Genomic DNA, 70,512 nt, shown 5'->3' on the forward strand with positions numbered 1-70,512 from the left:
AGTATTTATTTATTTATTTTTATTTCTGGCTGCATTGAGTCTCCGTTGCTGCACACGGGCTTTCTCTAGTTGTGGCGCGCAGGTTTCTCATTGCAGTGGCTTCTCTTGCTGTGGAGCACCAGCTTTAGGCACACAGGCTCAGTAGTTGTGGCACACAGGCTTATTTGATCCGGGGTATGTGGGATTTTCCCCGCCCAGGGATCAAACTTGTGTCCCCTGCGTTGGCAGGTGGATTCTTAACCACTGCACCACCAGGAAGCCCCTCCCTGCTATCTCTTAACAATCCATTAAAGTGTTCTCTTAAACAAAGGGGTTATTGCCCCCAGGGATCTGCCCTTATCATTGGAGACAACTGGCAGACATTTTCAATTGAGAGGGTTTTGATCAAATTCTTGGGTAGAAGTCCTTCCCCCTCTGATCTAGTCTGGGTGGATTTTTTTTCCCTTATATTTTCCCTTTCTCTCTTTTACTTCTCAGTCCCCTAATTTCATAGACAATCATGTGATCTCTCTTTTACTTCCCAGTCCCCCAGTTTCATAGATAATCATGTGACCTATTTAATGCCTGTCTTTAGAAAGTAAGTTTCAGTGTCTAGGGATTGTTTATCCTGTTTATTGCCGTATCCCCGGCCCCTAAAATAGTATTGGGCATTCATTCATTCATTCATTTGACAAATTTGTACAGAGTGTCATGCGCCAGGCCCTGTACTAGGCATGGGGTGGGGGTGGGGAGGGGAGTAGCAGTTTGCCAAATACTGACTCTGCGCTTATGGAACTTACATTCTGGTAGGGAGAGATGGAGAACAAATACCTAGCATTGCGAGTGGTGGTGAGTGAAGCAGGGTGAGAGGCCTCTGCTCCAGGGAGTGGTCTCTGATCATTGACATTTGAGCAGGAACCCGAAGAAGGGGAGGAAAGGGGCTCCAGGGAGATTTGGGAGAGTCCAAGGCGAGGGTACAGGCCCTGAGTGGGGAGTATGCTTGGCTGTCCTTGAGGCCAACGTGGCCTGAAGGCAGCACAGGGGTGGATTAGGGAATGGACCTTGGAGACCATGATAAGGGCTTCAGCTTTGATTTGGCATGAAATAGGGAGCTTTTGTAATGTTTCCAACAGAGTGACAGGTGTTATCTATGGGAAGACTCCCTGGTTGCTGTACTGAAAAGAACCTGAAGAGGCTCAGGAGAGGAAGCTGGGAGATGGGCGAGGGGCCACAGGCAGACCAGGGGTGTCGGCTTCTGGTGGGAGCAAAGCTGGTGGTGATGAGCTCAGATCCTGGGTAGACCTGTGCCCAAAGGCAGAGCCAACAGAATTGTTCTGTTGACACAAGTAGGCGATTAACAAATATGTGCTGAATGAATGTTGAATCATGAAACTCCCTACAGCTGGCCCCAGCTCCCTGGTAGAACGGCCATTTGTCTGCTGCCTCTGAGTCTGCAGTCATAGCCCAACCGGCTTCTTCACACCCGCTGTGCCTGACCAGACAACTCCGAAGCCTCTGGTCTCTGTCTTCGGGGAGTTCCTGCCGCCTCCAAACTTGAACAGCTTTCCGGTTATGTAACTTCCCAGCACCCATGTGGGTAATGTCTGCTCCATCATCAGATCGCCGGCTGCCCGAGGACAGGGACCCCATCTGTCCTGTTTACTGGCGCCTCCCCAGGCCCCGCTAGGAAGCCAGGTGCACTGAACGCACTCGGTAAACATTGCTCTGGGGTTTTGGCCTCTATTTTCTGCCCAGTCTGAAGGGCTCTACGCTGAAGCTGGACTCCAGTCCAGGGAAAACTCCCTGCCTCTTCCCCCAGAACCTGGGTCCTTGTTCCCTTCATGCTCAGTCCCTGGCCTGGGGCCCACTCTAGGTCACAGAAGAGGTCGCAGTAGGCCTGGAGTAGCTGCCCTTGGACTCTGCAGACCCCACCTTAAACCATCTGTGAAGTTTTCAGTTTCCAGAGGAATTTTGTGTGCCTCCCTCTCGACCCCATATCTGAGACAAGACAGCCACCCAGTGGTAGTTTTTCTAAACTTTCATTTATTTTATAGCAATTGTCATGATTAGAGAAGTAAATAACACATTTAAAAACCTTCTCAGGGCCAAAGGATGCCAGAGTATTTACAAACACGTGGTGGGGGACAGTGGCGACATGAGGGTCTGGGGCTCCGGGGCTGGGATTCCACCCAGGCCCTGAGCCAGGCTTGGATGCGGACGCCAGCCACCAGGACTGTCCCGCCGGCCACAGCGTGGGCTCGGGGAGCACTGGCAGCCTTAGGGCTCTGCTCAGCTGGCCTGGTGGGAGACCCTCTAGCTAACCTGTGGCCCTGCCTCCCGCCCAGGGGCTCCCCACACCCCACAGGCCAGCTCAGAGGGGCCTCTGGGAAGCACCGAAGGACAGGGGGCTGTGTGGGGGACACGGGGCTGGGACAGAGATCGGGGATGACCCGGCCTGCCCGGGATAGGACAGAGACACGCGTGCGCGCACACGCACACACACACACACACACCTTCACAGAAGAATCGCGAGGGTTTGGGTTTTCTTTTTTTTTTTTTGTCTTCTAAGTCTTCATGTCTACGGTGTTATTAATTTTTTGCTATTTATTTTTTCTTTGACAGTGACATAAACTGAGGTAAACATCTGTGACCAACACCTCTCCTAAGGGGCAAAGGGTCCCAACCCGACCAGCAGAGGTGGTGGAGGCAGCGGCAGCGAGGCCCCGACGGGGAGGGCGCAGACCTGGTTCCAGTCCTGCTTCTGTGCCCGGCTGCCGCTGCCCCCTCTCTGTGCCTCTAAGAACAGGGGCTGGGCTGCAGCACTACGGTCCCTTCCCAACTCTAACATCCTAGATACTACAACGAGGGAGAGACTCTCAAACAGGATCGTAACAGAGAGAGAGAGAAAGAGAGAGAGGGCGCACACGAGGGGCGTCTACTTGGAATCTCGCTTCCTTGTTATTGCAGGAGAGACAGGATGTCGAGAGGCCTAAGGCAAAAGGAGAAGTCACGGCTGGGAGAGGAGCCCCGATGGGCTCCAGGTGGGCCGGGGGCAGTGATGGGGGGGGGCTTCTTTGAGACTTGGCCCTTGGTGGGAGGAGGGGTTTGCTACTTACCTGGCATGTGGAGGGCCCCAGTACCCACTGGGGAAGTGGGTCAAGAGGGGCGGGCACACGGAGGAGGGGCGGGGGCCAGGCCTTGGGGCAACCGCACACTGTTTGTAAACTGGACCCGGGCAGGGCAGGGGGACCTATAGCCCTTTTGCGCGGTGAGAATGAGGGTGAATGGAGAGGTGGGGGCTCCGGGCCAGAGGGGCCCCTCTGGTCAGCCTGGCCCATCAGGGAGCCCCCTCAAATGGCCGAGCACCCCAGGAGGGACCCTGGAAGGTGCGGCCCGGGACAGGGGGTGGGACACTACCAGGCAGAGGGAGCAGCCTCACCCAGGTTGAGGTTATTGCGGGGTCCCAGGCCTCCACGGAGAGGGCAGGGGTCGTGAGGGCGTGCTGGGTGAGGCTGGGTTCCTCTGCTCTGTTTTGCTGCCTAGGGGCCTGAACCGACCTGCAGGTGCCTCCTTGCCGGGTTCCCTGAGGGGTGTGCTGAACCGCAGGCCTGGACGCCCTCTGGCAGCTGCCCGCTGAGCATCCGGGGGCGGAGTTACTGAGGTGTCTGGATGCAGCCACTGAACGCAGGCAGCTACACGCATACACGTGCACTCTGCGTGCACTCACACTGCACACATATCGATTCACACGCTTATCCCCTCTCATTTCCAGGGCCCCCCCTTCTCACACCCACACCCCAGTACCAGAAAATTGGGAGACGTGGGGATGGGGTCAGCGCCAGGCTGACATGTTGGACCCCAGCAGAGACCCAGGAGAAATTCCTGGCACAAATCACCTCACCACCTGCCAAAAGCCCAGGCCACTGAGTCTGGGCTGGGGCAGCGAGGACACAGAGGATCTGAGAGGGTTCCCCGGCCTGGGGAAGGTGCGGCGGGCAGGCGGGGCTGTGCCCAGCGCTGGGCTCTGCACTCCTTCCCCTGGCCTAGGGGCGCCGGGAACCCCTCAGTTGTCCTGAAACCCCTGTGGGGGAGGGGAGGGCTGCCAGAGCTCCACCTCTCCGGCTCTGTGGTCTCAGCTTGCTGCCCTCCATTCGGGCTCAGGGTCCTCATCAGGGGGCCGGGTGGTGGGGGAGTCGCTGGATTCTCGGGGCCTGTGTCTGTGCATACACACTTCTGCAACATCCAGACATTTGCTACATTGTGCAGGGGCCGTGGTCTCTCCCCTCCAACCTCCCAGGAAAGGGGCGGGTCGCAGCTGAGCAACGCCCCTGCCCTCAGCTCACCGCCCTCCTCCCAGCCAGTGCCCGGGGGGGCTTCTAAGCCCCTCCTCTGCCCCAACACGTCAGTCCTTTTTTGTGCCCAGGGTGGGGGTGGGGGGCGGGGAGGGCGGGATCAGGGGTGGGCCTGCGGGGTGATCTGCCAGGGGGTGCAAAGGGCCAGGAGCGACTAGTCAGGGTTCCAGGGTTCAGGGAGGTGTGGGGGAGTCTGCCGGCAAGCTCCCTTGCTCCTGGTGCCAGGGGGCCTCTGAATCCTCGGGCCTGTGGGGCTCGGCTCCTGTTGGCGGCGATCTCACCAGCCCGCCGCGGGCCGGGCCCCGGCCTCGTGTACCGGTTCGGCCCAGGGCGGCTCCCCGCGCCCCGGCCTGGCTGCTGCACGGCGCCCCGGGCCCGAGGGCGGCGGCTCAGACGCAGATCTCGATGGCCGTGGCCAGCACCACCTGCCCTTTGCTCTTGTCCGGGCGGCCGTCGGTCCTGCCGGGGGGCCCCGGGGGGGCCGGGCCGGGCTCGGGCGCGGGGACCGGCACGGGGACGGGGACCGGCACGGGCCCGGGCCCGGGCCCGACGGCGGGGGGCGCGGCGGGCCGGGAGCCGCTGCCGCTCTCGGTCAGCACCGTCCGCTTGAGCGGCCCGGGCGCCTCGAGGCGCAGCGGCCCGGCGGCCGGCGGCCGGTCCCCGGCGGGCTTGCGCGCGCGGTGCGAGGGCCGGCGCCGCAGCTCGGACGTGAGCTCGTGCTTGAGGAAGCGGAAGACCTCCTTGGCCGGCCCGCGGCGCTCGGGCTCCAGGGCCAGGAGCCGCTGGAACATGCGCAGCGCCGGCTCGGTGAAGCGGCGCCACTGCGACGGCAGCCCCGGCAGGCGGCCCCGCTGCCAGCGCACGAACTCCTCGAAGAAGGCGTCGGCGCCCGACGCCGCCTCCCACGGGAAGTTGCCGGTGAGCACGCAGAAGATGAGCACGCCGAAGGCCCACACGTCCACGCCCGTGTCCACCGCGAAGCCGTCGGCGCGGCCCGCCTGGCACACCTCGGGCGCCGTGTACGGGATGGTGCCGCTGACCCGCTTCACGCGGCAGCCCACGCGGCGCGTCATGCCGAAGTCGGCCAGCTTCACGCGGCGGCACTCGCGGTCGAACAGCAGCACGTTCTCGGGCTTGATGTCGCGGTGCACCAGCTGCCGGCCGTGCATGAAGTCCAGCGCCAGGCCCAGCTGCTGCACGCAGCGCTTCACCGTGTCCTCCGGGAGCCCCACCTGCGGCCGGCCGGGCGGGAGAGCCGCTCAGGGGCGCCGGCTCCGTTCCGCGCCGCCGCCCACCCGAACTCGTCCCTTTCCGGGCAGATCCGGTGCCGGCTGCCCTCCCTCGTCCCATCTGGGCGTCCCCGCCTCCCTCCCGGCCCCGTGGTTTTCCACCTTCCCCACATTTCCCCCAGTAACTGTACCTCGCCTGCACTGGGCCAGGTGCCGTGCTAAGCGCCCTCTCCCGCACCGGCTCCTCCACTCCGCAGCGGATGCTCTATGCCCATTTCCCTTAATAACTGCAGCTCTGAGAGGCCTTGTCACTTACCCAGTGAGTGGCCAGAGTCACCCTGGCCGACTGCAAAGCCAGGTGCCCGGAATTTCCCGGTCGCCCTCCCCACTCCAGGGTACCTGCTCTCAGAAGCCTCTGATGGCCCTGCCACCTCCCCTCTTGGGTCCCCACCCATTCCTATGCAGGAGGAGGGGGCTGCTGGACTTCATCCCACCACCCTGGCTGCTCCTAAACTCAGTGCATCCTCTGGCCAATTGTGGGGTGGTGTCTGTTTCCCCCCCTAGAATCAGAGCAGGACCTCCTGTCTTATTTACCGTGTATCCCCAGCTCTCCAAACAGTGACTGACATACAGTAGGCGCCTAATAAATGATTAGGCGGCCTGACTCTTCCTCCACTCTCACACTCCAGGGACCCAGAAGAATCTCCCTTCCCCAGGCCATCACCCACGTACCTGAGGAGGAATGATGTCAAAGAGGTCCCCGGCGGGTGCGTACTCCTGAGCAAAGACGTAGCAGTCCTCCGTCTCAAACACGACGTCGAAGACCTTGATGATGAAGGGGCTGGAGGAGAGGCTGTTCGTGATGCTCACCTCCCGCAGGAAGTTCTTCAGCTTGGTCTTGCTCTTGTTCACAAACTTCAGCGCCATCTTTGTGCCTGGCCGGGTGACAGTGACACTGGTGAAGACCCCTCTTCCCTGCGCCCCGGCATCTCACACACCCGTGGCCTGCCTGCACAGCCTCTCCCAGCCACAGGACACGACGGGGGCCCCAGCAGGCGTGGCTGTCCTCATCTCACAGGTAGGAGACTGAGGCCCAGAGAGGGGAAGGAACTGGTCAAGGCCATGCAGCAAGTCAAGGGTCAGCCTGGGTCCTCCACACCCAGCCTGCAGCCCTCAGTGAGGAGGGCCTGTTGCTTCCTCCACCCTCTCATCTTCTTCCTGACATACTGTGTACTTATTTATCTTGTCTGTCTCCCCTCCCCGGGTGAGAAGGCTGATCCTTGAGCACAGGAACCTTTGTCTTGTTCGCTGCTGTATCTCCAGTGCCGACAGAAGAGTCTGGTGCATAGTAGGTGCTCAACAAATGTTTCTTAAATTGATGAATAAATAAGAAGGCACTAGACACGGAGAGGTGAGGGCCTGCAAGGCACACATCCCGGACTCTGAGCTTGAGCAGGCATCCGTAGCCATCTGGGTGCATAGCTGTGACACACGTGTGTGTCCACAGAGCACTTACACATCACAGGCCCTGCCTTCTGCACTTCACGTTCACAACTCACTTCTCATTAGGACCCTATCAGCCAGGCATTAACGCTACCCTGTTTTACAAAGAAGGAAACCTTGGCACAGAGAAGTTGAGTCACTTGCCCGAGGTCATACAGCAAGCAAGTGGCAAAGCTCAGGTGACCCCGTGTCCAGTATTCCTCCTACTGCCCCCTGTCCCCTCCGTGTGCAGCTGTGGGCGCTCATGCAGCCCCAGCCCTGACTGGCTGAGTGGGCACTGCTGTGAGCCTACACTGTGGGGAAGGCGTCAAGTTCAGGGGTTAAGCGAGAGGGCCCTGGAGCTGACTACTGAAGTCTCATTCTAGCTCACACCCTCTGTAGCTGCATGACCTTGGCTGAGTGACTGCATCTCTGTGGGTCTCAGAGTCCTCAGTGACCTGAGGAGTGGGGGTGGCCACGCTGACCTCACAGGGCCCTCTCCCACCCATCATAGCATGGTGCCCTGTTCCCGAGGGCCCCTCTCAGCTCAGTCCACCTCCCTGGGGGCAGCTATCACCGATATGCTGGTGATTCCCCAGATGCCACAGCCAGCCCTGACCTCTCCCCTGACTCCAGATGTCCCCAGGCACATCCTCTTGCCTGTCCCAAAGGCATTTTGGATGGCCCTAAAGCAGCCCACCCTCCAATCTGGGCACTTTGCCCAGAGATTCCTCCTTTGTCCAATCTGCCTGGTCCCCTCCTCCCTGGGCCACTTCAGGCCACATTCTCTCCATGTGGACCACTGACTCTGCCTCCCTGCTGGCCTCCTGGCCCCTGCAGAGAGCTCCCCGAGAGTCCCAGCCAAGTCCCCACTCCTGTCTTAGAACTGGCCACCCTGCAGACACTCACCTGTGCCCTTGTAGGCTACCAGGTCGACCTTCCCATAGGTGCCCTTGCCCAGCTCCCGGACGAGTTCGTAGTGCTTGGTGACATCGCTCGCAGCCAGTGTGTGGAGGGTCAGCGCCTGCATGTCTTCGGTGAGGAGGGGCACGCCTGCACCCAGCCCAGGGGCGGTCCCTGGCCCGCAGCAGGGCAGGGAGTGGGGTGGCTCGGGCTCTGGGCAGCCCACGCTCATCTTCTCCCTGGTTTGTGGGGTGGGGTGGTGGTGGCATGGAGTGTGACATCAGGCCAGGGCCCCCTCCTCCCTCCCCAGGGCCCAGGATCCCCAGGGCTGGGCCCGATGCCAGGCCTAAGATGACCACGAGGGGGCGACAACATCTTTGTTGCATTTCCTTTCCCCCAGAGCTTCAGGGCCAGGCCTGAGCCAGCACTCCCGAGATGCTGCCACTGCCCCCCAGCTCCCACTTGCCTCCCAGCTGGCCTGTCTCGTGCTATCATCCAGACACTGTGTCAGGCCAGGCACACGTGTTTATGTCACACAAAGACACACCACATACCGAGTTCCCATGAGTGCTCCATTCACAAGTATTCATGAGCACCTGCTGTTTGCCAGGTGCCATTCAGAGCCCTGGGGACAGAGCCCTGAACACATAGGCCAGACTCCCACCCTCACAGGACTTACATCCTAGGGGGAATGGACAAAACACAGTGAACCCATGATTTATATGTTTTGATAAAAGGTGACATGGACCGTAGAGAAAATAAGGTGGGGGATGGGCAGGCAAGGTCTGAGGGTCACGGTCTCAGAGAGAAGTCTGGCAGGGCAGTGCAGGTGTGGCCACACCCTCCCCCGACCTCAGACGACAACACACAGCCCGGCTCAGGTACACACAGCTGCACCTGTAGCCCCAGCGCCCAGCCCAGGCTCCCCAGACACAAGGACAGAATGCCTGTCCTACAAAGATCCGCCTCCCTTGCCCCCACCCTCCACATTCACTGCCCGACCCCTTCAGTGTTCACTCGAGCCGGGGGAGGGGGAGCGCTTCCTGGATATACCCACCCCATCAGGGGTACTGACCTCCAGATGGGGGGGGGGAGTTCAGGGCTGGGTGACAGTGGATGCCCATCTGGGGTCTGCATTTCTCATCTGTCTGATGGGGGGAGGCTTAGACCTGGGAGCTGAGCCTCGGGGAGCAGGTGCCCGTGTGTCTGCGTCTGTGTGTGCGCCAGCAGGGGAGGCCAGCGCTGACTCCCCTCTAGGCGGACCCTCGGGAGCTGCCTGCTGGTGCAGTTCCTCTGCCCTCACTCCCTTCTGCCTCCAGTCCCAGGTGGGCCACCCAGTGCTCTCAGCCCCGACCCCTGCAGAACCACCCTGTGACTCTGAGGGAAGGCACAGACTTGGACCCAGACTGCCAAGTTTGAAGCCCGGCTCTGTGACTTGCTAACTGGATGTCCTCATGCTAGTTATTTCATTTCTTTGTGCCTTGGTTTCCCTATCTTATCAAAAGGATACGATAATATCTATTCCCGAAGTGCTTGGTGTCTGGTGCACAGTAAGCGTTCCCGAAGCATCAGGTATGGCGGTGTTCTCGCTCTGACGACCTCCATGCTCGCCTGCTGAGCTGGGCTGGAGGCTGGGAACAGGGGTGAGCCCTCCCGGCGAGCCTAGCATCTTCACCTCGGCCCAGCCGCTCCCCTTCCAGGCCCGAACCCTCTTCTCCTCCTCTGCCTTCCCCTTCCCCCTCCGCACGACCCAGCCTCCCACTTCACGAGGAGAGGAGGAACATCAGGAGGGAACTTCCTGCCTCCCACCCAGCCCCAAACGGAGCTCCATCTGCACGTCCTCCTGGCTGGCTGGGGGAGCGGGGAGCCGTCCCCCCTCCTCTGCTCTGGCTCCTGCCCCCTCCTGCTTCCTCAGGATCCTGCTTCCCCATGCGGGCCCCTCCCCTCCATTCATGAACCCGCCGAAGTCCTACACGATGCTCTCAGAGGGTCTCCTGCACGTTTCACAGACCCGCAGCGGGAGAGATGGAGCCAGACCCACAGACACCTGGCTCTGCTTCCTCTGCCACCCTCAGTGTGTTGAACCCAACCCTGCCTGGCACCGCCACCAAGTCTATGCAGTGCCTGTTCTGGGCTGGACAGCACTGGGCCCCTCCTGCTGCAGGGCTAACGTGGAATGATATCTCCCCACCAGTCTTTCCCTGGCTTCAGGGCTGCAAGGGGTCAGCTCGCCCAACCTGTCCAATGTCCCCCCTCTACCTGGGTGGAAAGGACCCCAAATGAGAAAAACCCAGGTGATCTGCTCTGATGCAGCCGAGAGAGGTAAGGCCGTTCCTGCAGAGAATGTGGGGCCACCTCCCTCAAGGGGTCCTGATGAGCACACACCCTCTTCGTCTTGAACTCTTCTTCCTGCCCATCAGGAAGAGACGCTGGGCTGCTCTGCTGACCTACTTCTCCTGATGTGTGTGGACTCCCCAAGGGCTGCTGAGGCGGGCGGGCTGCGTGTGTGCAGGCACATGTGTGTACACGTGTGGCAGTGTGCCCACTTTGGGCTTTGGCCCCGTCAGGTCACTTTGGGCTGTTTCTACATCTCCTGGGAGCTTGATTGGCAGCTGTGAGTTGCTAGAAGCCCTTCTTCTCTCCCCGCCTTCCTCCCCCTGGGGAACTGTCGGGTGCTTGGCTTATCTCTGCTGCTTTGGCCTCGGAGTTGCCCTTGGGGAAGCCCCCGGCTGGGCGGCGGGGGGCACACCTGCTCCCTCATGCCCAGGCTCAGCCCACGCTCTGACCACTGCCCAGTACTGCCTCTCGACAGCTTGAATGCACCTCTCCAGCACCCTCTACCATCCCTGCTGCCTGCCTTCACCGCCCCCTGCCCCATCTCCTGTATCTCATTATCCTCAGGTCCTATTCCTCCAGGAAGCCTTCCCTGCTGCCCCAGGTGCCAATTCTTGTCTCTGAGAGGCCGCAGGGTTCAGACAGGGTTTGTGTATCTCTGTCTTAGGGCCTCTTTTGAACACAGTGGTCTCAGCTGTGTCCCTGTCTGTCCCCATCAACGGGCTGAGACCACCCTGGGGGCTGGTGCTACACCAAATTCAACTCTTCCTCGTCCCTTCCCTTGGTTCCCAGGGTCCAGGTTAGGGGACTTCTGTATCACCCCTGTCCCCCACTCCTTTAACCTCCCTCTTCCTTCAGGTCTGTTCTCTGCGAGGTGTCAGCAGGAGACAAAAAATTAACCTGCACCCCGTCCCTGCTGCTGTGTCATCCCCCCCAGGTACATACTGCCTCTGACCCAGTTACTACACACGTGACTTGAGAGGCGCAGTGGGGAGCGATGGAAACGGCACGGGCCTTGGGGCTCAGCAGGCCTGGCCTTGATCCTAACGTGCGCCACTTTTTAGCTGGGTGACCTTGAGTAAGTCACATCACCTCTCTGGGCCTCGGCTTCCACATCCACAGGATGAAGAAAATAAGAACAGTAATCACAGCAGCGGCTAACACTTCAATGGACTCACTACGTGTCAGGCCCTGTTGGGAGGATGAACTCTTCTCATTTTCACAGTTCCATGAGCTAAGTATTATTATTATCCCCATTGTAGGGGTGAAGAGAATTGAGGCACGGAGACTGAGTAACTTGCCCAAGATCATCTAGCGAATGCTGGCACTGGCTCCAAAGTTGGTGCTTTGTAGCCACTATTTTTTCCCCAAGTCAGAAGGTGGGAACATCCCATCCAGATCCCTCAGTATCCAGGTGGGGAAGTGGAGACCCGGAAGAGGGCAGAGCCTCAGCCAGGGATGCGAGTGCCTTCACGGGGTTCCTGCGGAGAGCTGACTAGGTGCAGGCACTGGTCCAGGTGTGCCACGTGTATTAACTCAATCCTCACAACAGACCCTGCTGCAGGTGTACCAGCTCCTTTTTTCAGGTGGGGAACTGAGCCCAGAGAGTGAAGTGAGACACATCAGCCACACTGGGTGGTTGAAGGCACAGATGTCTGGCACCAGAGGGAACATTGACCTAAAAGTATTTTATCTTCATCATCACCACTGCCTCCAGTTGGAGGAGCAGCTGAAGACTTGATGGCCGTGAACGTCCCAGCACCAGGCAGCAGAGGCCCCCGGCTGACCTCCGTTCACCCCGTGTAGTTGGTACTGCATCTGTGCACACTTGAGCTGACTGTGCTGCTCCGGGGGACCCCACATGACCTGCACCTCAAGTGCGTGTCCCCACTGGCCCCAAGGGAGGATCTTGATTCCCCAGCTGTGGTGCAGAAGGGAGGAGGGCGTCACCCAGTCTTCACGGCAGTGGTCATGGCCTTGACCACAAAGCTCTGGCCCCATGGGCTGGGTCTTCCGCCACAGGCTGGGAGGGCCACAGTGTTGGGGGGGGGAGTTTCCCAAGCAAGAAGCAAGACCGAACCACCTACCACTTCCTGTTGGCAGGCGGCTCAAGCTGGGTGCCACTTTCATGAAAACAACACCCAAACTGTAACCCAACTCAGGCCTACTTTGGGATCCCCTTCCCACCACACACCCGCACCCACACGCAATGCCACTCTGGCAAAATTTCACTCACTGAGTCCTCATAAGTACCCTGAGAAGGGGGCAAGATGCCTCCCATTTTAAAAATCAGCTTAATTGAGGTATAACTGACATATCACAAAACCCCCTCATAGCTAGTGTGTAATTCAATGATTTCAGTAAATGCATAGAGCTGTGCAGTCACTGTCATGATCAAGTGATGCTTTCTACTTTATGGATAAAGAGCAGAGGCCTAAGAGGTGGATGGCTTACTACGGTTATGGCAAAGATAGCCAACTGCCTGTCAAAGCTTTGTGTTCCTTCTTCTATAACACAGCTCTGTTTTGGAGGGTGGCTGTCAGCAGGGAACTACATTTCTCCCCTCATTTCTCCCCTCCCTTGCATCCAGGTGTGGTCATCTGGTGTGGCCACCTGTGACTAGTTTTCCCTCAGTGGCATATGAAGCGAAGTGAGGCGTCACGTCTAGGCTGAGGCTTTAAGAGTGGCTAAAGTTTCTCTCTCTTCTTCTGTGGCTTGATGCAGAGGACTCCAAGACTCTAAAAGATGGTGGTGGAGCTATAAGATAGGAGGAGCCTGGGTCCCCTGTATGTGGGTGGCCTCTTGTTGACGAGGATTACCTGCTCTGTATTTTGTGAGCCAGAAGTGAACTTGTTTTATTAGGCTGCTGAGATATGTGGGGCTTATTTGTTACAGCAGCTAACACTGCCCTAATTCAAGGGCTATGTGGCAAGTAAGCAAAAGAGCTAAGATTTGAACCTCAGTGTTTTCGACTGCCTGGAATGTGGCCAGAGAAGGTAACCTGGATGTGATAACATGGGCAACCAAGTGACAAGAATGCAGTTACAGGAGTAGGTGGAGGGTGAGCAGCCTGTGAAGGGAAGGAAGGATGCTCTTATCCTGTCTTGGGGGCGAATAATAATACTGGCAAATACTTACTGTTTACCTTATGCCAGGTGGTATGCTAACAGTGGATTAAATCATTTAATCATAGGTCTTAGAGGCAGGTGCTACTATTATTATCCCCATTTTACAGAAAGGGATACTGAGGCACAGATGGGCTGAGTAGCCTGCCAAAGAGCTAATAACTAGCAGAGCGGGATTTGAACTCAGGCTATCAGGCTTTAGATCCCATGCTCTTATGCGCTGTGTCCTGCGAGTCTCCTGCAGGCAGACAGCAACTCAAAAATGAGACAGTTCTCACAGTCTCACAGTCTCACAGCAGGGAGGAAGTGCGTTCTCTGCCGCTGGGAGCAGAGAAGCAGATACTGGAAGCCCATCTGTTGGGGGAAATCAGTGGGGGGTGAGATTGGACTGAGTCAGCCAGGCCTTCCTTACTCTCACTCTGGGAATCTAAGATTCTCTGTCCCCATGCCCAGGTCCCCTCCCTCAGGTCACTGGACCCATGCTATGCCCTTAGCACAGGCAAATCCCAAGGGCATCCTTAGCAAAGCCCAGGCCTGGAAGGATGCCATTAAACAGTGATTGTGCCTGGGTGGGTCCCCTCTCTGGGTCAATGCTATTATTAAAAGTTCCCTGGTGGTCCAGTGGTTAGGACTCTGCACTTTCACAGCCGAAGGCCTGGGTTCAATCCCTGGTCAGGAAACTAGGATCCCACAAACCACTTGGCGTGGCCAAGAAAAAAAAAGTCCCTGTTGAAAAGCAGCCACAAGGTGGAATTTCAGGTACCGAGTGGGCACAGGGAGCCCCTCCATCCTCTCTCCCTGCTTCACTTTGCTCCTGTGTCAAGGGAGGGGCTGGAGCTTCATCCCCTCAGCCTGCGTGGCTGAGCCAGCTCCCTGCACCCTGCATTCTTCCCTTGCCTGCCTCCAGGTTTCTCCCCTCTAGTCCTCCCCACCTGTAGGGTCAGATAAATTATCTCAAGACCAGATTTGACCTGATCGCTGTCTTGCCCCACGTTTTTGGTGGTTTCCTGTATCGGCCTGTGGTGTTTTCTCCTGCCCAGCATCACATTCCCTTTCTCTGGGGTATGGTCCCTCTCTCGGTCCAGTGGTTCAGTAGGGCTGTCTCCATCCTGCCTTTAAGCACAGGCCTGACCCAGGGCTGGCCAACCGGGAGATCCACCCCATCTGCCAGGTCACCGTGACTGGTTCAGAGATGAACATGTGACCTAAGGTGACCCACTGAGATCTCACGTTAGGACTTTCGCTGAAGTTATCAGGAAAGAGATACCTTCTAACCCCTGGGCTGCAAAGCTGGAGGACACACACCTGGAGCTGCTGGAGGCCCACTTGGCCACCACGAGGGGAGCACCTGACCGAGAATTAAGCAACAAAGAGACAGGCAGAGCTGAAAGATGGAGAGATTTCTGATGACCCTGAGCACCTGGCTCCAGACGTGCCAAAAGCCAATTATACTCCTGAATGTTTCATGAATCAATACATTTCCTTTTTGGCTTAAGCCAGTTTGAGTTGAGTTTATGTATCTTACAGCCTAAAGCCTCCAGACAAGCATGTCTGTTTGTGCCCAGGCACTGTGCCAGGTGCTGGTACAGGGTGAGTAGGTTAGATAGAGGGTATGAGATAAAGGGGATGAACCTGCAAATCAAGGAGGCAAATAAAAGAAGGACTCAGATAATCATGAGGCCAGGAAGGCCATGATCAGTGCTCCAGCATTTCCAAGAAGGGCACTGGCAGTGGGGATCAGGGTACCTTCCTGGAGGAGGTGACACCTGAATGGGCCTTGAAGGGGATTAACAATCTAGCAAGAAACCCAAGAGCTCCTTGAAAGCAAGCCCCATGCCTTAATCATCTTGCTATTCCTAGCACTTAGCCAGGGTGTGACAAATGCCGGGTGAATAATTCTTTACGTGTTTGGGAAGCTGTAACTTTTTATATCTTGGCTTTCCTGAATGTGACCCTGCAGGCACATGGCTATTTTCCCAGGGGTCTCCATGAAATATCATTAGTCCCATTTTACAGGTGCAGAGACTGATGGCCAGAAGACAGCAGGGATTTGCTCAAAATCACATGTAGTCAGTGGCAGGGCTGGGCTAGAAGTCAGGGGGTCTGCAGGGCAAGATGTGGTCTCCCTCTAACAGCCCCAGGCCCAAGCACAGCAGAGATGGGAGTGGCTGTGAGTGACACTGGTCGCTATGAAAAGAGAGGCTGGGGTGCTATGATGGGAACGATGAAGATAATGGAGAGGAAATTTATAGCAACAGCTAACATTTAAGGAACCCCTATCTTGTGCCAAGTTCCTCATGGAAATTAACTCATCTAATCCTCACAACATCCTATGACATGGGGACTGTTATTCACTCCAATTTACAGACAAGGAAACTGAGGCACAGAGCAATCATGTCACCTGATCAAGACCATCCAGTAAGTGGTAGAGCCAGGATTCAAATCCAGGCATGATCACTGCAGTGTCCAAAAGCTTAACCATCATGCTTTACTGTCTCTAAAACGACACAGTTAAAATTCTCATTTATTTTCTCAACTGCCAATGCTTTACGTTGCTGCTGCCATTCTAGCCTCACAGCAACCCCATTTTACACATAAGGATGCTGAGGCTCACAGGGGTTAAGCAGTTTGCCGAAGGTCACTCAGCTGGTAAGAGCTAGAGCCAGGGATTGAACCTGGAACGTCTCCTGATCTCTCTCTCTTTTCCTACTCTTGGTCTCCAGTTTGCAGCCCAAGCCTCCCTCCAGCCCCACTGTCTTCAGCACCACAGGTGTGGACAGCACCCGGGCCGGCCCAGTGCTAAGCGCAAGGATAGGGGAGGCCCAAGGAGCCTGGGCAGCAGGATGGAGCAACTGCTGACAAACTCACCCCAGGCCCGCGGGGCTGGAAAGGTATGTATCGATATAGGTACTGCCATTTATTTAACCAACTGGTAAAATGTTGGGTGTGTTCAACCTTTTGCTGCAATAAACAATGAGCAGCCTTGTACATGTCATGTTGCAGTGTGCAGGTGTGTCTGTAGGATCCATTCTAGAAGTGGGTTGCCAGGTTAAAGGATGAGTGCGTTTGGAATTTCTGTAGAGAGCTCCATGTCCCCCAGAGGGCTGCGCCACTGGCCCTCCCCCAGCCGTGCAGGAGAGGGCTGCTTCTTGTTGGAACCCAGTAGCTGCCACCAGCTCCTCTGCCTTCTCTGGGCCTCTGTATCACTTTGTTTAGTATGTTACTTTGAAGTGGGGGAAAACAAGAACAGGTTCCTCATTTGCATAAAGTAACTGGAATCAACGAGATATTAATGAAGGTGCTTGACCGCCCTCAGCACCCACTCCCACTGGCCTGAACCATCAGCAGTGCTCAGCTACTGCAGTAACTTCCTCACTGCTCCCCTGCTCCCTCCCCCCATCTCTTCCTGACACAGCAGCCAGGGAGCCCATCGAATCCCAATCAGATCACATTACTCCCCAGCTCAACACCCTCTGCTGGCTCCCATCTCATTGCAGAGTCCTTACAATGGCCCTCAACTTACCCCTCTGACCTGTCTCCCCCCTCCCTCTGCTCCAGACACACTGGTCTCCCCGCTGTTCCCTGAGCACACCAGCTCCCCGCCTGGTGGCTTTTCCCTCTGCCCCCAGACATCCACATGGCTCATTTCCTCCAAGTTCTGCTCAAACAGCACCTTCTCAACTAGGGCTATCCTACTGCATTCCCCTTTTCCTGCTTTATTTTTTTTCCCCTGTAGAGTGTATCACTGTCTAATGTAATGTCTATTGTGAATGTCTCTCTTCCCCACTAGAACTTAAGCATCGGGAGGGCAGGGACTTTGTCGGGCTGGTCTTGTTCACTGCTGTGTCCCCAGCAGCTAGCACAGTGCCTGGCACATAGTAGGCACTGAATAATATTTGGTGAATGAATGAATGAATGCATAAATGAACAAATGAACGAATGTCTGGGGAGAGAAGTGGGAACCGAGAGAACAGGGGCAGGGCGAGAATTAAACTTTTCACTAGGCACAATCCTGTTGGGTCTGGGGGGTATAAGGAACCAGGCGTGGCTGGGGGTCCACACAATGTCAAGGGAGAGTGTGAGGGGAGGTCGTGCCCACCCGCCCAGGCTCAGCACCCCAGGGTGGGTATCCCCTTAGAGGGGCCCGCAGGGAAGGAGTGGCTCAGCTTGGCTGCCCTGAATCCCCACATGGATCTGGCCCATGCTCAGGAAGGTGGGGGCAGCTGGGAGCCCCCTTGACACCCACCCCTACATCCCCAAGGCCAGTGCCCCAGTCTGGGTCTCTGCCACTTAACACCTTCTCTGAAGAGTGTCCCTGACCCTCATGTTTTTTACCCCAAGGCAGAAATCAGTTCACATGTGGGCTCTCCTGTTTGTTGCCAGGAAGTGGGGGGTCCAGAGCTGGGCCCTCTCACCCCAGAAAGAGGCCTGTGAGTTGCTTGGGAAAGCTCTGGCCTCTGCTGCTGGTCCCCAGGGAGCTCTGTCCAGCTCCCTCCCGCCCCCCGTAGTTTTCCAATCTGTGAAATGAGCTATTTCATAGCCCATCATGGGTCACCAAAGTCTCAGTACGCTTTCCCCGGAAAAATGTCCCCAGTCACCACACACACACTTCTACACACAACATCAAAGGGTCAGGGTTCCAGGAAGCCAGGTAAGTCCTTACCTCCAGATAAGTCCTCTCCCGCCCCTTGGTCCTTTGACCCAAATACAGACTCCACCAAACATTCTATTCTGGCTCAAAAGGAAGAGGAGCATATTCTCAAATCTTTTTGCCTTCCTCTCATGGTGCAAATTCTGGCTACATCCCTTCTTGCTGTGTAGCCTTGGGTAGGTTGTATCACCTGCCTAAGCCTCGGTTTGCCCATCAGTAAAATGGGCATTAAAATGGTTAAATGCCCATTTAACATGATGGGTTTCTGTAAGAATTAAAGGGGCGCTCCCTATAGTGCCTGGCACAGAGAAGATGCTCAGTAAGAATCTGCTGGACAGAGGGGCCTGAGACCTTGGTTCCATCCTCGACCCTGACCACTCTGCACCATCTTGAGTGAGGCCGTACTCTCACTGAGTCTTGGTTTTCTATGCTGGACATGGGGGCCATTTTGGCTTTGCTAAATCTCACCCCCGAACTGTTTGAGCCAGGAGGGACCTTGGAGATCACGTGGCCCAGCCCCCACATTTCCCAGGTGGGAGACTGAGACGGGGAGCCGAGACTTTCCCAGAATCAAGCAGCAGAAGCTGGGAACAATCTTCTCTCCACTGCCCGCCCCGCCGGGGCAGCCTGGGGTTCCCAGCAGTGGGGTTCTGCTTCGGGCTCCAGTCTCTGCCTCCGCCTCCCCTTCCCCAGGGCACATCCCTGGTGGTTATTAACAGCCTGTGCTGCCGCCACCCCCGCCCCGGCAGCTGTGCCCAGAGCTGGGACAGGCGCTCCAGCCAGGCCCTGTGGGGAGGTGGGAGCCCTGGGCCTCCTTGTTCCCAGCCTGCCTGTGGCAGCCCCCGTGGATGTGGAAGGAGGCATAAGCCTTGTTGCTGGGTGACGTGGGCAGCTCAGCATTCAGGGCCACTGGTGGGGTGTCCACCAGTGGACAGGGGGCAGCCACTGGGGAGATGGCGGGGTGAGCAGAGGCTCCCTGAAGAGATGAGCCCTTCCCCAGCCGCAGCCCTCACCTCTCCCCCCCTTCCCTGAGCCCCTACGGAGGGATGGAAGCAGGGATGCATGCAGTCTAGCTTAGGCACCTGGAGCCCAGATTCAATCACCCCTGGGGGGAACCAGGTCACCACCATGTCTAGCCACGAAGCTTTGGGTAAGTCACTTACTTTTCTGTGCCTCCATTTCCTTGTCAGTAAAATAGGGTTAATAATGGCCCAGGTTACAGTGTTATTAATAATAGCTGACATTTATGAGCCACCTAAAGTTTAAGTTCTTTCTGTGTATTGACTCATTCAAACCTCACAACCATCTTAGGAGAAGCTGCTATTGCTGTTCCCGTTATAGCCCTCACCGCTCAGGAACCTGAGACTCAGCGAAGGGACGATTAAGTGACGTGTCCACAGGCATGCAGCTAGGGCGTGGCTTAGAGAGCTCTGCCTGGCTCTAGAACATTCAGTAAATATTTGTTGAGCACCTACTACGTGCTTGGATCTGGAATATGTTCAGGAACCAGACAAACAGTCCTGTCCTCAAGGATCTTACATTCTAGTTTGGAGGCAGACAACGATAAAGGTAAGTAAGAGTTGTAAGTCAGACAGTGAGGAGTCCTAAAGGGAGAGGTGAGGAAACGCCAGGAGTGGGAATAGGATTGTAGATGCTAGGGCGGGGGGGGGGGGGCAGGAAAGACCCCCGAGAAGGCTGCAAGCATGTGGAGACTGTGCATCTTGTAGGGGAAGAGCCCTCCTGGCAGAGGCAAGGTCGGGGAGTGAGGGCTGTGCTTGGTGTGCTCCTGAACAGTGAGGAGGCTGGCATGGCTGTGGAATGGTGGGTAGGGGCAAGAGGCCAGAAAGGAGGGTAGAGGTAAGGGGTGGGGGGCAGCGAGCAGGGCCTTGGAGGCCTTGGTGAGGACCTGCCTTTCACTAGGAGATGCATGCCAGACTCTGGACCTGAGCAAACCCGTCCTGAAGCCAGCCCATGTGCCACGCCCTGAGAGGCCACAAGACAGCAGGAACCTGACCCCGCTGCACTTGGAGACCCCCAGTCCAGCCCCTGGCAACATCCCACCACTGTCCTTTGAGGGGCTGAGTGAGGAAGGAATAGGACAGCCTTACAGACTTCCTTCGAAGATTCCTCCGTGCTGCAGCTTTTGTGGCCCCAGGGGAGATGAGGTGTGCGGGCAGTATGTCCAGGAATGCGGCCAGAGCTCAGGTTAGGTTCTGCTGGTTCCTTCTGGCTGGCCGTGCCCTGTGGACCGTGTGTGGATGATGGAAGAGTGGGCAGACTGGGAGCAACACTGGAGCAGGGATTTGTGCAGCCTCCACAGGGCCTGACCAGGAGGAGGACAAGGTGGCTCTGTCCTGTCCAATCCCCACCTCTGCCCCTCAGGGCCATCCCAACACCCAGAGGCAGTTGGAACATTCTCAGCCTCTCCCAGGACTGGCTAAAGCCACAGGGAAGAAGAGGGGATGCAGTGGGGAGTCACGGAGGCTGGACTTGCTCATTTGCATACCCCGCAGCGGATGGCAGAAGTAATAGGCAAACACTTAAGTAGCAGGCACAGTTAAAAGTGCTTTATCATTTAATCCTCCCCACAACTCTAGGAAGAAGGAACTTGTATCGTTCCTGTTCTACATCAGAAGAAACTGAGGCTCGGAGGATACTGCCTTGCCCAAGGTCATGCAGCTGGTGAGTGGTAGAGGCGGTCTGATGCCAGTTTCTCACAAACCTTTGGGGGTTCACAGGGCTGGGTTCAAATCCCCATTCTGGGTTAATGAGGTGCTGTTCTCAGCGTCAAATGAGAATGGATGTCCAGTGGCCCGCGTGGGGCACCTGACACTGAAAAAATGCTTCCCTCCAACCCTGATATTACACAGCTCTCTGAATGGGGGTGAAGCAGGGAGTCTGGACCTGTCCCCTCTCCAGACTGTGGCCGAGCTATATGGTGGGGGGAGGGAAGGGTGGAGAGAGGGTGGACAGGAGAGGAGAGGGGGCTCTAACAGGCCCCACCAGGCCTATCACCACAGCGTCCTGAGACCTGCAAGGGGAATCAAGGGCGTAGGGGAGGGAGGGGGTAGCCTGGAGAACACGAGGTCTGTTGGAGATGTTGGTCTGGCTCTGGCCAGAGGCCCATCTGCCTAGAGCAGGAAGCCTGAGGACAGAAGCCTGGCAGGCACCTCACCTAGAAAGCAGCTCTGGGCAGGCAGAGGACCTCAACTACAGCTAACATAGATCGCATCCCTCAGGCTTAACTCTCGCCCTGCCCCCACCCGCAGCAGGAACATGTCCTTAAGCACCACACAGAAGTGCCTCTCAAACACCTGCTTCCCCTTTCCTGGGATAGCACCAAAAGTTCTGTGGCTTCCCCAGAACAGCTGCAGGAAAACCAAGCAGGCATTACCACCAAGGGTTACTCACCCACTTACCAATGTGCCCTTTCCAATAGGAGCCAACAGTTACTGAGCATTTTTCATATGCCAGACCATCCTAGGACCTTTTCATGCTTTAGCTCACTTAATCCCCCTGTTGACCCTTGTTTTCCACATAAGTAAAATGAAGCTCAGAGAGGTTAAGTGATTTGCCCAAGGTCACGCAGCGGCTAAATGGGATTCAAACCCAGAAGTCCAGAGCCTTTGCTCTCAACTACAGTGCTCTGCTGCCTCCTTTGACCTCACCTTCATCCAGAAGATGGCGCACTCCCTTCCAAGGCCATGCCCAATGGCTGGGGCCCAGTGCTGACTCCTGACCCTTGGCTCAGCTACTTGGTATCACCCATCGGTTTCCTTAATGTTTAGGGTATGTCAATATATTTGTGTGACTTCTGCATCCAGGTCCCCACCTCTCCTGCCTGATCAAAACTTAGAGGAGTTTTGGACTCAGTCCTAGAAAGTTAGACCAAGGAAGAAGATTACAGCCAAGAGAACCTCTAGTCCAACTCCTCCCTGACACATGGGTAAACTGAGGCCCAGAGGGCGGTCTTTCCCCCGAGTCCTCAGCAAGACCTGGGCCTAGAACCTTGGACTTTTGCTCCCTGGCAAGTGGGACAATTTAAACAGGTTTTTGCTGGTCGAATCCTTCTAGTGTAGAGGAGGGGGCGCAAAATGGGGCCTAGAGTGAAAAGTGGCACCAGACTGGAGGTGCTTCTGGTTGGAGGAATTCAGGCTCACTTCACCACTTAGCCCTAAAGACCTCAGAGGGATACTGCTCTCTGGGCGTGTTCTAACTTGGCCGTGGGGGAGGCAGGGAGGACCCGTGTGTGCAAACACACAAAGGTCACCCTCTGAGCAAACATTTTCTGGCCTCTACCCTTGGCCTGCAAAGCCAGATGCCTGCAAGAGGGACCAGCAGGTCATGGAAATGAGTGAACAGGCCAGGTGGGGCCTGGGGCAAGCTGGAGGGCGATAGCCAATCTAAAAAAGGTCATCATCGTTGGTTCTGGCCAGGGCTTGTCACAGCCTCTGATTTTTCAAGAGGACCCAAAAATCAGTATTTGTATGTGAAGCTGTATGTTTGTTTAGCATTGGCAACAAATACAAACACAAGAAAAACACTGTTTGGATCAACAAAATGTGTCTAGAAGTTGTGTTTTACAACATGTGCTATACAATATGCTGGGCTCTGGGTTAGACAAAGCTGATGCAGCGGGGAGGGGACAGAACTGGAGCTTGGAGTCTGGAGGTGGAGACTCTCACAGCACATACAGACGTGTGCCATCGTCTCCAAGCCACCAACCATCAACCAGTCCAACTCTGCTCTCCACTCTGTGTCAGCCCAGGTCAGATCAAAAGGGGAGGTGGAGGCAGAGAGCTGCCCTTGAGCCATCCTATATAGCAGCGGAGCTTTTCAGGTTGGGGGAACAGCACATGGTAGAGGGAAGGAGTTGGGGGACACAGAGAAGATGAGCCAGAAGTAGAGGATGGAGAGTGAGGAGCGGGAGCTGACACTTGGGAGGCGATCCGGGCCACACTGAGAAGGGCTCTGATTGCTCTTTATTCCAGGCTCAATGAGGAGTCTCCGCAGGTTAGTGAGGAGGGGAGATCTTACTCCCTGTTCCCCTCTGGCCTCTTGATGGTTTCCCTAGTCACAGGTCCTCAAATCTCCACTCTTTTAGCCTCTCACTCCACTCTCTGGCCAGTGGGTCATCTGACGTGGCCCTGGGCTCTTGGGAACCCACTGGGGGAGATGAACTCCTTTAGAGATGGAGAGGACACACTGGGATGCTTCTGCGGTCCAGGCACGATCCACATCTGCCCCACCGGCTGCAGAGTGAGTGGCTCACTGTCATTGTCTCTGGGAGATGCCACATGCTTGCCCAAGGTCACCCAGTCTTCAGAGCAGTTGGCTCCCCACAGCCTGTGCTGAGGGGACTGTCTCAACTGTCCTTGAATTTGAAGGTGGGCCTGCCAGGAGTCTGGCCTGGAGCTCCCCCACCTCTTCTCCCGCTGATCACATCCTATCCCTTAGGTCAATGCCAGCAGCAGGTAGGGGTGGGGGCACTTGGTATTGGGAAGTGGGGAGAACAATCTGCTGCCCAGGCTCGGGGCCCCCAGGCCTGCAGCAGGCTGAGGATCAGGTGCTTCAGCTGTGGGGTCAGAAGTGGTCAGCTGGGCCTGACCAGACCCACCTCAACTGGTCCAACCAAGCATGGCCTGGGCAAATTGAGAAAGCTCAGAGATCTGACGAACAAGAGAGATCAAGAAAGGGGAGGAAGTGGGGAAAAGGACCTTGACTCCAGTGCCTGGTACACCACAGACACCAGCTAAAGGTTTGTTGAATGAATAAGTGAACAAAGGAACTCCTGGTGGGGCTACCTGTACCCAGAGCCCCACCTTCTTCAGCATCACTGCTCGCCTGCAGAGGGCTCAGAGAGAAGAAGCTAGCGGAAACCCCAGCATCCCAGAGTGCGTTCCCTCGGCACGGTCCAGACCCTTCTCAGGATCTCTAATCCAGAATTTCAGGATAAAACATCCCCTGGGCCTTTCATCTTCCCATGAGCTGCAGGGCCTGGGGCTCAGGACCTCCCTGAGGGCCAGGCTGGGGTACTGCTTTGTACACCACCCATAAAACTAAAGCAAGAACCTACAACGGTTCCTTGGTTGTCCAGGACACACTGACCCCACCTGAGGTTTGGCCCTGGGTGTTTTGGAGGTCAGGAGGAGAAGGGAGGGCCTTGGGTTTGCTGCCTCTGGGGCACATGGGGACAGAAAGGTGCCCTGACCTGAAATGGCCTCTTCATCCAGACTTCCTCCCTCCCCAGAAACCAGCGCCTCACTTTGGAAAGGGCTTGTCCCCTCCCTGTCCTGAAGGGAGCACAAACTATGGCCTGGGTGAAGACACTCGCCCCCCAGCCTGGGTAGGGGGCAGTGGAATCACTGAGAAAATAAGGGAATCCCACCCATTCTTTCAAACACACCCCTTCCTTGTCTCTCACAGACAAAGACACACACCCAAAGCCCCAGCCATCACCCTAGGGCCACACACTGCAGGCCCCCCTCACCTGTGGACACCCCAAATCTTCTCTTCCCAGAGGGGGACTTCATTGAGAACTCAGCCTGGCCTTGGGGGGAGGGGTATATATACTCCACGGACCAAGGATCCAACAGCTCCAGGCTCACAATTTTGGGGGGGTAGACTCCCCACCCTCTTGTCCCTTCTCTGTTGGAGCAAGGGGCTCTGCCACTACTCCCCCGCAGGGCCGGGAAGCTGTGTCCAAACCCCAGGGCTAGGGTGTGGGTTGGGGGAAGGGAGAGGGGGAGGGGGCGGCTCCTCCAAGCGAGACACAAAGAGACGTCCTTCAGCCTCGGCTCCATGGCGACGCTGAGGAGGGGGCAGTGCGCACCCAATACTTCCTACCCCACCTGCAGGGCTAGGGACCTCGGCGGCCACTCACCTGCTGCCCCTCACCTGGGCCCGGCTTACCTGGGCTGGGGCCGCGGGGACGCCGCGGCAGGGGGCCTGGGCGCCGTCTCGGTTTTCGTCGTCAGCCCGGCCCGGGGGGCTCAGGGCGCCACAACCATGGGCTTGGATGAGAAGGGCGCCGCGAGGGGCTCAGTCGCCCCGGTCCTGGAGCTTTGAGGGGGGGGTCCCCGAGACCTCTTGCTGGTGAGGGATAGCTCTTGCTGTCCTCGGGTCCCTAGATTTGGGGTTTCTGTGAGCCGGAATCGGGTGGGGGGGGGCGTCTAAGACCCCTGATCTAAGGGGCGTTCTGAGCTGGGTCTTCGTGTCTTGAGGTGTGCAGTTGTAATGGCCAGGATCTTGACAAAGGGTCCCCACAATCCCGGACAGGGGGGTCACTGCGTTCTAGGTCTTGTGGGGGCCCAGATTGAAGAGGGGGAGTCTTCGCGGAACCGCAGGGAGGTCGCTGTCTTCTCAACACGGAGGTAGTCTCCGCTTTCCCCGGCTGGGGAGTCGCTCTGGGTTGGATCTGGAGGGGCCACCCGCTTTGCTAAGGATCTCTGGGTCCTGGATGTGGTGGGGGGACCCCCGCGCTCCCCGGCTGCGGGGGCTTGCTGAGTCCCGGCCACCGGCAGGAGCTGGGAGGAAGCCCCTCAGCCGCTGGGGGGCTCCGTCGCCGCCGCTACGAGGAGCCCGGCCCTGCGGTCCCGGACCCCGGCCTGGTCCGGGCTCTGGCTGCGGCTCCGGCTCCGGCTTGCGCTCCGCCTGGCGCTCGGGCCCCGGCCCGGGTGCCCGCCCGGGCTGCGCTCCATCGCGGCATCGCGGCTCCGCCCTCCGGCCTGCGCGCACCTGCCCGCCTGGCCCGCGGCTCCGCCCTCCGGCTCGCGCGCCGCCGCCGCCCGCCCCTTTGTCCGCCCCGCTTGGCGCGCGCTGTCGCGCACGCGCAGTAACCCCGGCGCGCGCTCGCCCTCCCGCCGCGCCCTCCTGCCGCGCGCCGCGGGGCGCAGATTTTCCCCGCGCGGAGGGAGTAGCGCGCGGCGCCCCCACCCCGCCTTCCGGCCGCGCTGGGTCCTAGTGCCCGTGGGCTGCTGCTTTCTCCTCCCATTCCTGTCTTTTCTAGGTCAGAGCCCACAAGGGGGCGAGAACGAGGTTAGAGAGGGCTCGGGGGAGTCTGAGAGGGTCACCTGGTCCAGCCTTCTGGCTCCTGCGGGACCAGACTGCCCCAGACTGTCCCAGTCTGTTCTTGTGGGGCGGAGCCTGTGTCTTTTTCAAGGAGGGAAACGTCTAAGCTCTTCAATCTAATATAAATTAATCCATCCATCCATCCATCCATCCATCTCAGCAGGACCTCATAGAACTAACTCAGGAAAATCAACTTAGGAAAGAGGTCGTAAACTGGGGCCTTGAGGGTTATGTCCAACCCAGACTGCGATGTAAACTGGCAGTGGCTAGTCATGGAATGCAGCTGGGATTCACAGTGCTCACCACGTAGAAAGGAAGAAAGGGGATTCCAAGCAACAGCACGTACAAAGACACTACCCAGGTATGTCTGCTTGGTAACTGGAAATTGGTGACTTGGAAGGAAGTGAGGTGGGTGAGGATGGAGATGAGATTGGGGCAGCTCATCCTCCCAGGCCCTATTTTCCTCTCTTTCTCAGCCTCACCCACACTGTTTCCCTAAGGAGAAAACCCCTAAAACCCCCTGCACCTTCCCTATTTGTCCACCCAGCACACTCTTCCCAACCACTGGCCCCCCACCCCCGACTCTTTCTAGAAGTTTTAGAGCCAGGGACTGCAAACTCAAGTACTTATAGGTAACATAAATTAGTGACTGGGGACTTCCCTGGCGGCGCAGTGGTTAAGAATCCACCTGCCAATGCAGGGGACATGGGTTTGATCCCTGGTCCGGGAAGATCCCAGATGCCGAGGAGCAACTAAGCCCTCAAGCCATGACTACTGAGCCTGCGTTCTAAAGCCCGCGAGCCATAACTATTGAGCCCACGTGCCGCAAATACTGAAGCCCGAGTGCCTAGAACCCATGCTCCACAACAAGAGAAGCCACTACAATGAGAAGCCCACGTACCACAATGAAGAGTAGCCCCCACTGTCCACAACTAGAGAAAGCCCACGCACAGCAACAAAGACTCAAAGCAGCCAATAGATAAATAAATAAATTTATTAAATAAATAAATAGATTAGTGACTGGGGGCAGGTGTAACATGATAGGGAGTGGTGGAGATGAAGCAAACTGGAGCATCATGGACCCTGTGTGGACAGATGATTTTTCAAGCAGGAAATCCACATTCTAACATACAATTGTCCAACTTTTAAATGTTTGAAACTAATTCCCCAAATTCAGAGATATTGAATGGGCCAAATGAAACATTCCTTTGGGCCAAATCTGGCCCATGGGCCATGACTTTGCAACCTCTGCTGGGGAGATTATTGTCTTACTTCCTAACTTGTCTCCCTCCAGCCTCTAATGAAACTTTTTTTTAAATATATATGAATTTATTTATTTATTTGGCTGCTTTGGGTCTTCATTGCTGCCTGTGCCGGCCTTCTCCAGTTGAGGAGAGCAGGAGTGGGGAGGGGTGTGAATACTCTTCGTTGCGATTCTCGAGCGTCTCACTGTGGTAGTTTCTCTTGCTGAGAACCATGGGTTCTAGATGTGCGCGGGCTCTAAAGCGCAGGCTCAATAGTTGTGGCCCACAGGCTTAGTTGCTCTGCGGCATGTGAGATCTTACTGAACCAGGGATTGAACCCATGTCCCCTGCATTGGCAGGCAGATTCTTAACCACTGTGCCACCAGGGAAGTCCTCTATCGAAACTTTAAAAAAAAAAAAAGGAATCCAAGTCTATGGGCTCATCCGCTCTGTAAAGTACAAAGTAGATTGGGTCACTCCCCTACATAGACTTGGCAATAACTCCCTGTTACCTCAGGGGTAAAATTTTAACCTAATCTGGGCATTCAAAGCCCTTAGCCTTTGGGGCCTCCTACCTTTCCCTTCCTGAGGTCCCCTTTTCTCCATTCAGCCTTGACCTCAGCCCGTATTCCTAGAACATCTGCTCTTTCATAACTCTGTGCCTTCATATATTTTGTTTCCTCTGCCTAGAACATCTTTTGCTCTTCTTTGTAGTCCAAACAGCTTTTCTCCAAGATAGCTCCTCTATGTTTATCTTTCCTCTCTCCTCCTTGTCCTGCCAATGTTTCAAGTTTCATCCTGTGTTCTAATCCTCTCCAAGTAAGGCCTTATTGCCCCAAACAAATTAATGGAGGGGATTGAGTTATTGGGCAAGTAGTAGAGGGGGACTAGAGAGGGAGGAAGTGGGGAGGGAATATCTTCCTTTGTCTAACAACTACTGAGTCCCAGAACATCAGCATTTAGAGAGCAGTTCCTCTTTTTACAAATGAGGAAACTGAGGCCTCGAGAGGGGCAGAAGTAGCACCAGGCCTTGAACTTTCCCAGCCATGATTATCAAGGGTAGTGCTGTTCAAGGCCACTTTTCAAAGAAGCCTTCCCTGATTCTTCAACTGATGATTTGATTCCCATCACTGTGATTAGTAAAGCTTTGCCAAAAATCAAACCCCTCCTCTTCAACTCTGCAGAGGGAAGTCCTGGTCCCCAAAGGGAGCACACTCTTACCAGGGGACACAGCAAGGGTCCCATTAAAATTTAAGCTATGGCTGCTGCCAGGGTACTCTGGACTCCATGTGTTCTGGGACCAGCAGGCAAGAAGAGGAGTTACTGTCCTGATTAGTTACTAGAAGTACCCTGATCAGTTATTAGAAGAAGGCAGGGCTGCTTGTAAAGTGGGAACAGGGAGAAATACACATGGAACCCCATGATCCATTGGAGTGATCTGTTGGTTATGATAATCAAGACTGAACGATTGGGTCACACCACCGGCTGACCCATTAAGACCTGCCAAGGTGACAGGTGAGGGTGTGGATAATTGAGAATGGATGGAGGAGTGGAGAAGGGATGAGTACCAGTTATGACCTGGAGATCAAGTGCAGAAGCGGTGAGGGGAGCTGTAGTTTGTTCCACTAATCTCCCTTTTCAAAGTTTCCCCTTAGAAAGCAAGGCTCGTGGCATCCACAGAAGAGCCATATGGCACAAGGGGTGGGATGTGGCAGCCATGAAAATGCACCACCCAGATCTCTGACTGCAGGAATGGTGACTGCGGGCACCAGCTGTGGAATCTGCAGGGCTCACGGAAGAGGCTGCTTTGCTTCCCTCCAGCGCATCACAGCCAATGACTGAGTGGCAGCAGAGACTAAAGCACCCAGTTCTTGGGAGACACAGGGCTTCTCTGATAGGCAATTTGGGATCAAGAACTCTCCATTGGATTTGTTGAAACTTTCTTAACATTGCACTGCAGTCTAAGACTCTTCCTAGCCCACCTTCCTTCCTTCTTTCTCTTTTCCAAATATTGGCTCTATTGCTGTCTGATGGTTCTCCCAGCCTCCTCTGGCTTCTTCCCTATTTTCCCTCCCAAGCATTTTCCCCAATTAATTGCTTGCACATCTGACCCCATCTTGGCCAGCTTCTTGGAGGACTGAACCAATACAATGTATCCAAAGAGAGGAACTAAGGTAGCTGTTTGTAATGCTGCAGTCCTTTTTCTTTGACATTCAGATAATCCACTCTCTCTCTCTCTTTTTTTTAATGTATTTATTTATTGGCTGCGTTGGATCTTCGTTGCTGTGCAGAGGCTTTCTCTAGTTGTGGCAAGCGGGGGCTACTCTTCGTTGTGGTGTGTGGGCTTCTCAGTATGGTGGCCTCCCTTGTGAAGCACGGGCTCTAGGTGCGTGGGCTTCAGTAGTTATCACACATGGGCTGAATAGTTGTGGCTTGCAGGCTGTAGAGTGCAGGCTCAGTAGTTGTGGTGCATGGGCTTAGTTGCTCCGCAGCATGTGGGATCTTCTTGGACCAAGGATTGAACTTGTGACCCCTGCATTGGCAGGCAGATTCTTAACCACTGCACCACCAGGGAAGTCCCGATAATCCATTCTTGCCCGCTCAAAGTTTCGTTTCCACAGCAAATGTTGCCTTTCCAAGAGAGGGTCTTGATGGCTGTGATTTGGACAGCAGAACCCAAAGGTAAATCTTTGACTGTGACCTTCATAGTGACATAGAAGAAACATTGGAAAACAGAGCTCTCCACTGAGATTTCCTCTGCCCGCACCCCTCTCCAATGCTGACGTGTCCGCATGGTCTTGGGCAGTCAGTTGCTGCTCTCTGCACAGGGAAGCACGTGAGACCAGGAACCACAGGACTTTTGATGATTTTGCACTTTTCCTTTGGCTGCATTTTATGTTCATTGAAGTATCAGAAATTTCTGTTACTATTGGGGGGAACAGGGAAGGAATCGAAATAGAGTCCCTGTTCTCTGGAATCTACATATCATCCTGTTTCAAACTGTATGAGTCTGGGCACCTCTATCAGCTGTACTGAAAGGGCTCTGTTGGGACATTGTCTTGGCCACATTGATCATCTCCATCAACGAAACAATGATGGCCTTTGGGGATTTCCCCAGTGTATTCTACATTCTGTGATGCTCCTTATTGCGTCCGGCCCCAGCTGTGACAGGGAGAAGACCGTTCCTGGCTTGTTGGTCTGCGTGACGATGGTCTTGTACAGGAATAATCTTCTCCCCCGGATGGCCACCATCATGCCCAGGACGTTGCTGCTGGTGACCGGCTCATGAAGCATGATCAGGGACCCTGGTGGCATTGGTGACTGAGTAGCGCAGAGATCCGATCAGGCTTAGGATGCTGAAGACAATACCATTTTGGGCAAAGGTACAGAAGCTGCTCACAGCCAGGAGCGGGGGCATTCAGGGCTGCTGGGAGACACAGGTCAGTTTATTGCTGAGAAGGAAAAGCAAGAGCCCACCAGAACCCACGATATACCAGAAAAAAGATGGTGGGGCAGCCTAGGACGTCCGGCAGCTAGAGGCGATGGATCTTTGAACCTCTCAACACCTTTTTAGAGCATATATTCTTTTTTTATTAGTCAAATTTAATTAATTAATTGGCTGCATTGGATCTTCGTTGCTGCGCGCCAGGGTTTCTCTAGTTGCGGCAAGCAGGGGCTACTCTTCGTTGTGGTGCGTGGGCTTCTCAGTGCGGTGGCTTGTCTTGTTGCAGAGCACGGGCTCTAGGCACGTGGGCTCAGTAGTGGTGGCTCGCGGGCTCTAAAGACTCAGTAGTTGTGGTGCACAGGCTTAGATGCTCCGATGTATGTGGGATCTTCCCAGACTAGGGATCAAGCCTGTGTCCCCTGCATTGGCAAGTGGATTCTTAACCACTGTGCCACCAGGGAAGTCCCTAGAGCATATATTCTGAAGTAAGAAAAACAGTGTTCTAGCAAGAGTCCTGATGGTCTCCCCACCTCCCGGGTAGAAATACAACTCTGTGATCGTGGTCAGCAGGATGCCACTGATGATGGGAAGTACAGAGTGACAGCAGTGCAGAGAGGAAACAGCCGCTTCTCTATGACATCGCAGAGCTGCTGAGTTGTACTTGGAACTGCTTTGAAGGGAATTCTGTCCCTTGCCACTGAAAGCATGCCAGCTGATTTGAGAAGACTATCTGTGGTTCCCCTTGGGGACGGAATCCAGGAAATGGGGCTGGGGCGGGGGAAGATCCTGGGAATTCACCTTTATCTGTTATCTGTTATTCTTTCTTTATTGAAAACATCTGACACAAATATGATAAAACATTAACGTTGATTCTAGTTGCAGATATGCACAGGGCTATCCTTTATTTTTTCACCTTTTTTTCAAAATAATTAAAAATTACTCAGTGGAAATGTTTTTATATGGGATCTTGAAAAAAGAGAGAAAGAAAAATAACTTTTTCACTGCGTGATTCTGTTTTCTAAAGTCGGGACTAAGAACTACCTGAAATGATCTCATCTCTCGCTCTCTGAGGATCATGGGGATGGATAGTACATTTGGCTTCCTGGCCCCTCCCACCTGTACCTACTGCTCACTGCTAATCTGAATGCCTGTGCTTCTTAGGGCTGGATGTGGCTGTTTCTCTGGGATGTAGTGGAGTGAGGCTGTGATAGGTCTTTGCCTTTACTGTAGGGGACCAGGGAGCATCCTCAGAACAGAGGCTACTCAGAGCCCCTTCAGTCTCTGCTCCTTCCTCAGGGATGGGTCACTAAGCCAGCCCCAGGAATGAGACAGACATTTGGAAGGAAACAAGTGCTGTCTCGTACACATCCCTGGAGGGCTGGCTTTAATGATGTCCTAGTTTGGGTTTCCCAGAAACAGACCCTGAGACAGGGATTCAAGATCAGATGGGTTTTTTAGCAGGTGATCCCAGGTAGGGGGGTAGAGAAAAGAGACAGGAAGGCAGTGACACGTTACCACTGCAGGCAACTGAAGTGCTCTCAGACACAGTGTAGAACATGCACAGACATACACTGAACACGTATCATATCCCAACTCTTGTCAGTCATTGGTGAGAGCTGCTGGGTGGCAGGTGCGGGCCGTACTGTGGATGTGGGCAGAGCAGGCTGGACAGAGAAGGCCCTCGGGAAGAGAGGCGAGGATGCTGGCCAGTAGAAGTCGGGAAGGGGCCCAGGGAGGTCCGGGCGGGGAATGGGTGGTGTCTGCCACAAATAACCAGCACTTAGAACAGGGCCCTGGGGCTGGCTTGATACCCACCTATTCCAAGTAGAGTGGAATTCTGTTACCCAGCATCATCTGTCCCCCATTTTTAGCAATAGAACCCCAGTTTTCCTTTGGGGACCCACATTCCTGGACATACCCTTCCCTACTCGTGAGGGGTTCTGAAGGTGGGGCTCACCTGTTCGGCTCTAGGGGTGGGCTTGTGACTCAGCTCCCACCAATCAGTGTATACCAGCCCCCTGGCCACAGTGATTGTTTCTGAGGTGGGTCTGTGCTCCATGCCAGGCCGATACGATAGAGCTCTCTTTCCATTGCACTGAAGGAGGGTGGATATAAGCCTGGAATTGCTCCCACCAGGGAGAACCTCCCAGAGGAAGAAGCAAACCTAGCAGAAAGCAGAGCCAAGAAATGGAGAGCATCAGAATCCCTGTGCCATCATTTGAGCCCCTGGATCTAGCCATGCCTGAAGACCCTGGACTTTTTAGTCTTGTACCCTGATAAAGTCCCTTTTATGCTTAAGTCAGTTGGCATTGGGTCTCTATCACTTACAACCCCAAGCACTTTACACTACGTGTAAATGGGGGTTTCTAAAGTGTTTAAGAATACAGGGGTAAGCTTCCCTGGTAGCACAGTGTGGTTAAGAATCCGCCTGCCAATGCAGGAGACACGGGTTCGAGCCTTGGTCTGGGAAGATCCCATGTGCCACGGAGCAACTAAGCCCGTGCGTCATAACTACTGAGCCTGTACTCAAGAGCCCGTGGGCCACAACTAATGAGCCCATGCTCCGCAACTACTGAAGCCCGCGCACCTAGAGCCCATGCTCCGCAACAAGAGAAACCACTGCAATAGAAGACTGTGCACCGCAACAAAGAATAGCCCCCACTTTCCACAGCTACAGAAAGCCTGCGCGCGGCAATGAAGATCCAACGCTGCCAATAAATAAAAACAAATAAATTAATTAAAAAAAAAAGAATGCAGGGGTAAGTGAAAGGTTCTCCCCTCGGTCCCCCATAATCACTATTTCCTCAGCAACCCAGGTTGAGGAGATTCTCAGAGGAAGCTCAGTGTTCCCAGGAGCAGGGGTTTGGAATCCTTGCAGTCCAGCTCCTGTCCTCTTAGGGCGGTTGTTCTTGGGGCCACTTGAGGAGCTGGGGGGGTTACAGCTGAGCATGTGGGGTGGAAGCATGGGCTGCCACCTGGGGCCCCTTTCCCTGTAAGCATCAGGAACCTCTGGGTTCCTGCACACGTGTGCATTCACACTTATTCACACTTATTTGCAGGCACCTACTGTATAAGGGCACCAGGATAAAAGGGTGGGCTAAACAGACAATCCTTGCCTTCAGGAGCTTCCAGTCTAGTGGGGGAGACCCTATGCTAATGACACCAATAAACAGCAGGCTCTGAGCTAAGCAGGTAAAGGGCCACCCCGGTATTCAGGCCCCATCTTACTCCTTCCTGCTCATCGCTGATTGGCCGCCGCTCCCCAGGAGCCTGCTCAGCAGCTCAGACACATTTTTTCTCCTTCCCACCTTCGGGATCTTGTACCCCTCAACCCCAGAAGCCCTGCCTCCCGTCTAACCTGCATCCTGCCTGCTGCCGGCGCAGCCCACTTTCTTTACTTTGGTCCTAGGGGAAGTGAAGGCTGTTGAACACCTTTTTGTGTCACCTTGCTTCTCAGGGATGAGTCTCTAAACATTTATTAGGCATCTAGGATGTGCCAGGTGCCTCCACAAGGCTAGACCTCCCCCCCAGATGGGGAAACTGGGGCACAGAGCGTGGTGGTCCTGCCCTAATCAGGCCAGCCTCTCCCACTTCCTGGAGTAGGAATGGGAGAGCTTGACCTGCATCCTTCTTGCTACTTGTCCCTTTAACCTCTCCCAGGCCACGGGTGCCTCCCAGTTGGCAGCCTCTGGTTACAGTTCCGGGCTCAGCCTACGGCTTGTACCCCAGAGCCTGCGGGGGCCGGGTGGGGGGTTCTCCCTGACCCCGCAGGACGACACCCTCGTCTGTCCCCTCCCTTCCTCCAGCCCCTCCTCCTCAGGGAGCCCTTGTCCACCCCCACCCACCGACTTAAACACAGATTTGTGCCAGATTTTAAGCATTTTACACATATGAACTCGTTTAAATTTCACAACTTTACGGTGTGGGCGCGCTATCGTGTTGTATCTGAGATGCAGGGAGGTGAGAGTTGCCAAGGTTGACACGCTAGCCGGGGCTTGAACCCAGGCAGGCTCCGGAGTCCAGGTCCCTAACCGTTCAGCTGTCCAGCCTGTCTAGCCCTGCCATCCTCACCTCTTCTCACCGGACCCCACTGATCTCACTTCCATCCCTCTCCCCACCCATCTCTCTCAATTTCCGCTCCTTCAGCTGTGGGCTGTTGCCTGGGAGGGGCACTGTGCTCGGCCCTCCCGGACTGGAGGGAGGGACACAGGGCAGAGGCCTGGGTGCTGGAGGGACCCAGCCCCACCCTCACTGGTTCCCAGCCTGTTGGAGGCTTGTCTGAGCCTGGGGCCTGGAGGAGGTGGGTAGGATGGGAGTGGGAGGGGGCTGGGCGGAGCCGGGCCTGCAAGCCCTAATTAAGTCAGTTAATTAGGTGGGGAGGAGAAGCCTGTGGGAGTTAATGAGCTTGGCTCATTAAATGGGTCCTGGAGAATGGCTTGAATCCTAGTGACTAGGGAGAGATGGGGGCTCAGGCAGGAGGAGGGAGTGGGGAGGATATGCCAGGCACCTCCCCGTTGTCATCATGTCTGCAGCCACCACTGGGCTCTGAGGCCACTACCAAGATCTGCATCAGGGTCTGCAGCCATCCCCAGGGTCTGGCCTGAAGCCACCTTCAGGGTGTGGTGCCCTCACCCGGGCCATGCATGCTGTTGATGCTTGGGTTGAAGTCATCATTGAGGCCTGGCACCGTGTCACCCACCCCTCAGGGATGAAAGCTGTATCACCCTTTGAACTTTTGGGGGATGGCGGCAGAAAATGAGCCCTGACCCAGGGACCCTGCAGAGCAACCACGACAATCCCTGTGACAGGTCAGAAACCATGACTGCCACCCATACGTCCCCCAGGTTTAAGTTGGCAAAGTGCTTGCTGTTGCTGCCAGAGGAAAACCTGCAGGGCTCTCGTCCTATTTCACAGATGTGGCAACTGAGGCCGGGAGGAAGGGGCGTGCCCTGGCTCGTCCTCAGTCTACCACTCACAGTGCAGATGCAAGGCAGGTGGTGGGCAGGGCACGGGAATGTTCTCTTCCAGGACAGGGCTGGTCACCTAGGAGGCCAGCATCTGGCCCAGGAGCCTGGGGGCTTTCTCTTGCTGGTCCCTGTTTCCCTCTAATCATGGGGTCTTTTTTTTTTTTTGGCTGCGTTGGGTCTTTGTTGCTGCACATGGGCTGTCTTAGTTTCGGTGAGCCGGGGCCCCTCTTCATTGCAGTGCTTGGGGTTTTCAGGGCGGTGGCTTCTTGTGTTTCGGAGCACGGGCTCTAGGTGCACAGGCTTCAGTAGTTGCAGCACGTGGGCTCAGTAGTTGCAACACACAGGCTTAGATGCTCCTCGGCATGTGGGATCTTCCCGGACCAGGGATTGAACCCGTGTCCCCTGCATTGGCAGGCGGATTCTTAACCACTGTGCCATCAGGGAAGTCCCTAATCATGGGGTCTTGAGTAACAATAACAGCACCCGTGGCTGGAGCACATACCATTTGTGAGGTGTGCATCCTTGATGCCAGGGCCAGCTACAGAACGTGGGCCTTCTTGTTCAGAAAGCAGAAGAGAAGCTTTTCCTTCCTACCCAAGCCTCTTTCTCCACCTGCCATGGTGTTTTGTGTTTGCTATTTAATGTCACGCTGCCTTGGGCATGGGGATCCTCCTGGGGCCAGTGCAGGCCCTCATGGGTGCCTGGGGCCACTTTGATGCACACCTGACACGGAACCCTCCGGCACCCAGGCTGCTGCCAGACAAAGGATAGCAGCCTTAACTGGCTGGGGGCAAGGAGTGGGTGACCAAGACCCATCCAGAGGGTGTGGGGGGTGTGGGTGGGATTGCTTGTGGTGCACGCGCCATTGTTTTGTTGTTGTTGTTGTTTTGTTGTTTTCTTCCCACACCACGTGGCACGCGGGATCTTAATTCCCCGGCCAGAGACTGAACCTGTGCCCCTGCAGTGGAAGTGTGGAGTCTTAACCACTGGACCACCAGGGAAGGTACCATTATTAATCAGACTTCACTTACACTTCGAAGATGCAATGATTAAGAATTGCAAGATGCCAAGAATTCCCTAGCAGTCTAGTGGTTAGGACTTTGTCCTAACCCAAGGGCATGGGTTCGATCCTTGGTTGGGGAACTAAAATCCCACAAGCTGCAGGTGCAGCCAAAAAAAAAAAAATTGCGAGATGCCAGCCACAGAGCACTATAGCCCAAGTCTGGGGCCCTGCGTGATGCACACTGACTGAGTCCTCACAGCCACGCTGCTTACTTGGGACCGTTACTGCCCTCATTTCACATATTTGTTCATTCATTCATTCAATTACCAAATATTATAGAGTGCCTCCTTTGTGCTAGGCCCTGTTTGCAATGAACAAAACAGAGGGACTTCCCTGATGGTCCAGTGGTTAAGAATCTGCCTTCCAATGCAGGGGACGTGGGTTCCATCCCTGGTTGGGGAACTAAGATCCCACATGCTTCGGGGCAACTAAGCCGAAACTACGGAGGCTGTGTGCCTCAACTAGAGAGAAGCCCACACACCACAAGAGACTGGATGCCGCCAAAATAAATAAGTAAATAAAATTTAAAAAATAAAATAGAATAAAATGTAACGTGTATTAAAAAAAAACAACCAACCAGAGAAAAATCCCTGCCCTCATCAATGGTAGTGAGGGGAGAAGACAGCAAACAGGTACATGAGTAAATGATTATGTTTCAGAGGATTAGTGGGAGGGAAGAAATAAAATAGGGAGGTCCTCACAGAGACGGTTACATTTGAGCAGAAACTTGGAGGTGAGGGAGGAAGGGAGCCATACAGATATGGGGCAAGCCGGCAGGAACGGTGGGCCAGGCAGAGGAAACAGCCAGTGCCAAGGACCTGTGGGCAGAGTGTGTGCTTGGGATACTCAAGAACAGCGAGGAGGCTGATGGAGCATGGGAGGAGACAAGAAGTGATGGGGACAGTTCACTCAGGGCCACTGTAAGCTTTTGCCTTTGACTCTGAGGGGTGGGAGTCCTTGGAGGGTTTTGAGTAGAGGAGGGAGGAGGCAGGTTGTAGGTTTTAACTGGCTCCTTCTGGCTGCTGTGAGGAAGACAGACTGTGGGGGCAAGAACGGAAGGGAGGAGGCTCCTGTACCCAGCCAGGTGAGAGAAGATGGCAACGGACCAGGCAGTAGGAATAGAGGTGGTGAGAAGTGGCAGGATCTGCTGACAGATTGGACAATGGGGCTCTGTGTGTGCGTGCGTGTGTGTGTGTGCGTGTGTGTGTGTGTGTGTGTGTGTAGAGTGCCTTTGGCCCCTGGACGTGAAATTCCACAAACAGCTGAGGACACCAAACAGCTCTCTGGCCCCAGAATTCCTTGCCCCTGAGAGTCTGCTCTCATCCCACCCCCCCCACCCCCCCCAGCCCATCTCTGCATTTCTGCCTGCCTTGGACCAGCAGCTGCAACATGGACATGTTATATGAACCCACTTAGGCACAGTTCTCCCTTCACGGGGTCGCAGACTGAGATGCTTATGGGGGCCAGGGAGAAACTGTGAATGGGGGAGATGGCCTGGGTGGGGACAGTGGTGACCTGGAGAGCTCTGGCCCATCTGAGTGGTGGCCTCCCCTTCCCTGTGGCCCACTGCTGTCATGTGGGAATGTGAACTCCGGTTTTCAGAGCTTCCAGTTTTTCAGGAGAAGTTGGAAATCTGAATCCTAGGGAATAATGCCCCGATCTTTAAAATATTGGCAAATCATTTTTAAAAAGTCAGGCAGGCTATACCCCTCTGTGGGACCAAGGATAGCACAAAAAGGGCTGCTTTTGTGGGCCTTTTACCCACTGCAACCTCCACACCAGGGGTCTTGGCAAACCTGGGGATGCAGACACCCCTTGGGGTGTGGCCTTATAGGTCAGCCCTTGGCTGGTCTGGGCAGGAGCCTGGAAGGAGATGGGCAGTTAGGAGAATGTCTGGGATGAAGCACCCCCTCTGAGCCCTTGAGCACTTGGCAGTGACATTGCTCCAGGGATGATGTGGTTGCCAGGCAAAGGCAGCGGCTGGTTGCCTGGTCGGTCACCTGGAGGAGCAGGGGAGGGCCTGGGGCAAGAAGGACGAGACCATGGCCAGGAATGAGCCACAGGATGAGGTTTGCTCCAAAACAAGAGAACCAGTAAAACTGAGCAGGACAGGGAAGAGCCCAGTCCTGTCCCTGCCCTAGAGGCCACTTCCACCCCAGCCTCTGCTCTCCCCCACTCATTTCTCACCCTGGATCTGGGCTGGGCAGGGCGGGGATGAGGGGCTGCAGGAGAAGCAGAGAGGACGGAGGCGGTGGCAAAACCTCCTCCACTGTCAGGTCATGTTAGCCATTCCCCAACGTGACACAGCGCTGCACACGCGTGACCTCATTCGTCCTCTGAACCATCTCAGGTCAGAACTATTGCTGTACACACTGCACCGCGGACGAAACTGGGTCACGGAGCGGTTGGGTAACGGGCCAAGGTCACACAGCCTAGAAGTATTGGGACCTGGAGGGAAACCCAGGGGTATGTGGCTACAGAATCTGAACTTTGAACATAGAAACTGTCAGAAAAAGAAGCCGGGTTGCAGCCTGAGACGTCTGGTAGTTGTCTGAAAATTCTTCAATCACTATGTCAAGCGACACAGATGTTTCTCTTTCTTCATATGATGAAGATCAGGGATCTAAACTTATCCAAAAAGCTAGAGAGGCACCATTTGTCCCCATTGGAATGGCAGGTTTTGCAGCAATCGTTGCATATGGATTATATAAGTTAAAGAACAGGGGAAATACTAAAATGTCTGTTCACCTGATCCACATGCGCGTGGCAGCCCAAGGCTTTGTTGTGGGAGCAATGACTCTTGGTATGGGCTAGTCCATGTATCAAGAATTCTGGGCAAAACCTAAACTTAGAAGAGGAGATGCTGTCTTGGTCTTGTTGGTGGTGCTTGCTTTAGTTAGACATCTCACATTGAGGTTATATGTTTATGTTGAAAATAAATTGTTTGGGTCAGACAATTACATGGGAATTTGAATACTGGCTTCCTTTCTTGCAGGCTTGATTTGCCTGGTGACCAGGTTACTGGTGACCAAGTTCACTAGCTAGGTCATTCAGGGGAGTCGGATTAGCGCAAAAGAAACATGTCACTTTTAAATGCACTTGATAGTGGTACAATGTCCACCTTCTTAAGAAATTAGTTCTAAATAGGACAACATGCCAATCCTGACAATGCTCCCAGTTGCTGCAGAATATCATATGCTTTTGATGTAATGTAGGAATCCTATTTACCCCAGTTAATTTAACTTTCTGACTGACTTGTGGACTGACTACTGTTTTAAGGACTGGCTGGCTCTCGAGGAACCCTTTCAGAACAGTGCATGGAATACAACAGTATAAACATCCTGGCAATATGTGTGTGTGTTTAAACCAAACCTAAAAAGCTGGTAACAGAGCTGCTTTAAAGTAGTATTTATTTCACAATCATAGTTGTAAACATGAGAATAACTTAATTGTAGATCCCTGTTTAGCTCTTTTGTAATTGCAGAATTATATTTTGCGGCTGTTAGAGTAATTTTTAAATGTCATTTTGAAATAGAAGTTTATATTTAAGTGCTAATAGAAAGGTAAATGAAGAACACTTTTTAAATGTGTGCAGTATGTTTATTTTCTCTATAAGAATCATAAATGTTTAAATAAGTTGCCTATAATGGAAGTGATTTATGAGCAAGCTGGTTTGGTCAGATATTATACAGACTTTGGTATACTACAGAATGCTTTGTCGTACTTGTGAAATTCTCTTGTCTAACCTGAACTTACATTCCATGGTGATAACATGGTAAATGTAGTGATATTAAAGTAAGTGAACACACACACACACACACACACACACACACACACAAAAGAAGAAAAAGAAGCCGAAGATTCACCCGTGGAACCTGCTGGGTCTTCCCACATGTGCGGGCGCGGCGCTCCCTCTAGTGCCGGATCCGCCACAGTGCAGCACAGGCGATGGGCTCGCGGGGCTCTGGCCTCGCTCTGCCTCTCCGCCTGTGTCTGTCTCGTACACATGCACGCGCGCGCGCACACACACATTTACTAGCTAGTTCTCCAGGGGAAGACCACGACACCTCCATCTTCTCACCTACAGCCCAGGACATGCAGCCCCTATTCAATTGCCCCTTTCCCAGGTTAGGCTCCACCAGCAATGCCAGCCCCAAGGAACCTTCTGGTTGCTTCCCTATGTCTCTTTCTATCAGAGCCTGGGTCTCCTGTCCACACCCGTGGTTCTCAAACTCTGCTGGACATTCTAATCTATTGGGGAACTTTCAAAAGTCCTGATGCCTAGGTCACACCACCATCATCAGACTTTCAGGGTGCAAACCTCAGAGGGGAGGACAGAGGAGATCTCAGACAGCCTACAGCACTTCTCTCGGTTCCCTGGCTTTTTCTGTCACCTTAACTCTCTCTGCTCCCTTCGACCTCTGAGGCTTACACCCCATGCCTTGTAATAACGCCAGCCCACCGCCTCTGAAATCTGTTTTGATCACCTCTCTCTGTGTTTCCCGCTTCCGTCCTCTTCATCTGGTACCCACAAGCAACAGCTCTTTGATCTCATGGAGACCACCAGTCCACTGTCCCCATCACTTTCTCATCGCCCATCAATCCCTTCCTGCCATGACTGTCCACCTCGGCCTGCTTGGGCTCTGCATACCATCATCACGGATGCACCCTAGAACCACCCCCCCCGCCGCCACTGTGCCCAGCTTTCCGGTTGGAGTACCTGCCTGGCAAAATGCCAACCATCACCTGCTCTCTGCCTGCACTGCACAAGCCAGCACTGGTCTGAGGGTCCCACACCTGGCTGGGAGTTTCCCTTCATGGTCTCAAAGGGGCACTTACTGCCGCCCTGCAACCCAAGCACGTACGCCTGCCAGTTGCTTTTCTCCACTCCATCTGAGCAGTGCTTCTCAAACTTTAATTTACTTGTGCATCTCCTAAGGATCTTGGTGAAGCCTGAGATTCTGCACGTCTAACCAGCCCCCAGGGTGCTGATGCTGCTGGTCCCTGCACCCCACTCTGAGTGGCAAGGTCTTCCCACCTTCTCTTTTCTCAAACTGTGGCCCCCAATTCACTGAGAAAACAGATGGACCAGATACAGTTCTATTGGCTCACACCATCAAAACACAAACCCACCTAGCTCCTCACCTCTCACTTCTTCCTAAGGCTTCAGTGGGGGGAGGCCCTTCTCCTTCTGAGGCCAACCCCTCCCTTGGGCCCTGGATTCTTCAGGACTTTCCCCCTCCCTTCCCCCTCCTCCTTTCTACACGATGGTCCGCCTAGCACTCTGGCTCTGGTGTCTCCTCCACCACACATCCATTTCTATCAAGAAACACAGGCAGCTCCCACTCCCTTTCCCACTTCTTAAGGACAACCATTTCCACTCTTTTAGCTGATTATGAGTAATTTTCACCCCTGTATTTCCTACATAGCATGTTTTAGGTTATGCTTTTCCAGTTTTAGGCTTTTCCTCTCAACTTCCCACATTGGAAGATGAGGATGTAGCTCCCTGATGTTCATTCCCTCCACTTCCTGTCTCCCATCCTCCCAGTACAGTTGCACCATAATATTGATAAGATTGGTAGTGTTGGCGACTTCCCTGGCGGTCCAGTGGTTAGGACTCCATGCTTTGGCAGGGGGCACGGGTTCAATCCCTGATGGGGAACTAAGATCCCTTGTACCACTCAGCCAAAGGGAAAAACAACAACAAAAGATTGGTAGTGTTTACATATTGTGGAAACATTATTTACAACTTTCTATGGAATAATGTGATTTCTTTCCCTTTTTTCTTTTTTTATAATAGACGTTCTTTTTAGTTTTAGGTTTATAGAACAACTGAGCAGAAAGTATAGAGAGTTCCCATGTATACCCGCCCCCCATTTCCCCCTGTTTACAGCATCTTGCATTAGTGTGGTAAATTTGTTACAATTGATGAACCAATACTGATATACTAATATTAACTAAAGTCCATAGTTTACACGAGGGCTCACTTTGTGTTGTACATTCTATGGGTTTTGACAGATGCATAGGGTCATGGGCCCACAATTACCGTATTATACAGAATAGTTTCACTGCCCTAAAAATCCCCTGTGCTCCCCCTGCTCATCCCTCCCTCCCTCCCACCAGCCCCTGGCAACCACTGATCTTTTTACTGTCTCTAGTGTTGGCTTTTTTCAGAATGGCATATAGTTGGAGGCATATAGCATATAGCCTTTTCAGATTGGCTTTTCACTTAGCCATATGCATTTAAGATTGCTTCCTAGGTGGCGCAGTGGTTAAGAGTCCACCTGCCAATGCAGGGGACATGGGTTCGATCCCTGGTCCGGGAGGATCCCACATGCTGCAGAGCAACTAAGTCCGTGCGTCACAACTATTGAGCCTGCACTCTAGAGCCTGTGAGCCACAACTGTTGAGTCCGTGTGCTGCAACTACTGAAGCCCACAATTCACACACCTGGAGCCAGTGCTCCACAACAAGAGAAGCTGCCAAAATGAGGAGCCTGTGCACCACAGTGGAGGGTAGCCCCTGCTCACCGCAGCTAAAGCCTGCGTGCAACAATGAAGACTCAACACAACCAATAAATAAATAAATAAATAAATTAATTAATTAATTAATTAATTTAAAAAAAGATTGCTCTGTCTTTTTGTGGCTTGATAGCTCATTTTATCATGGAATAATATTCCATTGTATGGGTATATCACAGTTTATCTATTCACCTATTGAAGGACATTTTAGATGCTTCCAAGTTTTTGGCAATTATGAAAAAAGGCTGCTATAAATACTCATGTGCAGGGTTTTGTGCAGACATAAGTTTTCAGCTCATTTGGGTGAATACCAAGGAATGCTATTGTTGGATCAGATCATAAGGCTATGTTTAGCTTTGTAAGAAACTGCCAGACCGTCTTCCAAAGTGGCTGTATCATTTTGCATTCCCACAGCAAAGAATGAGAGTTCCTGTTGCTCCACATCCTCACCAGCATTTGGTGTTGTCAGTGTTTTGGATTTGGGTCATTCTAATAAGTGTGTGGTGGTATCTCACTGTTGTTTTAATTTGCTATTTCCTGATGATATATGATGTTGAGCATCTTTTGTATACATATTTGCCATCTGTATATCATCTTTGGTGAAGTGACTGTTCAGATCTTTTGCCCATTCTTTAATTGGGTCGTTCTTTTTCCTATTGCTGAGTTTTATGAGTTCTTTGTATACTTTGGATAACAGTGCTTCATCAGTTAAACAGTTCTATATCAGATCAGATGTCTTTTGCAAATGTTTTTCTCCCATTCTATGACTTCTCTTATTCTCCTAACAGTGTCTTAGAGCAGAAGTTTAAAATTTTTAATTTCCCTCTTCTGCACAAAAGTTTTGTTTCCTGAGTTTAATAACTCTTTTTTCAGTTTCATTTCATTGAAGAAATCTTTTCTAGAACCTTCTGACTTATTCCAATGTGGACTGCCTGCCCTCCATGCCTGCTGCTCAGAGAAGCTGCCCCGGGATCTCCCTTCACCAACATCTGGGAGATGCCCTTCACCTCTCTCTTGTGTTGGCTCCCTTGTTTCCTGGATCTTAGGTCTTATTCTTTCTTGGTTTACTTCCTTGTTTTAGTGGAACACATCCTCCAGTAGCCTTCTTAAGAAAGGGTTTGTGGGAGGTAAAAGTTCTGTAAATCTTTTTAGTAAATTATTTATGTGTTTATCTGGATGCCGTGGGTCTTTTTTGCTACATGTGGGCTACTCTTTGTGGCAGTGCTGTGGCTTCTCTTCTTGTGGAGCATGGGCTCTAGGTACTTGGGCTTCAGTAGTTGCAGCACACGGGCTCAGTAGTTGTGGTTCTCAGGCTCGAGAGCACAGGCTCAGGAGTTGTGGTGCACAGGCTTAGTTGCTCCACGGCATGTGGGATCTTCCCAGATCATGGCTCAAACCTGTGTCCCCTTCATTGGCAGGCAGCTTCTTAACCACTGTGTCACCAGGGAAGTCCTGAGCCCTAGTAAATCTAAAAAGATTTTTTTCTACTTTATTAATGGTTTGGCTAGGTATTGAATTCTAGACTGCAAATAATTCTTTCATACTTTTGAAAACTGCTTCATTGTCTTCTGGTTTCCAGAACTGCTGTTGAGAAGTCTGATGCCATTACAATTCTTGATCCTGTGTAGGATCTGGTAGAATGTTCTTCTTGTCCCTGTGTTCTGAAATTTAATGGTGACTGGCCTTGGTGTGGGTTGAATTTTATCCTTTTGTTTGGACACCCAGTGAGCCCTTTTCAGCTGGAAATTCAGGTCCTTCCATGCTGAGAAATATTTGAAATATTTCATTGACTTATTTCCTCTCCTCTGTTTTCTCTCTGCTCTTTCTGGAACTCCTTTGTTAAGGTGTCAGATCCCTGCACCGGTCCTCTTTCTTACTCTTTCTTTCCTATTTTCCATGTTGTGACAGCCATGCAGGTGCCCCACTGGGTTCTCCCTTCAAGAAAGAACTTGTTACTCAGCCGTGAAGAGTGTAGTTGGCTGACAGCCTCCAACTACAGTGACTTTGAGATCTGCCACAGCCTTTGAGTCAAGACCAAGGTCTTTGTGGGCAGCCCAGCCAATGACTGAGCACAGCACATGGTGGGGACACCAGGGTCTGGCCATTTCTGCCCAGTGTGGGGCTCCTCTAAAGGACAGTCTTTGCTCTTGGTCCCCTGTCACATTGGTTGAGACTTTGATCTACATCAAAGTCAGGTTCTCTCTGCCCAGATGTGTTTCCTTCTCTTCTTCATTTCCCGGGTGTCAGATTTACATCATGGTCTGAAGACTCTTGCTGCCCAATCCTGATTCCTCCTCCTTTATTTTTCACAGGCATCAGCCCCCCAGGACTTCTTACGCTGCTAACTCATCTCGGCATCTGTTTACTGGAGCATCCAAACTGACACGTATCATTTCCTTTTGGCTCTACTTTTTGGAAAATGTTCTCAACTTTATCTTTTAACCAGGGGGTCAGGAAACTTTTTCTATGAAGGGCTGGATGGTAAATATGTGAGACTTTATGGGCCATAGGGTCTCTGTCACAACTGCTCGACTCCACCAGTGTGAAAGCAGCCACAGGCAGTACATAAACAAATGGTGTAGCTGTGTTCCAATAAAACTGTATTTAAAAAACAGCTGACAGGTTGGATTTGGCCCGAAGGCTGTTATTTGCAGTCTCCTGTCCTAACTCTTTTAAATAAGTTTTCCATCTCTGCTATGATATTTTTTTAAAAATTGAAGTATAGTTGATTTACAATGTTGTATTAATTTTTCCTGTACAGCAAAGTGATTCAGTTTCATATATATATATATATATATATATATATATATATATATATATATATATATTTTACGTTCGTATATACCTATTCTTTTCCATGATGGTTTATCACAGGATATTGAACATAGTTCCTCATGTTATGTAGTAGGACCTGTTGTTTATCCATTCTATATATACTAGTTTATGGGATGTCCCTGGTGGTGCAGTGGTTAAGAATCCTCCTGCCAATGCAGGGGACACAGGCTCGATCTCTGCTCCAGGAAGATCCCACATGCCTCGGAGCAACTAAGCCTGTGCGCCACAACTACTGAGCACGCGTTCTAGAACCCAAGAGCTACAACTACTGAGCCTACACGCTGCAACTACTGAAGCCTTGCATGCCTAGGGCCCATTCTCTGCAACAAGAGAAGCCACTGCAATGAGAAGCCCGTGCATTACAATGAAAGTAGCCACCGCTCGCTGCAACTAGAGAAAGCCTGTGCGCAGCAACGAATACCCAATGCAGCCAAAAATAAATTAAAGAAATAAGTAAATATATGTATATATAGTAGTTTGCATTTGTTAACCCCAAACCCCCACTGCTATGATATTCTTTTTTTTTTTTTAATTTTTTATTATTTTTTGGGAGGTACACCAAGTTCAATCATCTGTTTTTATACACATGCTATGATATTCTTAATTTTTAAGAACTTTTTTGTTTTGTTTTGTTCATTCTCAGGTTTTGTTTTCCTTTCAAAATAGCATATAGTTTTTGTTTCATAGTTCAAATATATTTTCCTAAATCTCCAAAAATAGTAATAATAGTTTTGTTTTTAGATTTTCTTTTCTCTGAATATCCTGTTTCCTCCAAATTCTGTTCTTCTATTTGTTTTTGTTCTGCCTCTCATATTAGAGGTTTTTCTCAAACGTTGATGGTCCCTGGTTATCTGCTCATATTTAAGAGCGTTAAAGAGCTGATAGAATAGTGGTCACTTCTATGCGTGTTAGGTATTGACTGGGGCATGATAAAACCATGAATTGTTACCTCACATGATAATATCTTTTTCTTTTTTCAATATTTATTTACTTATTTATTGGCTGTGTTGGGTCTTAGTTGTGGTATGCAGGATCTTTTGTTGCAGTGCACGGGCTTCTCTCTAGTTGTGGTGTGTGGGCTCAGTAGTTGCGGCTCTTGGGCTTAGTTGTCCTGTGGTATGTGGGATCTCAGTTCCCTGACCAGGGATCAAACCGGCGTCCCCTGCATTGCAAGAGGGATTCTTAACCACTGGACCACCAGGGAAATCCCCTCACATTGTAATATCTTGATTGAAGCACGGGTTACACAGGTGTATACACTTGTCAAAACTCATAACACTGACCACTTAAGACCTTTGCATTTCACAGTATTTATGCATTGATTAAAGAATATAAAAATACAATTTATGGACTTCCTAGGTAGCTCAGTGGGTAAGAATCTGCCTGCCAATGCAGGGGACACGGGTTCGATCCCTGCCCCAGAAATATCCCACATGCCTCGGAGCAACTAAGCTCTTGCACCACAACTATTGAGCCTGCGCTCTAGAGCCTGTGAGCCACAACTATTGAGCCCATGTGCTGCAACTACTGAAGTCCACATGCCTAGAGCCTGTGCTCCACAACAAGAGAAGCCCCACAATAAGTCCGGGCACCACAAGGAAGAGTAGCCCCCGCTCGCCACAGCTAGAGAAAGCCCATGTGCAGCAACAAAGACCCAACACAGCCAATAAAATAAATAAATTAATAAATTTATAAAATGGTCCACATCAAAAAAATATACAATTTATACGAGCAAGCTGCTGAGTAGCTCTATGCTGCGGGTAGGGGGCTTGGCTGACTCAGGGGTTCGATTTAGAGAATTTGCATTGGTCTGTTTCATTGGGAAATCCCTGATGCCAACCTATTTAGGTATCCTTTTCTTGGAGAGGCAGGCTCTTCAGATAAAAGACAGAACTAATACAAACAGAAAAAAATTTGGAGGAAACAGAAACTATGCAGGGAGAGAAGAAAACTAAAACAAGAAATGAGAGAACAGCAAGAACCAAATACCCATCGTTAATATTTTCAGAGATTGAAGAGAGTAAATCTGCAGTGTCCTGTCTGGAGACTTCACTGTTCTGGGAGCTGAGAGGGGGGAAGGAGGCCCCAGGTGATGGGGGTGGGGGCAGGGCTCCCCACATTCAGGATGCAATATTCAAATAATCCCTCCAGTAGGGTATAGCGCTCCCCGCTCATCCTCATGGTACCCTGTCCTCCAGTTCAGAGACCCTGTGTTTTATCCTCTCTGGAGAGTAAGCCTTTGTCAGGGTGGGGGAGGGGCAGCTGCCCAGCAGTGCTGAGCAGGGAAAGAAATCTGAGAATTAAAGCTCTTCTTAGACAAATCCTCCTGTTTTTGGCCGCAGCTTTATTGCCATTTTCAGGGATACTTAGTCCATTAACACCGGGCCCTTTTGGGGTTTTGTGCGGGAAACTGTGGCGCCCCTTGGTTTTTCTCATGCCCAATTTAGGGTTCACTTGAGGTGCAATGTCATCAGACTGCTACACGGCCTACCACATCCATCTGCTTTCCAGATTCCAAAACTGTGCTGCTATTGTCTCCTTTTTCAGTGTATTAGTTCTTGCTGATTCATGCTGTGGGAGGCAGAATAATCCCCCTACCCCCCGCCCCAATCCCACAAAATGTCTGTGTCCTAACCTCCAGGACCTGGGAGTATGTTACCTTACGTGGCAGAAAGGGCCTTTGCAGGTGTGACTAAGGTTAAGGACCTCGAGATGGGGAGATGCTCCTGGATTGTTCAGGTGAGCCCGAGCTAATCACACACAGTATTAAATGCAAAGAATCTTTCCCAGCTGTGGTCCAAGAAAGATGTGATGAGAGAAGCAGGGCCAGAGAGATGCTATCTTGCTGGAGGAAGGGGGCCCTCTGGAAAACGGCACCTCGGAGAAGACAAGGGAATGGATTCTCTGCTGGAGCTTCCAGAAAGTTCTTCCAGAAAGAGCTTCCAAAGCAGCCCTGTCAACACCTTGATTTTAGCCAAGAGAGCCCTGTGTTGGACTTCTGACGGTAAGATGATAAATTTGGTTTTAAACAACTAAGTTGGTAGTAGTTTGTTATGGCAGCAACAAAAGACTAATAAATACACCTTAAAAACCCACTCATGTGGAGAAAAGGGAACCCTCCTACGCTGTTGGTGGGAATGTAAATTGGTGCAGCCACTATGGAGAACAGTATGGAGGTTCCTTACAAAACTAGAAATAGGGACTTCCCATAGCAGTTAAGAATCCACCTGCTAATGTAGGGGACATGGGTTCAAGCCCTGGTCCAGGAAGATCCCACATGCCGTGGAGCAACTAGGCCTGTGCGCCACAACTACTGAGCCCGCATGCCTAGAGCCTGTGCTCCGCAACAAGAGAAGCCACTGCAGTAAGAAGCCTGCTCACCGCAACTAAAGAAAGCTTTAGTGCAGCAACAAAGACCCAACACAGCCAGGTAAATAAGTAAGTAAATAAATTTATTTTTAAAAACCTAAAAATAGAGTTACATATGACCCTGAGATCCCACTCCTGGGCATATATCCAGAGAAAATCCTAATTTGAAAAGATACATGCACCCTAATGTTTATTGTAGCACTATTTACAATAGCCAATACGTGGAAGCAACCTAAATGTCCACTGACAGATGAATGAATAAAGAAGATGTGGCACACATGCACCCCGTGTTCACAGCAGCACTATTCACAATATCCAAAACATGGAAACAACATAAATGTCCATTGACAGATGAATGGATGAAGATGTGGTACATACATACAATGGAATGTGACTCAGCCATAAAAAAAGAACAAAATAATGCCATTTGCAGCAACATGGATGCAACTAGAGATTATCATACTAAATGAAGTAAGTCAGAAGGAGAAAGACAAATATCATGTGATATCACTTACACGTGGAATCTAAAATATGGCACAAATGAACTTATCTACAAAACCATTACATTTAGGATGGATACACAACAAGCCCCTACCGTACAGCACAGGGAACTATATCCAATCTCCTGGGATAAACCATCATGGAAAAAAATATTAAAAAAATAATGTCTATATGTGTAACACTGAGTCAACTTGCTGTACAGCAGAAATTGGCACAACATTGTAAATCAACTATACTTCAATAAAAATAATAATAAAAAGATGCGATATATCACATCTTTTTATATATATATAAAACAGAATATTAGCCATAAAAAGGATGAAATAATGCCATTTGCAGCAACATGGATGGACCTAGATTTGATCATACTGAGTGAAGTAAGCCAGACAGAGACAAATATCAGATGATATCACTTATATGTGGAATCTAAAATATGATACAAATGACCTTATTTGCAAAACAGAAACAGACTCACAGACATAGAAAACAAACTTATGGTTACCAAAGGGGAAGTGGGGAGGGTTAAATTAGGAATTTGGGATTAGTTGATACAAACTACTATATATAAAATAGACAAACAAAAAGGTCCTGGGACTTCGCTGGGGGTTCAGTGGTTAAGATTCTGTGCTTCCACTGCAGGGGGCATGGGTTTGATCCCTGGTCAGGGAACTAAGATCCTGCAAACTGTGCAGTGTGCCCGGAAACAAAACAAAACAAAACAAAACAAAAAACAAAACAAAAAACAAAAACCAAAAACCAAAACCAAAACCGAAAACAACCCACAACAACAAGAAGGTCCTGCTGTATAGCACAGGGAACTATATTCAATATCTTGTAATAAACCATAATGGAAGAGAAAAAAAAAACCCCACTCCCCCACTCACTTTTTTTCATGGGGTTTCACGACGCAGAGAAATGAAATGTGTGTATTTGATCCACCATCTTTAATCAGAAGTCTCCACTCACACCTGCTCCTGTTTCCACCCCTCCATGAAATGTTCTTATCCAGGTTACTTTCAACTTCTGTGCTGCGGAATCTATGCTCCTTTTCCATGGCCGTTTGGCATCTCTGAAGCCAGTTGTCCACTTCTGTCTCCTCCTCTTGGTTTCTGTGACTGCTCACGCCCCTGGTTTTCCTCCTACTTTACTTCTCTTCCACACTTGTTAGCGTCTCCTCCACATGACCCCCAAATTGTGGAGTTCCTTGGGGCTCCATCCTGGGGCCTCCCCTCTCCTCTCTCTCCTCGTGACCTCATGGCTTTCAATGCCATCTTCACACTGAAGTCTCTTATATCCTCTCGCTGGCCCAGAGGCTCCAGCTTTGAGCTCCAGACTCTTAGTATTAAGTCCTCACTTGACATCTGCACTTGGGCATCTTATGTGCTTCTAGGTTGAAAACACCTGAGACCAAATTCTTGGGTTTCCCACCACATCTCTTCCCTCCCTTGAACCTTCCCGTCATCCACACACTTATCAACCCAGAAACCTCAGATTCATCCTTGATTCTTTAACCCATCAGCAAATTCTGTCTCCTAAATATATCTAGAAGGCACCTATTTCCCCATCTCCAAGGGTCACCATGGTCCAGGCAAAGCCATGGCCCCCTCCACCATCACCATGAACTCTACACTGGTTTCCTGTGTCCACTCTGGCCTGGCTACCATGATTCTCTCCAGAGCAGCCCAAGTGATCACTTAAGATGTCAATTAAATTATATAGTTTCTCCCACTTAAAAGCCTCTAAAGCCATTCCTGTCTCTCTCCATCGCCCCTGTCACTCTCCCCATCACTCACCCTGCTCTAGCCACACTGACCTGATATTTTCTCATAGTCTCCAAACTCTAACCTGCCTCTGGGCCTTTGCACTCTCTGTTCCCCATACCTGGAATGCTCCTCCTCTAGCTCTGCTCAGCTCCTTCTCATTCTTTTTTTATTTTTTAAAAATAATTTAAATTAATTAATAGCTGTGTTGGGTCTTTGCTGCTGTGCACGGGCTTTCTCTAGCTGCGGCGAGTGGGAGCTACTCTTTATTGCGGAGCATGGGTTCTAGGCACGCGGGCTTCAGTAGTTGTGGCACGTGGGCTCAGTAATTGTGGCACGCAGGCTTAGTTGCTCCACGGCATGTGGGATCTTCCTGGCCCAGGGCTTGAACCTGTGACCCCTGCATTGGCAGGCAGATTCTTAACCACTACGCCACCAGGGAAGTCCCTCCTTCTCATTCTTGAGATCTTTTAGGTGAATTGTCCCTACCTCCCCTCCCCCTTATGCCAAGTGGGTGTCTCCCCCACCAGCCCTCTGGTCATTTGCTTAGCAATGGGTTTTTAACATGCATGATCGTATTTGTTTGTTTGTTTACTTGTGTTTTGTTTGACTCCCCGCTTTGATAAAAGCCCAGTGAGAGCAGGACTGGTGTTTCCACTGTCCAGTTGCTAGTGCTAGCCTGCTGAGGGCGCTCAGTGAGATCTGCATAATGAATGAATGCATCCCGCATGAACACGCTGGGTACCACTTACGTGCCAGGCGCTTTCATGTATACCAAATACATCATTTTCACAACAGGACTACGTTTCCCAGTTTCTCTTGCAAATAGCTGCTCTGGCCACGTAGTGTGGGCAGAAAAGGGAAGTAGGCCACTTGCAGCTTTGGCTTGGAAAACTCTTCCATGTGATCTCCACCCTCTTTCTTCTTCACCTGCCAGTGGAAGCAGAGGATCCGGTGATGGATTCTGAGGCCCTGTGTGATGACAGCATCACGAGGTGGGAGGAGCCTGGGTCCTCGAAAGACTGAGTGGAACAGAGTCTCCCCCCTACCCCAGCCCCCTCTGGACTTTGCATGAGCAGCACGGGAGGCTCTGCCACGTGAAGCACATGCGGTTCCAGGCTTGTTTGTTAAGGCAGAGAGCTTCCCCTTAATCACACATCAAGCTTCAAGCGGAGGTGGCTAGTGGGTGATGCTTTTGTTGACAAATGGTCATCAAATGCAGATGAGTTCTCAGGGTGGCGGTTTCTTGTAACAGCCCATCATGGAAGCTGAAGGCACTGCGTTCACACCTCAGTGACAGCACATTGCGCTGCATGCAATTGTTCCAGTGTATCCTCGCTGGGCCCCTCCAGGAAAGTGCCTGGTTCGTGTTCATATCTGTGGCCTCAGCATCTAGTACCCAGGAGGCCTCGGGGAACATTTGTCGAATCCACAGATGAGTGAGCTGGTTGCCTGCATCCCTCCTTACTTCTCTGTCCCTAAAATCATCCCAGCAATTCTTTAATTTTACAGAGGCCCAACGAGAGGAAATGACTTCCGCAGAGTCTCAGAGAAGCAGGATGCCGCAGAATCAGCACGCCCTGGAGCTGCTAGACATGGCAGCTATTGGGGTGAAACCCGGCGCCTTGCAGGAGCTAGAGAAAGGCTGAGAGTAGTGGGGGTGGGGAACAGTCTCCTCTAAACCCCCAAGGTGACCCTACCAAACCTCACTGCCCACTGCCCCTCCTCCAGCAACAAAGAAACACTCCAGAGCCTTCCCCGTGACCCTCCCTGCTAGCACTGCCTGGCTCCTGCAGCCTGGGCGTCCACATCACTCAGTATTTTTAGCTTCACCACCTGGCACCTGTGGTCACTGTCTCTGCCCAGCCTGGCGGTGTCCCCTCTCCAGATCTTAAAGGGCCAGTGCCCACCAGTTGGAAAGGAGACCAAGTTCTGTAAACATGGGCCACCATACTGCCAGGGCAACAGGCAGAGGGGCATGCCCTATGGGAGGAGTCCCCAAAGTTGGAGGGGGAAGATGGGAGGGTGAGGGAAGATGGCAGGATCTCGTGGCTGCCTGGCCCTAAGGCCCGTCCCAGCTCATCCTTGGGTTTCCCAAATGCTGAGCTCAAGCTACTCACCTGGAGGGGACTGATTAAAATTACACAAACATCCCCACTGAGACGTGAGGCCACAAGGTCTCCAGGGCAGGGCCTAGGCGTGTGTATTTTTTTTTTAACAATAAACTCAGTGATTCTGATGCCCCATCTCCCCACATCATATCCCTTCATTCATTCATCCATGACGTCCAATCATTCAACAAGCATTTTGAGCTCCTATTATGAAAATAGTGATGCTCTCAGGAGTCCATTGCTTTGGAGTCTGAGGAACACTTCCACACCTATGATCTCACTGAATCGCCTAACTTGGCCCCGTTTTGCTTCAAGCCCTCCCCACCGCTCGCTCCATCACCTACAGGTCAAGTCCCTGACTTAGCAGTCAACGCCCTTGGTGATCTGGCCCCCACAGACTCGCCAGCCCCATCTCTGCCATGCCCACACAATGTCTCTTTCATATCACCAAGTCTTTGCTCCTGCTGTCCCCACTGCCTGGGATGTCCTTTCCTTAACATCACTCACCACCTGGAAGAGGACCTGTACTTTAAGATAGACCCGCAGGGGCTCCTAGGGTCTGTCCTCACTTCCTGACCACAGTGCACTCACGATCCATCAAGGCACCCATCACTCTGCCAAGCTGATCTGTTTGCTCGTAGGTCTCTCCTAGCAGGCTGTACCGTGTGAGGGCTGGGGCCCTGGCATTCTGTGAGAGCTCGGTCACTGCTGAATGATGAACTGACAGCCATGCAGGCAGCAGCCCACTGTTTCACAGATGAGGAGACAGGGGCCCATGGAAGAGAAATGACTGACCCAGATCCAACAGTGAGATTCAGCGAGGAACCTGTCCCAGGCTGCAGGAGCCCATACCCCTGCCCTCCTACGAGGGGCCCGAGGGCACACCTGGGCTGGCCCGGAGCCTGCCCTTCTCCTCACCCAGGGCAGTGCTGACTCAGGTGGTGATGGAGGTGAGGGCAGGCTGGGCTGGAGCAGAGGGGACCCCTGTCTCCCCTACAGATGGTCTGTCTATTCCCGGAGCCTGTGGTCACAGCTTGGGAAATGCACTTGGCTGGAGTCTGGGGTTCCCTGACGGTGGGGGTGGGGAGGGCTGGCAAGAGAGACAATGGTCTCTAGGGCGTGAACCCCCAACCTGGGCCCAGTACACACCCCCTCCCCCATATAAGTACACAGAACTCACTCCCACTCCCACAAACATGTACACACACTCACAATCCCACACACCCACGCCCAAATACCCAATCACATAGACACACAAACCTTCATTCCCCTCCCCTCCCTTTCTTTTATACGCACACTTACATACACGCGTGCATATGCACACGCAGACATTTCCACTTATTAATTCAACAAGAACCGAACACTGTTAGGTGTCAGCGCAGCGTAAGGAGGAAAGGTGGCTCTCAGCTTGGGATGGGGCAGGGGCTTCCTGGAGGGCTTCCTGGAGGAGGAGGTATGGCAGCTGGGCCTGGAAGGAGGGGAGCCAGGGGAAGGAAAGTCTGGGCAGGGTTTCCCTGGGGATAAATACAGGAGAGCAGCGCAAGATGAGGTGGGTGGGGCTGGCCTGATCTCGCAGGCCTTGAATGCCCAGCTGAGTGTTGACTTCATCGTGTGGGAGGCGGGGGCCATGCAGGGCCCTGAGCGTGGAGGGGACGTGACCATGATGGCAAAGGACAGGAGGATCCCTGCGGGGGCAGGATGGGAGAGACAGGGAGGAGGCTGTGGGGATACCCAGGTGACAGATCTGAGAGTCTGACGCAGGGAGGTGGCGGTGGCTGGTAAGCAGTGCACAGACTGAGGAACTCAGAAGCAGGACTACTAGGCCCCCAGGGGCCCCATCCGCGCCCTGTGCCCTCACCCTGCCCGCCCACTGCCCACCTCAGGCACTGACCTCTGCAGTGGGACCTCTTCCAGCAGCTCCTCCTCCTCCTCCCTGTGGAAACAGACGAAGCAGAAGGCTGGCACATCCTCTGTTCCACAGCCCAGGGGCCAGGCCGGAGGCAGCTCCAGGACGGGGCAGGGGTGGCTGGTGGTGGCCGCGGCTGCATCCTCTCTTGCCTGGGCAGGGGTCCCCAAGCCAGCGTGCTCCAGGGTCAGTAGCCTGTTGGCCTCAGGACCCCGCGCCTGCGCCTGCCCACGTGCCACCTGTGCCTTTTCACTCAGGTTACCCGTCGCCTCGGTGGGTGGGAGAGCCCCGGGGCTCTGTCTGGTGGGATCTGCTATCCTGACCCACAGACCTTCCAGCCACAGGGTTGGACCCGGGGAAGCAGCTTCCAGCCACTTGGACTCAGAGGCAGCTGGCTGGTGGACAAAGGTCCAGCAGGGCCCCTCGCTGCCCCTGGTGGCGCCCGAGGCCCCTCGGATGCCCGCTTTGCTGCAGCCTGTCAGAGGCAGGACCAGGAGGACAGGCTTGCAGATGCCCTGTCCATCTGTTCATCTGTCTGTCCAGCCGTCTGCTCCTCTCTGTCCAGCCAGCACGGCAGTGGAGGTGGTTTCCCTAAGAAAGTTTGCTCTCCTCTGCTTGGGGTGGGTGGCACCGGTGGCCTCCGGGAAGAAGAGACGGGACCTGAAGCTGAAAGGTGGACGAGGACCAGGTGAGGCTGACACAGTGCCCACGCTGTCTGCCAAAAAAGTTCTGGTCCCTGGAGTCCTGGCTCCAGCGCTGGCTCTGACTGGAGCTCCCCCTGTTCCAGGCTCCTCCGACTCCAGCCGCTGCTCTGGCAGACCGGCTTGGCTGTGGGTATTAATAGCTCCACATTCACGCTGAGAAGCCGGGAGGTTAACTCCTTCCCTGCCAGAGCCGAGAGGCTGGTGGGCGGGTAGCCGCAGAGAGGGAAGGCGGCGCCTGAGTTCCGCCTCCGCCTGAGCCTGGCCTGCCTCCCCACGGACCCTCAGATGCTACCTCCTGCCCGTGAGTGACTGTGCAACGCTCAGCATCTGGGTCTTGGTCAGAGTGCCTTGGCCACCTGAACCCGCCACACGCATCTCCAGGGAGCCGGGTGAGACTGGGGGCTCAGGACAGCACCCCTGGCATGGGCAGGGCACTGAGTTCCAGGGAGCATCCCCAGGACCCCTTCACTTACACATCCACCCCTGGATCCCCTTCGCGTTCCCTTAACAAACAATTACCATCACCAACCCTGGGTCCAGTTCTGTCACTGGCTTCCTGTGAGACACGCTCCCCCGCCCCCCGCCCCCTGCCATGAACTACACACAGCCCCTGTGGGACCCCGAGGTGGACCACATGCGTGGTGTCTTCTACTGAAGAGTGTGGGGAGAGGCTCAGAGTGGGGGAATCCGAGTAGAATTTGTTTGCTTGAAAGATGTTTGGGAATTCCCTGGTGGTCCAGTGGTTAGGACGCCACGCGTTCACTGCTAAGGGCCCAGGTTCAATCCCTGGCCAGGGAACTAAGATCCTGCAGGCTGAAGGGCTCAGCCAAAAAAACCTGAAAAATGTTTACCGAGCACTGGCTATGTGCCAGGCACTGTGTTGGACACTGGGCTCACAGTGATGGAGAGGCAGACACTTCCTGACTTGGTGGGCTTGCTTGTCACAGCTGGAGACCTTGGGGGCTGAAGCTTGTATACCTGGTGGTGCTATGTGAATCAGAAAAGGCACTTCCGCGGAGCAGGTGCAGCCCCCCCACCCCCACCCCTCTCCCCAGCACCAGCTTGGAGTGTGCATCTCAGGCTGGGTTTCAGCCCCACTCACCTCCTCTGCAACTTACAGCACACACAGCCATTCATAGTGGTTTTGGAAGCACCAATAAGCAAAGGAAAAATAAATTCATCTTGTGAAAGTGTTATGAAAAAATAAAACAGGGAGATGTGAGGGAGGCTGATGGGGAGGTAGTTTGACAGGGTGTTCAGGGAAGACCTCCCAAGGAGGTGACATTGGAGCTGGGACCAGCAGGAGGAGGAGACGGCTGGAATATCTGGAGGGAGAACAGTTCCAGGAAGAGGGATCAGCAGGTGTAAAGGCTCAGAGGCAAGAACTAGCTGGCATGTTTAAGGAAGAGAGTGAGGAGCAGAGGAGACGTTCGTTAAGCTGAGTTTTAAAGAGTGAACAGAGTTTTCCCAGGGGCTCTAGAGGTGGTGGTCACAGACAGAGAGAGCTGAGTACCTGCAAAGGCTCAAGAAAGGACACAGAGCGCCCTGCAGGGCAGGAAGAAGATGCAGGTAACACTGTCAGAGATGTAGGAGGTATTCATTCCAGAGTTTCCCCTCCTGCGGCTCTGAGGAAGAAGGATGGGTGGGAGGACGATGGAAGTGGGAACCTGGGTCAGCTGAGGGGCTGAGGAGGTGCGCGGGAGGCGGAGCAGCGTGGAAGGAAACATCACTTCAGTGAACGGAGCTCCGCTGGCTAGAAGAACAGATCTGGGCCTCCTTGGCCAAGGGGTTGGGGACACAGCCCCCACACACAGTTGTTAAGGCGGCCCGCACTGCACAGGGCACCCCAGCGGATGGTGAGTGGGGGCTGACATCCAGCCTTACCTCTGCTCTGCCCAGTCTTGCACCTTTAAAACTGTGACTGCATGGGGGAGGGGGCACCTTTTTCTGATTGGTCCACTCAAAAGGATTCCCTTTTCTTATTGGTCAGCCTGAAGAGCGCCTTTTAAAAAATGAGTCCACTTGTGAGGGGGCGGGGATCTCTTTTGAATTCATCTGTTCAGAGGGCATGCTTTCATCTAATTGGCTCACCCAGAGGGGTGCCATCTTCCAACTGGTCAATCCAAAGGGGGAGACTTTTTTCTGATTTGCGTAAGGGTACCCCATAGGCTGGACTGGGGTGGGGGGATGACTGGAGCCCCAGGTTCTAGTATACAGGCTCTGCTTACAGACCTGTTGTGTGCTTTGGGCCAGTCACTGTCGCTCTCTGGAACCAGAGATCTGTAGACTTAGCCAGAGGAATGAGCCCAGAAAGGGGTAGGCTCCCTGGAGGTCACACAGTGACACAAAGCCGAGCCAGGCACTCCTGATGCTCATCTCAGTGCTCTGTCTTCCTAGGTCGCTTGCCTTGAAGACTTGATATTTCTTTGAGGAGAGGACAGGAAAGGAGAGGGGACAGGAGGGCTCGTAGAGATTCGGGGAGGAGGTGGAGGGGAGGGGAGGGCAGGCCGGGTTAGGACTCCCTGGGGTGGGAGTCCTAAGGGGTCAGGTGCCCCGGGCCCTCCAGGCGCCCCCTCCCCCTCCCCTGGGCCCTCTGGGGTTATCATGGGTGGATGTTAATTATTCAGGATGCTGGTGCTTTGCCTGGTTTTAATGCACTCTGATGGCGTTCTCTAGCTAATGGGGAACATCAATAGGTTTTAATTCTCAGTGGCTGTGAAGCTCTGTCTGTCTCCTGTTTGGGTGGCTGGGTCTGGCTCTTGGGCTGGAGACGGGGGTGGAGGCTCAGATCCAGTTCACTGGAGCCTCAGACGCCACCTTTCCTTCTCTCGGCCCCACCCCCTTCTGACCCCGCCGGGGGAGGGAAGATTAGAGTCACCAGGCAGCTCCAAAGTGCCCCAGGCTTCTTGGGAGAGTCTGACCACTCAGTCATCTGACCCGCCCTCCAAGAGGGACCGTCCCTGATCCAGACTTATGGGCCAGAAACACCTCAGCGGGGGCAGCCCCACCAGCTTTGGGGGCTGGAGTCAGGCCTGCAGCCCTTGGCACTCAGGGTCCACCCCAGCCATCCTCCTGGGCTCAGGCTGGGCTCACAGACCTGTCTCCGGCACGGGGGGATTCTCACCCAAGCCTTACATTCCTGAAGAGGCTTAAATGTAAGCTTCCGATGTAATTTCTCTGTGCAGTTATACATTCAAGCATGACAATTTCTCTGACAGGATTGAGAACCGAGAACACGGATGAGACATTAAGAGCTTGTCCCATCTCAGACCACATCCTCCCTGACCCCTCCCTGGGGTATCCCTGAGACAGTGGCCTTTACGAATCCTGTCATTATCTTGTGAACAGAACAACCATCTCGCACTGTATTTGCATGTGTGGTAATTAAGCAAGTGTAAACATTTATAATATACCGTGGCCTTCGTAATGCTGCTTTTGGCACTTCTTAGTGTTTCCAGGACACTGTGAGCCTCCAAAAAGGAAGAAGCCTGAGATGTGTTGACCTTGGAGAGGCCTTGCCTCCTTCCCTGAGAACCTAGGCCTTCCCCGAGGCCTTTCCAGATGGACCCTGGACCCACGCCTGGCTGGCTGGAAGCAGACCACCCTCAGGGGCAGTCTGCTGGGTTCCTAGCCTAGCACCCTGGCCTCCGGGATCAGGAACTGGGATGTGAACAGGGACTGCCAGGCCTCACCTGTCCTGTCCACCCAGGCCCCAGCGGACACTCCCCCACGCCCCTTATTTTCCATTTGGGACTCAGGTGTGCAGAAGGTGGGGTGAATTCTTCCCTTCAGTTCATGGCACGTTGCAGCACTTGGTCCACTCAGGACCCCTCCCTTGTTTTGATTTGTTTCTCGTTCCCTTTCACCCCCGCAGGTGGTGAGCAGGCAAAAGCTGCTGAGGTTTACTCCAAACACCCACCTGGTGGGATTGTGGGGAGAATTACGTGAGCCAGGGCGTGTGAAATGTTGGGTATGTGGTAAATGGGTGGGGTCTCTCCCCCAGGGGCCTCTGAAGCTTGGACAAAGCTCAGCCCCTTTGGCACACCTGAGCATGGCTGGTGCTTTCCTTTTCTTTTCTTTTTTTTAATTTAATTCATTGGCTGCGTTGGGTCTCTGTTGCTGCGCACCGGCTTTCTCTAGTTGCGGTGAGCAGGGTCTACCCTTCTTTGCGGTGCCCGGGCTTATTGCGGGGCTTCTCTTGTTGTGGAGCACGGGCTCTAGGTGCACGGGCTTCTGTAGTTGTGGCACACAGGCAAGTGGGGTCTTCTGGGACCAGGGATTGAGCCCGTGTCCCCTGCATTGGCAGGTGGATTCTTAACCACTGTGCCACCAGGGAAGTCCCACGGCTGGTGCTTTTCAAAGTCCTTCATTAAAGACCTGAATGATAGAAGCTTAACTGCTCATAACTTGAGGGGGAAGCAAATTCAGGCACAAATAGCTCCCCCTTCAAAATCAGATTCAGTAGTCACGGGGTACATGCCCTAGGCCAGGCCCCATGGTGGGCAGTGTATGTGGGGGCCCAGACAGGCCCAGAAAGGAAACACTCCCACCCATAGGGGCCCTCTGCCCAGTGGGGGTGGGTGAGAGATGGCCCTTCTCTCTCTATTAATTAGGGTGTAGCTAAGCTGCTGTAACAAAGAGGCCTCTGATTACAGTGGCTCAAACAAGTCTTCTGACAAATTAATACGTCAAAGTTTTATTTCAGGTTTGCCATGAAGAAAGAGGCTTATGACCAAGTTGTTTCAAGGAGACCTTTCCCTTTTATAGGAAGGAGAATGGTTAGATATTTTTTGTTTGCTTAAACACAAGAAAAAAGAAAGTCTGATCTAGATCATTAGCTCCCTGAGTTACTGACAGCTGAGGGGATGGGAAGCTCACTTTCTAGAAGAGGTCTTACTTGAATTAAAGTTTATCAGAATATTGCTTGAACATTTTGTCGTGGATGCCATTGTTTTCTCAGAAGGACCTTGAGAATTATATCACATGGAAGAAGTTACATCTCACACCAGGTTTGGTCCAAGTTTTCTTTATCTCAAGGTAGAATTTTCTCTTCAAGTAACAGTGTGGAAAGAGGTGGTCCTCTTGGTTGAAGCTGGCTCTCTTGTATGAGCAACATACTCATGTTTTAGTCAAGAAAGAGGAAAGATGGAGTGATGCAGAAGGAGCATTCCTCACCTCCACTTGTATCCTGTCAGCAAGTAGTTGGTCCCTTAGCTGCAAGGGTACCTGGGAAATTTAGCCCCTAACTGCACAGCCAGATGCATTTTAAAAAACTGGGGCAGGGGTTGGGTACTACAAAAAGGGAGAAGGGAGAATAGGATACAGTTAGCAGTTACGAAGGCTTAACTCATAGCTGAGGTTCTGAACCTTCCTCTGTGCTTCCTGCCATAAACTCTGTTTGCCAGTCCACTTTTTGGGTCTTTTAAATTGAGGAAATATATGGGGCAATCAGTCTATATTGGGCCCAGAGGACAAAGGCTCCAAGAGGTAGATTATATGATATACGTTTGAATCTACTAAGAAGAAATTTTTAGTTTTGTCGGTGGGGGGAGGTGCTTGAGAATGCATTAAGAAAGGCAAAATGGGAAAAAAATGAAGCAATTATTAACTCCAGGGGAAAAAAAAAGATGCACAAGAAAGGAAATGTAATCATAGTATACTACGTGGCTGAGCTGTGAATATTATCTATAAAGGAATAATAACATAAGTAACAAAATTGTTTTAAACAAAAGGGTACATAACTATATCGGGAGGATGAGAATAGGATGCATATGTGTGAGGGGAGGGGGGAGAAGAGAACTAAATTTTCATTTTCTATATTAGGAAGTAAGAGCAAAACCACGGCTTCCTAGGTGGCGCAGTGGTTAAGAATCCGCCTGCCAATGCAGGGAACACGGGTTCGATCCCTACTCCAGGAAGATCCCACGTGCTGCAGAGCAACTAAGCCCGTGTGTCACAACTATTGAGCCTGGCTTTAGAGCCCGTGAGCCACAACTATTGAGCCCATGTGCTGCAACTACTGAAGCCCACACGCCTAGAGCCCGTGCTCCGCAACAAGAGAAGCCACGGCAATGAGGAGCCTGTGCACCACAACGAAGAGTAGCCCCCACTCACCACAACTAAAGAAAGCCTGTGCACAGCAAAAAAAGACCCAACACAGCCAATAAAATAAATACATTAATTAATTAATTAAAAAAAAAGATCAAAACCAGAAGAATCAAGAAATAGCTATATTAGCATGTTAGGTAGAAAATTGCCTAAAGGATGATCCACAGACAGGTAGTATCAACATCACCTGGGAGCTTATTAGAAATGCAGAATCTTGGAACCCACCTCAGACCTGCTGAGAACCTGTATTTTTTTTTTTTTTTTTTTTGAGAACAAGCAAATGCTATTTATTCCTGGAGTTGGCCACCATCATTTACATTTGGCAGGTGCTCAAAGGCAGACAGGGGGTGGGAAAGCTTGGTGGTGGAAAGCGGAATGCTTTGGGCCTTTAGGTGTGCCCCATTGGAGGCCGTTGGCATGGGATGGCTGTAGATGGGCTAAGTAGGAGCAAGGCATCCTGTGTGATTGGTCAGGGGTGCATATTTGCCTTTCTGTGTTTGGTCCTATGTTGGAAGTAGGCGTAAGAATTGATTAATTAAACTACCTGAAGTTGTCCATTATTAACCAAATCCTGGCTGTCTGGGCCGATTGCTATGGAGGTTGTTTGACTTCCTGGACTAGTTACTGAGGGTAGCGGGTTGACTTTCTGGACTGGTTTGCTGCAGATTGTGGGTTAAAGGAGAACTCGTATTTTAAAAATATCCCAGGTGATTCACATGCTCCTTGAAGTTTGAGAAACCCTGACTTAGAAAATGAAAGAAAGAAGGAAAGAGAAGAAAGAGAATGGCAAACAGAAGGAAAGAGTTGAAATTCATTGCCTTTAGGAAGAGACCTGGAGTACCAGAGAGGTGGGTAGGGGACTGCTAATTTTTGATATAAGCCCTGTAGCTTTATTTGAGTTTTAAACTATGTGGAAGATTTACGTTGCTGGAAAAAAAAAAATCATATGCGTGATTTAAAATCTCCAAAATACCAAATGGAATGCAAAGTCTTTCTCCCACTAGAGACCCCAGGCTCCCCTTTGCCTTGTCAACAGTTTCTAGAGTATCCACTCAGAATGTTTCTCTGCACATCCAATCTATCTGTATCTGATTATCCTGTTTATTTTTTTACAGATAAGAGCCCATGGAATGCACTGTTCTGCATCTTGCTGTTTTCACTCAACGTAACTTGGAGGTCACGCCAAATAAGCACATATAGATCTGCTTAATTTGTTTATAGGTTGCTTTTATAGGCTTTTACAGGATGCCTAGTATTGTAATTTATTTAACTGTTCCCCTACTGATGGGAAATTAGGTTGTTTCCAGCCTTCTTCTATTACAGTGTTGCAATATAAGCATTTTGTAATTGCAATACCGTGTGCAGTTAAGGGCACAGGCCCTGAACGTAGAATGTCTGGGATTGGAGACACAGGGCTGCTGCTAAGGCCAGTTATTTCATCTTTATGTGCCTCAGTTTCTGTAGCTGCGAAATGGGGATAAAAAATAGTACTTACTTCTGAAGGTGGTTGGGAGGTCAACAGATATTTATTGAGCACTTACTGTGTGCCAGGCACTGTTCTAGACACGGGGATTCAGTAATGAACAAAACATATAAACCTCCATCCTTGTGGAGTTTATATGCTAGTGGTGGAAATCAGATAATAAAAATGATCAATTAATAAAATATATGATGGTAATTGCTAGGGACATGGAGCAAGGAAGATGAATGGAGAGGGAGGTTTGCAATTTTTTTTTTTTTTTTTTTGGCCATGCTCTGCGTATCTTAGTTTCCCAGCCAGGGACTGGACCTGTGCCCTCAGCAGTGAAAACATGGAGTCCTAACCACTGAACCACCAGAGAATTCCCAGAGGTTTGCAATTTTAGATAAGGTGGTTGCGGTTGCAGATGGCCTCACTGGTAAAGTGACATTTGAGTGACACAGACCTGAAGGAGGTGAGTGGTGAGTTATGTTACTACTTGGGAGAAAACCGTTCCAGACAAAGGATCACGGATGCGGAACTCTGCCTCCAAAGATGGCTATTGGCAATGGGAAGGGCCCCTGTGCCTTCTACCCACTAGCCCTGTGTCTACCCTTGGGGACCCATATGAAGGAAGTAGAATCCCTCCTCTGTGTACAGCAGCGCTTCTGTCAGATGCCAGGTAGTGAGTGGCTGCCTTGTGACCCTGTGTTGTGACGGAGCTGCCCAAAGAACTATGGTGGCACCAGCCACAGCTGAACAAGCCTGGTTCCCTTAAAGATGGGACTGGATTCCCAGCCCAGCAGGGTCAGTCCCTGCCACAGGGGGACTTTGGCTCCAGGTCTGGGTCCTCCTTCCGGAGCGGTATGTGGTAGGGAGGAAGTACCAGAGCGTGGGAGGCAGGGAATGCTGTCTTTTGGTCAGTATACCTGGGTGGGCTCAGCTTTGCAAAGAGAAGTTTCATGAGCTGGGTGAACTGTGTTCAGATCTCAGCAAGGCAGGTCTTGGACCTGGGAGAGCAGCCCCCTTGGTGATCTCCCCTTCTGAACTCAAGCAAGGTCAGTTCCAGAATTTCTCTGTAGACATCCTTGGGAAGGCAATCTGAAGAGGAAAAGGAGCTTGTTTTGAGGCAAGCTCCTCTTGATGGAGAGCCATGGTGCCGTTGAACTTAGAATATGTTTATATGGGATGACTTCGTGGGGGGAACTGATGAAGTCGTGGGAGGGTTTATGCCCCTCAGTCACCCCTAAGCATCGCCATTGCCCCAGGGGCAATGTGTGTCCTCAGTCCTCCGGCCTCGAAGTCTACATCTAGTGCCCCCTATGGGCAGAGTCTACCGCAGAGCACTGACCCAGCAGAAAGGTGGTTTGCAGAGCCCCAGGCTTCACATTACAAAGACAGGCATAGAAGGGATAGGTTTGCACTTAATACCTGGCACCAGGGCATTTCAAATTAGTGAGAAAAAGATGCACTACTTGATAGTCTTCGAAAAATATAAATCTGGATCCTCACTCACTGGATACTTCACTCATTAAAGTATAGGAAACAACCGATGGATCAGAGATTTCAAAGTTAAAAATAAAACTATGAAAGAATTAGAAGAAAATATGAATGAATTTAAAAAATAATGTCAATGAGAAAGTTTTTTCTGGGTGAGAAACCAAGTTCAGAAAGTATAAATTTGACTATAAAAAATTAACAAATTTCTGCACAGCAAAAACTACCACAAACCAAATAAACACAAATGGCCAACTAGTTTTATTTTATTTTTTATTAATTAATTAATTTATTTTTGGCTGTGTTGGGTCTCCATTGCGGTGAGCGTGCTTCTCGGTGCAGTTGCTTCTCTTGTCGAGGAGCACAGGCTCTAGGTGTGCAGGCTTTGGTAGTTGTGGCACTTGGGCTCAGTAGTTGTGGCTTGCAGGCTCTAGAGCACAGGCTCAGTAGTTGTCATGCACGGGCTTAGTTGCTCTGCAGCATGTGGGATCTTCCTGGAGCAGGGATCAAACCAGTGTCCCCTGCATTGGCAGGTGGATTCTTAACCACTGCGCCACAAGAGAAGTCCAGCCAACTAGTTTTAAAGTGTGTAATACAAATGACAGAGAAAAGCTAGTGTCCTTAATACAAATTAGTTCTTACAAATCAGAAAGAAAAGGACCATGAACCCAACAGCACAAAGAGAAGAGACCATGAACTGGCAGTTCCAAAATAAAGAAATAGAAACACCCAATAAGTGTTTGGGGAAGATACTCAGCTCCTCTCATCCCTGAAGGGTCTTTGCATTTCCTGCTCATTTGTTTGGAACCCTCCTCCCCCAGATAGCAACATCGATTGCTACAGGTCCCTTCAGGTCTGTGTCACTCAAGTGTCACTGTATAGTCTAAGGGCTACAAATGACCAGGGGCCTGAATTTCACAATATCTGTGGTGGGAAGCTCCCTGGAAGGTCATCTGTGTGAGATAAGGCTGTCAGGGACCAGGCCATGCCAGCAGGTTAAGAGTTCTGATTTGATTCTGAGAGTAAACAGAGGCTAATCAGGGAGGGAAAGATGTGATCAGATTTGTGACTTGAGAAGTTCCCTCTGGCTTCTGGGGCAGGGCGGGAGTGGGGAACCCATGCAGGAGATGATGCAGTGGTCCAGACTAAAGGTGACAGTGGCCTGGAGCGGACTGGAGGGAGTGGGAATGGCAGAAGTATGATGAACTAGAAAGATATGTAGAGGGTAAATCTCAGGCCTTGGTGAGATTGGAGGAAGAGGGGGACTTCTAGGCTCCTGGCTTACATATGTAGACTGAATTTCGGCAGTCACTGCAATAAGGAAAGCTGAAAGAGAATTGCTGTTGGAGCATCAACAAGGGTGAGCTTAGCCTAATGGGCCCCACGGGCTTGGGAAGCATCAGGGTGGAATTGGGAAGCAGGAAGCTGGATGTGCAGAACTGAACCTCCATGGTGGGTTCGAGCAGACAGTGATTAAACTCAAGGGGGTGAGTGACACCAAGGAGGGTCAGCGTGGGGACTTCCCTGGTGGTGCAGTGGTTAAGGATCCATCTGCCAGTGCAGGGGACACAGGTTCGATCCCTGGTCTTGGAAGATTCCACATGCTATAGAGCAACAAGCCCATGCATCACAACTACCCTGCCCGCGTGCCACAACTACTGAAGTCCGTGCCCTTAGAGCTCGGGCTCTGCAACAAGAGAAGCCACCACACTGAGAAGCCTGCACACCGCAACGAAGAATAGCCCCCGCTCGCCACAACTAGAGAAAGCCTGCGCGCAGCAATGAAGACCCAACGCAGCCAAAAAGAAATAAATTAATTTTTCTTTTTTAAAAAAGGAGGGTCAGTGTGGAGTGAGAGGAAAAGAGGGGCTAGGACCCCACCTTGAGGAAGCCCAACATTGAATTGCCACATAGAGGGGGATGAGCCAGGAAAGGGAATGAAGAAAGGAAACCCCGGTCACAGAAGTCAGCTTTTCAAAAAGGAGGGAGGGAGGGAAGGAGGGAGGGAGGGTGAGCAATGCTGAATGCTGCTGAGGGAACAAGAGAGATGAAGGCTTAGGAAAAGTCCACTGAATTTATCTTTGATGGCAAAGGCAACCTGAGTGCTGGGATTCTCAATGCACTGTGGACAATTGGGCCGGATAGGTCTGTGTTGCGGGGCTGTGCTGCACCTTGGAAGATGTTTAGTCCTGTTCTTTACTCACTAGATGCTGGTAGCACCCCACTCCCCAGGTGTGACAACCAAAATTGTTTCCAGATGTCACCTAATGTCCCTTGGAAGGCAGAGTTGCCCCGGGTTGAGAACCTCTGCCTTGGCAGTGCGTTTTGAGTAGGCATGCAAATGAGGGCAGGAACATTAGATAGCTGTTTCTAGAAGTTTGCTTGTGGAGAAGAGAAGAGAAATAAGGTAGTGCCAGAGAGGACGAGGGAGAGAGGTTTTTTTTTTTTTTTAATTGTTTATTTTTATTTTTTATTTTTTTGGCTGCATTGGGTCTTTGTTACTGTGCGTAGGCTTTCTCTAGTTGTGGCAGGTGGGGGCTACTCTTCGCTGTGGTGCTCGGGCTTCTCAGTGCAGTGGCTGCTCTTGTGGAGCATGGGCTCTGGGTGCATGGGCTTCAGCAGTCGTGGCATGTGGGCTCTAGGGCACATGGGGTTCAGTAGTTGTGGTGCATGGGCTTAGTTGCTCTGTAGCATGTGGGATCTTCCCAGACCAGGGATCAAACCCATGTCCCCTGCGTTGGCAGGTGGATTCTTAACCACTGCGCCACCAGGGAAGTCTGAGAGAGTTTTGAAAATGTATAGATAGCAATGAAGTGGCAAACTTTGGAATTTTTTTGCCACTCTTTGATAGGTGAGAAATAGCCTCTCAGTATAGTTTTGCCATACATTTTTCTTATTATGGGTGAACTTGGCATCTTTTCATAGGTCTAGGGGAAATTTTTCTTTAGACACAATCTTTTTCTTGTTTTTACCAATTTTTCCTATTGGTTCATTGGTCTTTTTCTTATTGACTTTAAGAATTCTATATATTCGGCAGAAGAGCCCTTCATTTGTGATATGCAAATATTTCCCCCTAGTTTGTCATTTTTCTTTTGTCTCTTGTGAGGCAAAAGACACACAGGCCCTTATGTATATTTCCAATGGGTTGTGCAAATTTGTACAGTTCTTGTGATTGGCAATTTGTCATCATCTATCAAGTTACAAATGCCTTGGGTGGGGAAGGGAAGGATTGGGAGTTTGGGATTAGCAGATGCAAACTATTATACATAGGATGGATAAAAACGAGGTCCTACTGTGTAGCAGTGGGAACTGTATTCAATATCCTGTGATAAACCATTGTGGAAAAGTATATGAAAGAGAATATATATAAGTATAATGGAATCACTTTGATGTACAGCAGAAATTAACACAACACTGTCAATCAACTAAAGTTTAATAACATTTTTAAAAATTACAAATGCCTTTATCCTTTGACTCAGCAGTGTCACCTCTGGGAATTTATGCTATAGAGCAGCTCAACATGGATGAAAATTGTGTGTGTGTGTGTGTGTGTTGGTTATTATTTCTGTTGACTTTTTTTCTTACAAGACTGGAAATAGCCCAAGAAGCCATCACTAGGGGACTGATTTGCTACATAAGAATTTTTGGTAAGAAATAGATAGGGAACTTCTCTGGCAGTCCAGTGGTTAAGACTCTGTGCTTCCAATGCAGGGGGCGCCAGTTTGATCCTTGGTTGGGGAACTAAGATCCCACATGCTGTACAGCAGAGCACAGCAAAAAAAAAAAAAAAAAAAAAAAGGAAAGAACTATCAAGCTTTTAGGAACTAGAACAGAGAAAGTATAAGATCATATGAAATTTGAAAAGGTAGATATTGTCATAGTTTTAAGCAACTTAAAGTTTGTTGGATTGAAAATATGTCATTCATTCAAGTAATAAACATTTAATGAATACTTGCTATACATTTAAAAAAAGACTGATTTGCTGCCATAAAAAAAATGAAAGTTTCTATGTACTGTAGTGGAAAGATCGCTAGGATACACTGTTAAGTGAAAAAAAAGTGAGAGAAGGAAGTGTATATTTAGAGTGCCATCTTTTGTGTAAGACACGGGGGAAATGGGAAATATGAAAATACATTTTATTTACATAAAAAAAAACCACTGAGGGGAAAAAGTACAAAGTGCTTACCACAACGGTTGGGACATAGGGAGGATGGGGAATAAGAATGAGAAATATAACTTTATTTTAGTTTTTAGTTTTTTTTTTTTAAACCAGTAAATTATTTAGTCTTCAAAGAATTAATGGGATGGATTCCAGTTGAGAGAAAGTGGTTGAAAATATAGAAAAGAGAAGTTCTCAAGAAGCTAGGAGAGTTGGGATTCAAAGCTCAGGTGTAAGTGTAGGGATTTGCCTCAGTTTTGCCATCTGTGAAATGAGCTAACCATGAAAAACGCCTAGCACTGACTTTCACCAAATGTGACTCTCACTTCTTCTCTGAGGCCCAGAGTAGGCTGGGTGCAGATGCCAGCTATAGGAAGAGACCTTGTCCATAACTCCTGCAAGTGCATCCTGGGAGGATAGTCAATGGTTAGCAGAGGGCCCGAGCCAGTCTTGAGCCTCACTGTGTGTGAGGGAGGGAGACCGTGAGTGAGGCTGAGGGGCGGGGAGGCTGCAGGCTGGCAGCCATCACTTTGCAAGTCCACCTACACCCTTCTCCAGTGCCACAAGCCCACGGTGGGGACAGATTGGCCCTAAATTTAGCTGAAAAGCAGCCCCAGAGGGAGCTTGAGAAGCAGAATGCACAACAGCAGCCACCAGCATGTTAAGTTCCTTGCTTCACAAAAAAAGAAACTGAGGCTCAGCAGGGGCAGGGGGCTAATTATTCAGAGCTGCAACAGC

The 70,512-nt window shown here is 51.9% G+C and overlaps 2 protein-coding genes across 2 annotated transcripts; one reads left to right on the top strand and one right to left on the bottom strand.

Moving 5' to 3' along the window:
• Positions 1-4,720: 4,720 nt before the first annotated feature.
• On the bottom strand, positions 4,721-25,193 carry SBK1 (SH3 domain binding kinase 1). The gene is made up of 4 exons (XM_057695244.1): positions 24,968-25,193; positions 7,952-8,184; positions 6,293-6,495; positions 4,721-5,563 (listed from the first exon to the last, which is right to left on the bottom strand). Exons 2-4 carry the CDS (start codon positions 8,175-8,177, stop codon positions 4,721-4,723), a joined length of 1,272 nt encoding a protein of 423 aa, XP_057551227.1. The 5' UTR covers positions 8,178-8,184; positions 24,968-25,193.
• Positions 25,194-39,415: 14,222 nt separating this feature from the next.
• On the top strand, positions 39,416-39,658 carry LOC130861658 (HIG1 domain family member 1A, mitochondrial-like). The gene has a single exon (XM_057750719.1). It carries the CDS (start codon positions 39,416-39,418, stop codon positions 39,656-39,658), a length of 243 nt encoding a protein of 80 aa, XP_057606702.1.
• The last annotated feature ends 30,854 nt before the right edge of the window (positions 39,659-70,512 follow it).

The sequence above is a fragment of the Hippopotamus amphibius genome, chromosome 9 (assembly GCF_030028045.1).
Source record: "Hippopotamus amphibius kiboko isolate mHipAmp2 chromosome 9, mHipAmp2.hap2, whole genome shotgun sequence".
In the NCBI taxonomy this organism is placed as follows: Eukaryota; Metazoa; Chordata; class Mammalia; order Artiodactyla; family Hippopotamidae; genus Hippopotamus; species Hippopotamus amphibius.

What these genes read in the sequence shown, in the direction of transcription:
- SBK1 (XM_057695244.1), bottom strand. Translation starts at nt 8,177, where the DNA reads ATGAGCGTGGGCTGCCCAGAGCCCGAGCCACCCCACTCCCTGCCCTGC. An exon ending in GGTAGCCTACAAGGGCACAG is followed by an intron (nt 6,496 to 7,951) that starts GTGAGTGTCTGC and finishes TCACCCGGCCAG; the next exon opens with GCACAAAGATGGCGCTGAAG. An exon ending in TTGACATCATTCCTCCTCAG is followed by an intron (nt 5,564 to 6,292) that starts GTACGTGGGTGA and finishes GGCCGGCCGCAG; the next exon opens with GTGGGGCTCCCGGAGGACAC.
- LOC130861658 (XM_057750719.1), top strand. Translation starts at nt 39,416, where the DNA reads ATGTCAAGCGACACAGATGTTTCTCTTTCTTCATATGATGAAGATCAG.